Source organism: Mytilus edulis, chromosome 14, assembly GCF_963676685.1.
Source record: "Mytilus edulis chromosome 14, xbMytEdul2.2, whole genome shotgun sequence".
Classification (NCBI taxonomy): Eukaryota; Metazoa; Mollusca; class Bivalvia; order Mytilida; family Mytilidae; genus Mytilus; species Mytilus edulis.
The window spans coordinates 48514927-48587015 of record NC_092357.1 but is presented as its reverse complement, the minus strand read 5'-3'; the positions used below and the strand labels follow the sequence as shown (position 1 = coordinate 48587015).

The window sequence follows — 72089 nt, the reverse complement described above, 5'->3', positions numbered from 1 at the left end:
TATCATGCTGTTAAGTTGCTGTATGAGCAAAAATTATATTTGCATAATCAAACTCCTCCTCATAGTTGTAGCATTTAGTCATTTTCGGTTTCCATTTCTTATACAATAAAATAAATAATACAAGATACAAGACAAATAGATAATAAAATATCTAAGCTGTATACTCTTTTAAGAACAAACATACATCTCATCTCATTCAATATATGTATGTACGTCTAAATTCGAATTGTCTATAGGCTTATGTTCCGTAACATGTGAGTATTAGGACCATACGCGTATGGTCACGACCATATGCGTATACTCATATGGCTAAACTGCACACGTATGGTCGGACAATATGATAGATATAGGAAAATGTGGTATGAGTGCCAATGAGACAACTTGGTTCACACCGAAAAACAAGGTATAAAAGACCCCCAAAATAACTAGTTCAAAACCATTCAAACGGGAAAACTAACGGTTTAGGGGTGGGATAGTGTAGAAAAAAAGGAAAATTCATGTTACTTGGCGAAAAAAGTAATAAAGTGGCCAAAAATATATTGTTTTGGCGAAAGAGGTGGCGAAAAAAATAATGGTTCAAGGGGAAACCCAATTTGGGACCATACAGGTATACATTAGAAACGATTCAATAATACAATAAACTTATCTATAACAATGACGGTTACATGAAATGTATAAATTCTATAGTTCAAAGCCTACCCTAAACAGCACAAGTTACAAGTTGAAACCCATTGTCTTTCATTTAATTGTCTTAATCTGGGTGTATCTGTTTTCTGTCCGTCTCTAGTATCAATTATTAGACTCTTTGTCATATCGACTTTTTTTTGTGTCAGTAAGTAAAACAGTTGAACTCTTATTTAACAGTTCATTAAGACATTTTTGGAAGTTATCTTCCAAGTCGACATTTTGCTGTTCAGTAATAGTTATCCCATGAGGTCCAAATACTTATATGGTCCGGAACACTCACATTAGATCACGGATATATACTGTACATGTAATTTATAAGATGTGAGAAAAAGAATATATACAAATGAACGATACTTGTTTCATGATAAAATGCAAGTGTTGATACACCATGTGCCTTGAAAGTACTTAATTTGAGCCTTTATTTTATAGTTTTTAAACGTAAACACATAACATTTTTAGCTACAAAAAATGTGTATAATTACTCAATAAAAAAAGGACACACTCGAAAAAGCCCGGACTGCTCTCGAAAAAGCCCGGACATGAAAATCTGAATTTAGTCTCAAAAGTCGTTTTCAATGCAATAACAATGATAGTTTTCGTAAAGTGTCTGTATGTCTAAGGATAACTAGATTCCATGTATGCATTTCCGTCGACATTTGCATTGGTATGTGTAAGAAAATGGCTTTATTCTGTATTTTGGAATAAAAGCATTTTAAGGCTAAATTTAACTTTTAAAACGAAAAGCAATGTCAGAATGATACTATCTTTATATCTCAATTACTAACATATCATATATAACCTTGTATATCAAACTCAAGCTTCTATATCACGTCTTTTGTTTACAGTTTTGATCATATTCACTCGAAAAGAAGTGGTCACAATCGAAAAAGCTCGATCAAATCACTCGAAAAACCACGATCCTAGCCGGACACTATACCTACCGTGAAAGAAGTGGATTGCCGAAACCAAATTTTAAATGCTAAACAACTTCAAATTTGATTTGGCCTTATTTCTAAACTCTAGCGACATAAATGAGTTTTATGTAGACGAAACACGTGTCTGGTTGGCTGCGGTTTTAAATTTCTATTTTGTTTTGTTTGATTATATGTATCTTTTCATTCAATACTAAAAACTATTCGCCTAAAACAGGAAACAAATATCAATAGTCACTGTGTTGATATTCCTCAGCACCAGAATTCAGCTCCAGTTAATAAAGGATTCCTGTTGCTTAATGTGAAGTGTTTTATCTTTTGGTCACACAAAGGCCTCGTTAGTCATAGTTTAAGCTAGCACAAGTCATAGTTCACGCTAGCACAAGTCATAGTTTAAGCTAGCGCAAGTCATAGTTTAAGCTAGTACAAGTAATAGTTTTAGGGAGTTTAAGCTACATGTAGTACAGGTCATGGTTTACGCTAGCACATAGGGTGCGATAAGTAGACATCATTTTGTTTCGTGGTATTGGAAAAATGCTTGACGGAAATTTTTATTTCATTCCACATATTGAAATATTGAATTTCAAAGTATCTGCAAGCAGAAAGTAAGTATCTGACAGATCAGAAAAATACTCGCACGTTACATTTCGTCACTGTCAAGCTACTAAATATTTATTAAAAGTAAAATATTTTATGTAGAAGTTTCCAAATATGAAGCTATTTGTTTAATACTTTTTGAGAAAAAAAGAGACAAAAATAAGGATGGACACGCTAATTGCGATAAAGTCACACTCCTTCTTTACAGTAAGGGAAATCATAGATGTTCAAATACTTCCCACTTTGTGCCTTAACCACTAACACCATTATGGACCCAAAATCTGTTATTAGCATTCTAGGAAATGAAGGATATCAGACAAATTCACCCTATTTTTGAATAAGAAAAACCACACGAGCTGTAAAGAATATTAATTACTTATTCTGTATTCTATTTTTGGCCTATTTTTCTCTTTTCGTTATTTATTTGGCGTTTTTCTATGGTATTGGCGCATTATTTCTATTCTATAAACCCAATCCAGGTTCTCCTGACTACAGACTTGGAAAACAAGAAAAGAGCAATCTTCAAATCAAGTTAATTATATTTATTATAAACATAGCAAATGTCTAATACAAAGTGAAAATGAATGACATACAGTGAACATACATTTGGAAAGAGCAATAACACGAGTCAGAGGCGAAATATTAGAACCAAGATCGGCTGCCAAGGCAACAAACATATTATTCAATTTCGGTTGCCGCTTTAGAATTTTATAGCGGTAAAAACTACATTAAACGTTGATTTCCATTCCATTAAAATAATCTTATCGCTTGCAACTTTAAAATACAGTGAATTTTAACAATTTTATTATGTCCTTGAGATTAAAAAAAAATTAATACATGTACAATGTACATGAATGCTTTTTTTTTTAGGTTTGCGCCCGTTAATCAAATCAAATCAAATATTTTATTGTCGTATTAACTTTACAGTTTGTGACCAACATATATTAACACCATTAACATATATACATACATGTACATATCAAACATACACAATAAAAGACAGCATCAAAATTTATAACAACAAACAAGCTGTTAAGAGTCCCCTGCCCGCAGTTCTAGTGACTTTTTCAAGAAGGATCCTAACTTATTTGTTTGTAAAGGCGTTGACCGATTTAGTAAATACTGATTTTTTTCTTCTTCATTTAATTATCAAAGTTATTATTTTCGGTACACGTGTGTTGAAAAAAATAATTTCTTAGAGTTTTATTATACTCACAATAGAGTAAAAAATTAATAAAATTGCGTCTTCATGCATATGAAAATATTGGTCTTTTTTTGCAACATATTACGAAGCAGTAAAACAAATCTTTCAAATAATATAAAAAAATCGCGTCATCTACAAAGCGGCATGCAATATACGTGTTCGGCTTCAAAGTTCATAGTACGAAATCTTTGAGTACATATTACAGATCTAATTGTCTAACGACGTTTAATCTGTATGGTATAGACAATATCGTCGTATGTTTCTGGACAACAGTCGTACTTCCTTGCCTCCCGAACAGCACTCGTTCTGACTATTTCGTACTCGGCGTTTTCCGTGTAGGTTTTCAGCGTCACGCGAGGACTGATGGCTTGTAAATCGATTTCATCCGCACCGTACGTCCAGGAACCAAATTTAAATTTACATTCGATAACACCGTCATTCTTCTGCTTGCAGTTTTCAATTTCATACTTCGCATCAGGAACCAAAACGACGTCTCCATTCCGACTTACAACAACATTTGGGTTGTATAATGGCTTTATATTTGGACTGAAAAAAAAAAAAAAAATCAACAGTGTTAACATACCAGTGTCGATCAAGAAGTTTTGCTAAAAAAAAAGACACGACAAAATCAACAATGAAAAACTTTCAAAATGGCGCGCATAAAAGGTAATAATTTAGCGACCAGCATGCTTCAACTGTAATGTGATTCCAAATGCATGTAAAGTAGCAAAAGGTAAACGGTATTATTTACTTTTTGGAAACTAGGTTGCTTTTTTGTGTACCCACTTATGTCAATATATCTGAACACTGTGATTGGACGAAAAATACATCTACTGAATATATTTTTCCAAGGTCAGGGATGAATCAGGTATGGAAAATTAAAAAAAAAATTACACACAGGTGAAAATGTTTTTTTTAGAATGTTTGTATTCACTTCATGATAAAACCTTTGAAGCACTAGTCGCCTTAGGTTTATAAAGATAGCAGAAAAGGAAGACGGTCATATTCGCATTTATTTCTAAATATTATAACGAAAGTACTTCACTTAACTGTGTGTGTATGTTCTGGGTCAGTGTTATAAAGAGGGGAACATTAAGAAAAAAAGGGCTTTCATTATCCCCGCTCATTGTCCAGGAAATACAACCGTTCCACTTCAGTCAAACACGCCTCAGAATCCGAAATAAAACAAGGTAGAAAAGTAGTGGACATATGAGGAACTCGGCTGTAATTCAGTGGTGTCGTTATTTAATGTTTACCATATTTGTTTTTCGTTTATTGTTTTTTTTAACATAACTAGTGGTTTTCTCGTTTGAATTTTTTTTTACATTTTGTCATGCCGGGGTATTTTATAGCTTATATTTTTTGGCGCAGAGGGAAGATTTTTTTTCGGATGGAATATTCATATTCAACTGTTGCAATGCGGCTTATTTTGTGCACCAAATCCACGCGACAATATATCATAGAATTATTGAACGACAAATATTAGAAATGTCCTTCAAACTCAAATAGAGAGCGACCTATAAGATGCGTTGCCCAAAATAGAAAGAAAGTTAGATCCTTTGGAAAATCCTCTATCATGAGGCAGTCAAAATGGCTTTCTTACGGAAATCAGCCTTCAAACCCTAACGTATCTGATGATTGTTAAATTTCAAATGATCTATAACCCAGGGTCTGGGCGGGGTTTACAGAATAGAAAATAATGGGCAAAAATGCAAAATAAAGGGCAAACAAATAAAGAATATAGAATAATGGGCAAAAAGTCCAGAATAAAGGACAAACAAATAAGAATAGAGAATAATGGGCCAAGGAATAAAGAATAGAGAAAAATGGTATAAAAAGTTAAAGAATAAAGAAATGATCCCTCATCCAGACCCTCATAATTGACTTTACAGGTGCTTAACCTACTTACTGTTTGAATATAACTATATCTGGTATCCATATGGCAGACATTGGGAGTCTTATTCTTGCTGGCGTTCCATTCCAAGTCAATCTAGGGTCATTCCATTTCAGCTCTGACCAAACCTCAATAGACATTTTGGACGTCTGCAAATGACATGCAAATATGTAAACGTTGATTATTTTTGCGGGTTGTTATATTCTCGATATCAATGCTTAAACTCGCGCAGGGGTCAAATTCGCGCATCAACTGTAAATTCGCACTTCACAGCAACGATGTTGCTTTCTACAACTCATTCGCGCACTTTACTTAATCGCGAAATAATCGAAAATAACGGTTACCCCCGCGCGAAAAGCAGTTCTATCCAATCCTATCAAACTTTCTTGGTTAGAGATCAGATAGCTCTGAAACTTATCTCTAATTGACAAGTATAATGGTGTGCGAGTAATGACTGTACATACCGACTTGACTTTCAAACAACAATATCATCTGACTTCGACAAAATATTTAACATACAATGTATATACCATTTTGCTAGAATTTTTTTCAGTGTAATACTGTAATAAACATGTTGAAAACAAAAATTCTCACCATTTTGTTTCCTTCCTGCGATCTACGTTGCGAGATTACACAAATGAGATCCACAAACTCCCTAAAAAACCGAATGCTAGAAACAAATATGTGAGTTGTGAAATATCAGTCAGGAATATGTGTCCATATGACACCATGCCCCGCTTGCACTATCATTTTGCTTGTTCAGTGAACCGTGACATTCGGATCTTAACTGTAATTTCCCTTATACTTTACAAGGTCAATATCTTAACTAACATATATATTAAGTTTTATGTTGATGTGATCAAAACTTCATGGTAAACCAAATACTTTAACCTGACAAAAATACTTTTTCCAATTTTCACATTTCCATGTTCAGTGAACTGTTATGAAAGGATTTAGGACACTTTTAGAAATAATTAGAAATTGAAATAAATTAGATCTTATTTAAACAAAAATATAGGTTTATAGGTTATTAAGATAGTTCCAAGTAAAAGATAATATAAAGGTCAAATGATTCGTTGATATAGGAAAATAAAGTAAGAAGAAAACATATAGGAAAATAAAGTAAGAAGAAAACACATAAAGAAGATAGCGAATAACAAGCATTATCTTCATGTTAAGCAAAAATAGTACAAGTCAAGAACCTCATTAGTTATTTGGCACGCGTTTAGAAGGTTGCAAGGTCGACGGACAGATGTATGTCGAATTGATACTACATCCAAGGTTATAACCATATTCACAGAATTTGTAGATACTACAGCATCATGAATATTCAGTAATACATTTAGGCACACAAGAATGCTATTAATAACCAATCAAAAAGTTTAGATACGAAGATTGACGTACACAAGATATTAATTAAAATTTAACATCTTTAATTATCAATTATTATAAAGATCAGAAATTGAAATTCTTCCAAAAATATTATTTTATTTAATTTGAGAAATAAAAGTCCAAATGCTTTTCAAAAACAAATAAATACATTTTGCATATTATGAAGCAATAAATGTTTTGGCAACATTTTCCATCGTTTGCAAAAGAGGCTCAATCTTGTCTGGGGAACAGGAATGTCGGGTAATGAATAGTGACTATAAAAGCAAATATAAGTCTACTGCCCGTACATTACATTACAATCCTTGTTCCAACCAGCAAATTGAGTTGTCTTATTTATTTCATTAAAAAGGTAAGTTATATAATGTTACTTAAAGTAATTAAATGAAATTAATTAATTGCAAATTAATAGGAAATAATTCAATAAATATAATAAGTTTAATTCGAGCAATATTTGAAATAGAAATATATTTGTTATTGTCAAATGATAATCTTATTGTTAAACTGTATGATTTATGCACTGTAATATTTTACGATCAAAAAGAAAAGAAACATTACATTACAATCCTTGTTCCAACCAGCAAATTGAGTTGTCTTATTTATTTCATTAAAAAGGGTAAGAAGGCGCGAGTCCCACCCTCGCTGCCAAGCCAGTCCACAACAACGACATGTAGTCCCCAGATGTCCAGACATCATTCTACCTACAAGAACCGTAGGAGAACTGAGCAAACGAGAGGAGGCAAATCAACACCATCCCTTCTAATTTAGAAACCACCGAAGACAACCGTAATACCATCTTAACAAGTGACCTACCTGGGAAGTTAACATTACAACAACAAAAAAACATAAAATCTCCGTCACAACAGAACTCTTAAAATTGGGCCGAACCGTACTTTGGCATATAGTTTTAAAAGTTGATACCATAATCACTGTGTATCATCACCACCGGATATAGGTACCCTTGGCCTGGTTATCTGTTCAAGACAATGAACAGAGAACCAGGCCAAGGGTACCTATATCCGGTGGTGATGATACACAGTGATAATAACGGACACACAGCTGCTATCATTAGCGGGCCATTAAAACATGAAACCAAAACAAAATTCAACAAAAAAAGAAAGAAAATAGAAAAACATAAGCCTTCGTTTTAAATGAAACAAAATTACATAGTCGTCATGAACTGAAATAGATTAAATACTTATTTAACGGTTTCTAGACGCACATACCATGCTATCATAGTCCATCTTTTCGAGATTCAGGCCATGCATGACTTTCACTATTGGTTGTTCAGTTGTTCCAGGGTAGGCATATTTGTCGTAATCCTTTAAGACCTTTCTTATGGCTCCGTCTTCAATGAGATGTACAGTCGGAACATCTAAACATTAACATTTTATCAATTTTAAATTAAAAAAAAAACAACATAATATAATTGTTCCCTGGGAAGTTAACATTACAACAACAAAAAAACATAAAATCTCCGTCACAACAATTGGCGGAGGACCCGAACCTTCTTTATGATAACAAAGTAAGAGACGATTCAAACGAACTTACCAGTTGGAGACAGAAAATTATCAATCATGAGGAGACAAACAGTACCCTAAGCCAATTCATAAAAATCTACCTATGTGATGCTAGGAACGATACCATACAGGTCAATCGCCACTTGAAAATAGCGACTACAGAACCTCAATTCAGTGAACCCGAATCTCAAAACAATCCACGACGATTCATACAATTCTAACGGAAACAGATACAATTTGTTACTTATGCACAATTGTGTGACAACCCGAAGGACCAAACAAGAACAGACTTTTAAACCACATTCGAACAATATTGATGTTTTCTAACAATAGTTCCAATATTATCTATGGACAGTAATTTCATTTCCAACTCGTATTATTTTTGTATTCACATGTACGGTAAGACTGTTGCTGTTATTATTTTACTTTCTCTCCACTAAAACAATAATTTAAAAAAGTAATGATAATAAATAAAAAAAAATAAAAATAAAAATAAAAATAATGATAGAAGTATAAAAAAATAAATAGATAAATAAATTATTCGTATTATAATTTAAAGAAAGTAAATTTGAATACTTCTAACCATTTTTTTGGGGGTTAAATTGTCACATCATGCAATTCAAAAAAGTATTATATAATTTAACTGTTATGTACATGTCTCATTTTTAATTGCAAATTGCAATATTGTAAGGTGAACGTTTAACTGAACCTGTATTTATCTTTTCATGAAATAATCACCAATTACCGATTTAATCTTTCAATCGAACACTATATTTATTCTAAATGTCTTTCCTATAAATTTTTAAGCTGATATTCAGTTTTTACCATATTTGTTTATAAATTTGCATTACTGACCACTTGATTGCTCTCATGATTCATATCTGATATACAAGTTATATTAAATATTTGAAACAATCGAAACTTTGACAAATATACATCATTAATTCTCCTATATCAAGGAGATGGAATTTCAAAGTACAAAAGTACAAGTTTAAAGTATACATCAGAAGTGGAAGCAAAACTGCCCACGCTAATTTATTATCTAAGATATAACTAAAATCTAACAATCAGGAAGATCGTACTACTGACATTACCCATTTAATCTAGAAAAAAAAAAGTATTCACTTTTCTAACGATGCATCTATTCCGCCAGATAACATTTTAAAAATAAATATCATTCGTTCCGGCCAATGCATTGCCAACTATCAATGATATTACAAATGTGGATACCGTTTGCGAAAAAAAAGGAATAAATCAGAGATAATGTTCGTATTTCAAATACATCTATGCGTACTTATTGAAAGGTTTATTACCAGATAACATAGATAAAAAGAAAAATATTTCCTATAAATGCATGCATTACGAAATGATTAATGAAGCTTTATATCTTGATTTTCAAACAAGAAAAAAAATAGGGAGAGGTTTTATTTCAAATTGCAGTACCAGAAGAATTACGGAGTAGCATAAACATATATTAATTGCATTTAAAGATAATTCTTTCCACCAAGGTGTTATAAAAAAAAATAAAAAAAATATGAAGCTATAAAAGCTAGATATTATTGGCCTGACATGACAAGTTTACAATCACGTGACATTGTGTAAAACATGCCAGGAAATAGATTCTAACTCATAAATGCGAGCGCCATTACATCCTATGCCAGTGGTAAACGTTTTTGAACGTATTCATGTCGATATCCTAAATTGAAGGATTATGCAAACTCCATTCTGGAAATTCATTTATCCTTGTTGGTCACAGACATTCTAAGTCACTGGCCGGAGTGATTCCCCCTGACAAGAAAACAGGAGGCGAAATATATAGCAGACGTGTTATATTAAGAAATGGTTCCCCGTTAGGAACAATGAGGGAACATTTTCACATTAGCTCAGTCCTTAAAAGCGTTATGCTCAATCAGAATAGGACACGTGAGATCAAGTGTTGAAAAGTGTTATGACCGCATTTCAATTGACGACAGTCACCCAATCTTTTGGATATTCGCTTATTATGTCCAATTTGGGAAAGAAATAACTAACATAAACTATTGATACTCAATTGATTCCCACACAAAAAAGTGGAAAAAGCACCTAAAGATTCATTAATGAACTAATTAAACAGGTCAAAATTATCCATGAAACGGCTAAAGAGAATATAAAAGAGGCGCAGTTATAAAAGTAAAATATATAAAGATAATAATAAAAAGTAAATAATAATAAAAAAGTTATAGTTGAAGATTTTATAATAAAAATAAATAAATAATGAAGATTCGGTCCGGTAAGAAAAAGACACCGGAACCCTAACGATTGGGCCCTTAATATAAAGTACGGGGCGTATCAAATGTTACGTACAAAATATGTGAAACTGCAGTCACATAACATGATGAAACCATTAGTTCTTGCTAATAGGTTGAAACCGTACAAAGATCCACGAGATTACAGACCACAGGCTGATAATCATTCGGATCCGCGTATTGATAAAAAGATAAACACAAAAAGATGAATCAGACACACCAGTCTATTCAACAATTGCGTCAGATCAATCAATACAGCAATCACAGATAAGTGATACTAGTATATATAAATAAAGAGATAATAGTAATTTTGATAAGAAATCAGACAATACACCTGACGGTACTAAGAATAGTAATACCGATAAATCATCTAAGAACAATTGGTTTAAAGTAACTTTATTTTTTTAAAAATATAATTTATATCTGGGAAAATAACCATTACTTGATACAATGGACGGAACGTTTAAGAAAAAAAAAAAAAAAGACGATAGTGAAAATTGAGTTTTATCTCAATCATCAAAAGAACTGTGTAAGAGGAAGACTTTCAACGTAATGACAAATTACTCTCTGCCGAAAACGTCATGTTGCTTATAATTTTGAAGTTGCGGATCCTAACTTCGATAATTTATATTGTAGGTCTGGCAAGGGTAATAAGAATGATGTTATTACGTTTTTAGTGTACTTCTCAGTTCTGACCATCTCAATGCTTGATAAAATAGTTTAAATTTTGCAATATTAAGTATGTTTTAGAAAAACATCAATCTGGACGTGTTATGATGTGTCATTGATAAAAAAAAGTATAATTCAAGACTAAATAATATAACAAGTACATACTTAAACTATATCGCAAGAAACACCAACTTTTTTATTAATGTCCAAAAGTAGTAAAGTGATATTTTATAAATTATATAGATAAAAATGAGAATGAACAAAACAAAACAAGATAAGAAAATATTTGATTTTAGTCTCACCTCTTCATTATATAAATTATAAAGATTAAAACAACATCATAAAACATACCAGAGCAACTGTAAAAAGAGTTATAAAAGACTATCTAAAAAGTATATACATTACAGAAAAGCAAATGCCAAGTTCATAGTCTACTCGAGAGGACAACATGATTAAATCAACTCTAAATAAATGATGTTTATAACAGTTGCAGTATATCTTTCTCACTTTCGTTCTAGTTGTTTATCTAAAAGAAATAGCCGATTCGACAAATATATTGAAAAAGAAAGAAATAAGAAGGGGTGAAAACTATAAATTGTATATCAGGGAGTATAATGGTAAATCATACTGTTTTTTTTTATGTTACCATATATTAGACACATTTACATACGTTGTTACTTTGTAGAAAAGTGCATAATGCAATACATATTTGTTTGGCACACGAGAGCAATCAAGCCGACGTTATTCTAAACAGTAAATACATTCAGTTCAGATTTCAAAACAATCAATCATTTAGACAAAGAGTTAGACTAATAACAGATCAGATTATGATAATAAGCTATATATTCTTAACACAGATGTTATTAAAATTTTATCACATTCATAAAAAGGTAGAAAATTTCAAAAAAAAAATTTAGAATAATGTAGTCTTGTTTCGTGGCAAATTAATACACCAAGACAATATATAGTTATGGATTCTTTATTTCGTTATATATTGTAATCCAAAATAAATACCCTGTAATAACAATACACTATATTAATGGATGTAATATAATTAAGTAACTATATAAAAGGTTTAAAACATTATGTTAACAATTATGAACAAGGAAACTGTTTACTTTTCCAAGCATTTAAATAATAAAAGAATACTATATAATTTCATTAAGTCGGAAATAGTGATCTCCAATTCTATTGTCTCATGAATACATCTAAATACCAAATCTAATCATAATGCATATGTCGATGCATTAGTAATACATTATAACAGTAATGAAATGAACTGTTAAATACCAAATTTAAATAAGCATATTTAAAAATAACATATACATGCAAAGCAAGAACATACGTGCAAACAAAGCATAAAGCACTTTCTAAAGCAGACAATACAATAAGCAAAACGCACATAGATTCAACATAACAAAACCTACCTCACAGGTATTTGTGAAGGCTTGAATACAATTAAAGTACGATCACATCAGGTTGATGCCGAAATGGTGGGTCATCAATATGGAATATACCTGCAGTACAAATATTAAATTCATGACTAACCTAATCTGCATATCAAAATAAAATAGTTATTATCTTTATCAATTTATGACTTTATTTAATATCTGAAATTATTATAAAACATTCATTCCATAAATTCAATAGTTTAATCCATTTACTGAAATTTAGCTGTTTTATATAATTTACTGTTTTAACCATAAAAGCACAATTATTAAAGAGATTTAAAGTTCTTTTAAGTTTTCTATTGTTACACTTGCATATCACATCTACACATCATTCAAACATGCATTTATTCATAACATTCGTAAATCATGCATACATATAATTATAAGGATAGATAATTAATATATTAGTATAAGAAAAATAACTGACCTTATAAATAGGAAAACCAAACTCCAAATAGAATATAATATTACAATTTACTAGACAATGAAAATGGTGTCCATTACACAAAGTGACCATGTAGAAAATGTAAAGTTCCCGCCAAAGAATTGACCACTAATCAATACCAATAAAACACTATTGAAACACCTGATAAAAGTCACACCTGAGCGAACCTGAAATATACACTCCGTATAGTTTAACCATGCACTAATATAATACTACAGTATTACTTATATATAAAATACATATATCCTAAAATAACACTTTACCACACACTCCCCCCAGCTGTAAAATGACGTCCCGTCATTTCCAACTAGTGGTGGTTGACAATGTCCAATATGGTCCTTGCTGCATCTCTCTCTAATCCAGTTGCTTTAAATAACGGCGTCTGGGCCAAAGACGAGATGTAATCAGCTTTCTGTCGCCACTCTGGAAAACTAGTTCGTCCAGCAACAGCCATACTTGTCTCGAACTGTCCAGATCGAAACCAAGCAGGTGGTCTTCGTTCCCTTCCAGAACGTCTGATTTCTACCGGTGGTAATTCGTCAGTATCCTGATGTACATCATCATCATCAATAGTAGTATCGTCTGATGAAATACTCTCAGCATCTTCGGAAGCGCTTCCAGTAGGTTCAGTCTCTTCAATCTGGGCGTCCCCAGAAAGACTTGTTACCTCATCACTAATATCTGCGTTAGCATCGGAGTCTTCAGCAAGAGATGATTCGCTGTCCGCTGTTAACACAAATCCAACCTCGGAGTCCTCTGAAATAGTTGATGCTGTGTCATCAGCTGAATCCTCCTTGGTTGCATGAACCACTGGTAGTTTCTGTTGCTTACTAGCACGTGGGCGTGGAGTTGGTCTCTGTTTAATAGTCTGTAACTCTACTGGTTCCTGGTCTCTGATGTAGCCGACTGGAAGAAGTAGGTTTCTATGTAGTTTCTTTGTTTTCCCTTCTCCATCTTCCCGGATAACGGTAAATACAGGAATTTCGTGATTTGGTTGATCCAAAACAACATATGGTATATCTTCCCATTTATCAGCCAACTTGTGTCTGCCATCGAAGTATACAATCTTTACTAATACTCGGTCGCCCTTCTGTATAGAAGCTCCTCTGACTCGAAGATCGTATGCTTCCTTCTGTGTTGCTTGAGCTTTCTTTGATGCTTCTGATGCCAGGTGGTATGCAGAAGAAAGTCTATCACGAAGACCTTTGATGTATTTTGTAGCTGGCATCTTGGTGTCTTTGTGAAGTCCAAAAGCCAAGTCAATCGGCAAACGTGGCTGTCGTCCAAACATGAGGAAGTACGGTGCAACTCCTGTTGACTCGTGACGAGTGCAGTTATAAGCGTGAACCATGGGTGCAACGTAAGCTTTCCAATTAGTCTTCTGTTGTCGATCTAATGTACCAAGCATCCCCATCAAAGTACGATTAAACCTCTCTGGCATACCATTTCCCATGGGATGGTATGGTGTTGTTCTGGATTTCTTCATCCCAGTCAAAGTACACAACTCTTTGACCACTTTACTTTCAAAATTCGCTCCTCTGTCAGAGTGTATGCGTAGCGGAATTCCGTAGTGGACGATGTAATTATCAAAGAGTGCTTGGGCAGTAGTTCTAGCTGTTTGATTCCGTGTTGGTATAGCCTGGGCGTATCTGGTAAAGTGGTCCATGATGATAAGTACATCTTCATATCCTCCTTTAGAACGCTCAAGTTTCAGGAAATCAATGCAAACTAGCTCTAGTGGAAATCTGGTGGTAATGCTGACCAAGGGTGCAACTTGACTGTTAGCTGGTGTTTTCCTTTTCAAACATCTACTGCACTGTCCTATCCAATCATCAACTGCCTTGTCCATTCCTGGCCAGTAGAATCTGTCACGCAGCAGTGATAGTGTTCTATCCTTGCCTGGATGGCCCATATCATCATGCAGTGCCTCAAGGACGATCTTTATATGTGCAGATGGTAATACCAGCTGTGATTTCCTGTCATCACTAATCATCACGTCTCTGTATAGTACGCCATCTTTGAGAATAAGGTGTTGAAACTGTCGCAAGAGTAATGATGATCCAACCTCTGCTGTTGTAGGTTTCCTTCCTTCTTTAACATATCTCACAAACGGCGCTATCTGTGAATCCATGGCTTGTGCTTGTTTCCAATCGATGATATCTTCATCTTTGTATTAATCTTTATCATCATCAGATTGCACTACATCTGGGTTAACAGCTAAACTCTCGATGAATGTGTTCGGAAGCTGTGAATTACAGATAGCCTGTACGGATTCTATCGATATGACTTCTCCACTATCTGAATCTATACTTTGTGCATCTGGAATTCGGCTGAGTCCATCTGCGTCTCCATTTTTCTTTCCAGGTCGATACAAGATGTTGAAGTTGAAGTCTGCAAGGCTGCTCAACCATCTGTGACCGGTTGCATCGAGTTTAGCCGTGGTCAACACATATGTCATGGGGTTGTTGTCTGTCATGACTGTAAAGTTGCTGCCTAAGAGGTAATCCCTGAACTTCTCACAAACAGCCCACTTCAAAGCGAGGAATTCCAACTTGTGTGGTGGATATCTCTTCTCTGACTTTGATAAACTTCTGCTGGCATAGCTGACAACCCTCAAATGTTCTCCCTGCTTCTGGTACAATACAGCTCCAAGTGCAAATCCTGATGCATCTGTATGTAGTTCGTATGGAAGATTGCTAATGGCATATCCAAGTATAGGTGCTGACACAAGTCGTTCCTTTAGTGTTTCAAACGCTTTGTCTTGTTCGGGACCCCAGTGCCATGGTTTCTGCTCATGTTTCTTAACTTTCTTTTTCATCGGATTCGGCATCAATTCTGTGAGTGGTTTACTGATGTTGCTGAAATGTCGAATGAAGCGACGATAATATCCGACGAATCCGAGAAATCGTCTAACATCTTCAGGACTGGTGGGCTTTGGCCAATTCACTACTTTGTCTGTTTTGGCTGGGTCAACCTCCACACCTTCCGCTGAAACAACATGGCCGACGTACTTCACCTTGGTCTTGAAAAATGAGCACTTGTCTGGTGCAAGCTTCATGTTGTGTTTCCGGATCCTGTCAAATACAAGGCGGAGATTGTCCAGATGCTCTTCATAGGTTCTGCCAAAGATAATCACGTCGTCTATGAAAATGCAACAAATCTTGAGGTGTAAATCTGACAAACATTCCTCCATCATTCTTTGGTAGGTTGCTGGTGAATTAGTCAAACCAAACGGCATTCTGTTGTATTCGTAGAACCCGAGTGGACCCACTGTGAAGGCGGTTCTTTCCTTATGCTGTTCTAGAATCTCCACTTGGTGATACCCGCTCTTCATATCAACACATGTGAAGTATGAGCTGCCTGCAAGAGCATCGAAAAGGTCTTCAATCCTAGGCAACGCATAACTGTCTTTTTTCGTAATTCTGTTCAGCTGTCTATAATCCGTACATAGGCGTAGCTTTCCATTCTTCTTTCTTACCAGAACTACGTTTGAAGCATAAGGACTATGTGATGGTCTAATAGTTCCATTTCCTAACAACTGTTTGAGATGTGCCTTCACTTCATCATACATGGCTGGTGGTATACGCCTGTATCGTTGTTTAAACGGATGTTCCTCTAACAAATCTATTCGATGTTTCACTGTAGTGTTGCCAATATCTTGATCATTCTTAGCAAAGATGTCTTCGTATGACTTAATAAAATCTTTCCCTATCTTCAACTGCTCTTCTGTTAAGTCAATGGTGTTGATTTCCACTTGATCAATAATGGGTATCTTTGCTTCAATATCTTCTGTTTGATGTTCAATACAGACTGGTTGTATTTCGCATAATACTGCTCTTGGTTGAATGGTAATGGTGCGTGATGTTACATTGGCAAGTTGTACGTCTATCTTTCCGTTACTTCTGTACTTGAATTCTATAAGTGATGGTTCTACTTCAAGATCATTGCAGTTGGGTTGTAAAGTTGATGGAAGAAGCATAGCTGGTGTGGTACTATATGGTAGTTCTTTGTCGATATAACCTGGTATCTGAACCGTTGAATTTGGCTTGATGGTAACTGGCTTGCCAATAGCATTCTTGATAACAGCCAATGTATTATTGTGACGTTGAAGTTCCTTTTCTCTGAGTGTGATAGTTCTAAAGGTAAGGTACCATGAAGTGCTGAGTTTTGATGTTTGTAAATACCTGTTGCCATGTTCCTGTTGCAATAACTTCATGATGTGTTGTAGGATATTGGTTCCAATGAGTAGTGGTACTTGGGTGTTGTATGTACTGTCTGGAATCACCAATATAATGCATGGGTATCTTTCAGTCTGGAGTGGTATCTGAAGTTCTGTTTCTATGTATCCTTCATATGGCAGTTGCTGTCCATCTGCACACTCTATATCTAATAAGGTGTTAAGTTGTTGAAGTGGCAAATCAATTAAGTTGTTGTTGTAATATGTGTGGCTGACTGTTGAAACTGTCGATCCAGTGTCAAGAAGACTCTTAACTGTTCTACCATGTAGTAATACCTCAGTTTCTGTTGGGCTTCCAAATAATCCTGGTGGTACCTGTGTAGAAGGACCTGTCGTAGTTGACTCGCATAAGCCTAAGGGTGGTCCTGACCCATAGACTTCTTGTAGTTTAAATTCTTCTTTCCATCTAATATTGCTGTACAACCAATCTTATAGTGTCCTGGTAATCCACATCGAAAGCATTTCTTTTCTTCCTGGTGTTGGTAATTTGAAGTTAAAGTAGCTTGTGGTGTAGATGACTCATGATATCCTTGCTGTTGTACATGTCCTCCTCCTCTGTTGTACTGTCCTTGATTTCTGTTGAAATATCCTCTATTGTTCCTATAACCTCGACCTCTAATTGATCCTCTTCCTCTAAAATCTGTTTCCCATCTATCCATCCTGGTAGTAAGTTGATTAATCAATCCTTCAAATTTATTCATCTGTGATTCCTGTATTGAAGTATCAGAAATTGCAGTTGCTTTGGCTGGTTGTGGCTTATGAGATGATAACTTCCTCTCCTCATGATCTGTTTCTATCTGTCTAAGTACAACTCTGAGCTCATCAAAATCCTTTATGGTGTCAAACTTATGGCCTGATATATCCTTTAATTCTGTCTTCAAACCAGTCCATAGCATAGAATGTAGCATGCCATTTCTTTCTTTTTGTTGTACTAATCCTCTATCTACTGCTCGACCAATGATGTTTTCCAATCTACAACTCCATTTAGTAACTGTCTCAGTATCATCTTGTCTGGCTCGGTAGAACTGAGCAAGTAAATCCTCCTTTTTCTCCACAGCTCCATATATACTGTCAAGCTTGTGCAAGATATCTGGTATACTGGCTTTTGCTCCAAGGTGCATGGCAACCATTCCTGCATCTCCTTTCAGTGATCGTCTAACAGCATAATTGATGTTCTCTTGGTCGTACAATTTATCAGCCATCAATCCAGTTACTTCATACCTCCAAAGTTCGTAGCTGGTTTCCCCTTTGGTGTTGTTTCCAGAAAAGTTTGATATCCTGGGTGGATCTCTGTACTTGGTATGTTTGGATGGTTCATCTTTCACTTTCGGTTTAGACTCCTCTCCTTTATAAGCCAAACATTTCTTCATGAATTCTGCAATATCTACTGGGTGTTCTCCCACCTCTTTCTTCAATAATTTCAACAGAGCGATATCTTCAGGTGCAATTTCTTCTGGATTCGCCATGTTGATGTATATTTGTTTCACTTATAAGTGATTTGTAAATAAAGATTCACTAAAAAGTGAATAAAGAAAACAAAATTCAACTCAATATGAATAATGAGAAAAAAATGAAATAAAGTTTTCACTCAAGTTGATAATAATAAACTAAATATTCTGAAAAAGAAATGATAAGTAAATAATGAAAAATAAAATAAAATAATTTTCACTAAGAAGTGACTAAATAAGTTTCACTAAGAAGTGACTAAATAAGTTTCACTAAGAAGTGACTAAATAAGTTTCACTAAGAAGTGACTAAATAAGTTTCACTAATAAGTGCTTAAGTAAATACACTAATAAGTGCTTAAGTAAAGAATGTAAAAAAAAAATCAAATTCAAATTGTCTGAAAAGAAAATGTATAAATTAATCCAAAGTCAAATGTAAATACCAATAGACAATAAATACAAGTAAATAAATATATGTCTGAAACTAAATAAAGTATAAGTCAATCAAAATCACACAGTATAGACTCTAAACCAAAATAGTATATCTGAAAATCAAAAAGAAAATAAAGATATTAATAACTACAAAGAAAATCAATGTATTAATAAATGAAAAGCAATTCAAGATAATCACTATATATAAACAATACTAAAGAGAATAACACAAATCAATATAAGAAATATATATATAACCACAATGACTTACCAACTATATGCAAAACCTGAACTTGTATATGAGTTGTAAAGCTTGTACGTCTACAAACCCATGTCAAACAAGTATGATATCAAATCAAAGAGAGAAAAAAAAATATGTAAATAAATATGCAAGTTAAATATATACAAATGAATATACAGACAACTATATATACAACTAGGACAATATAATCACAAGATAACTATACTGTATCACTGTTCCAATCTACTCAAGTCAAAGTACAACTAAACTAACAACAAACTATACCAAGCTAACCTAAACCAACCTAAATAACTCTCTCCACTAAAGACTAAGTCCAAGAAAGAGTAATAGAAAGTTAAATATAGTATGAGTGCCTTTCCTAGGTATGGTGTACTATGGTGGATAAGTAAGGATGGTAAGTATGAAGGTTAAATAATCAAGTGTTAATTGTACTACACAAGCTCACTGATCTCAATTAAACTTTTAAAGTTTTTAACTTTTAATTCAAAATTTAGTTTCTAGAAAAGTTTAACTATTTCATCAAATGTTAAATGTAACAAATATCAATGACAATTGTACACAAACAAATCAATTTCACAATACACATGTACACAATACACATACATATATGACAATGTAAACAACAATGAACAATGTCAAATGCAATACACATAAACAATAAACATGTGAAAATATAAACAATGTAAAGTACAATGTGAAATGCTAAGTCAAGGTGGAATGGACTATGTGTGTTTATGTGTAACTATCAATCAATCAGTGTATGTTGATATCTCACTGGTAATTTTACTAAGTCCAAATAAGACAAATAAATTTGTAAAATATTTTCAATGTACAACTAAGTGTATGTGTGTATGCACAAAAATCAAAAGTAAATTTTAAATCAGTGTATCTAACTGCTAACTACTGATATGTAGTTGCTAATGTAAACAAAAATGTCAATATCTAGTACTTCCGGTTGACCTCTATGACCTTTCCCGGGGGTAGGGATACAAGTGTATGGGGTCTCAACAAACACAAAATGTCCAAGTCTAATTACAAAACTATGTATGAATAATGTCTATATCACACCTAATTTACATGTAAACTGTATGCTCAATACCAAATAACGATTGTCTATCTATTCAATATAAAATATCAAGTGTTTTTTTTTTTCAATGTAAACTAAAACATGAATGAAAATTTTGACAAAGTTTTTTTCAAACTCAATTAAAGTTTCTAATGGCAATTTCCAAATGAACAAATAATTATGATCGGTTTATACAATACATATGACAAACAATACAACATATATAAACATACAATGCACAGTACTGACCCATTAATGAATTCACAATCCAAGTTGATATCCACATGAATCCAATTTCTGAACGTGCTGAATGTTGACACCGGAAGCTAAATAAATGTTACTGGTCAGTCAATATACGTAGGTAGATCTGTGACGTAGAATTATCGATGACGCGCACCTCAACTGATTTGATCTGTGACGAAATATTACGTTGGGCGCCAAACATGTAGTCTTGTTTCGTGGCAAATTAATACACCAAGACAATATATAGTTATGGATTCTTTATTTCGTTATATATTGTAATCCAAAATAAATACCCTGTAATAACAATACACTATATTAATGGATGTAATATAATTAAGTAACTATATAAAAGGTTTAAAACATTATGTTAACAATTATGAACAAGGAAACTGTTTACTTTTCCAAGCATTTAAATAATAAAAGAATACTATATAATTTCATTAAGTCGGAAATAGTGATCTCCAATTCTATTGTCTCATGAATACATCTAAATACCAAATCTAATCATAATGCATATGTCGATGCATTAGTAATACATTATAACAGTAATGAAATGAACTGTTAAATACCAAATTTAAATAAGCATATTTAAAAATAACATATACATGCAAAGCAAGAACATACGTGCAAACAAAGCATAAAGCACTTTCTAAAGCAGACAATACAATAAGCAAAACGCACATAGATTCAACATAACAAAACCTACCTCACAGGTATTTGTGAAGGCTTGAATACAATTAAAGTACGATCACATCAGGTTGATGCCGAAATGGTGGGTCATCAATATGGAATATACCTGCAGTACAAATATTAAATTCATGACTAACCTAATCTGCATATCAAAATAAAATAGTTATTATCTTTATCAATTTATGACTTTATTTAATATCTGAAATTATTATAAAACATTCATTCCATAAATTCAATAGTTTAATCCATTTACTGAAATTTAGCTGTTTTATATAATTTACTGTTTTAACCATAAAAGCACAATTATTAAAGAGATTTAAAGTTCTTTTAAGTTTTCTATTGTTACACTTGCATATCACATCTACACATCATTCAAACATGCATTTATTCATAACATTCGTAAATCATGCATACATATAATTATAAGGATAGATAATTAATATATTAGTATAAGAAAAATAACTGACCTTATAAATAGGAAAACCAAACTCCAAATAGAATATAATATTACAATTTACTAGACAATGAAAATGGTGTCCATTACACAAAGTGACCATGTAGAAAATGTAAAGTTCCCGCCAAAGAATTGACCACTAATCAATACCAATAAAACACTATTGAAACACCTGATAAAAGTCACACCTGAGCGAACCTGAAATATACACTCCGTATAGTTTAACCATGCACTAATATAATACTACAGTATTACTTATATATAAAATACATATATCCTAAAATAACACTTTACCACAATAATAAAAATAAACATGATAAAAAAAAAAATCAGTAAAATAAAATAAAAAAAAAAAAAAAATATGTAAAAATTATAAAAATCTGGTGGAATTCATACAATCAAATCTTCGTGTTTAAATACAAAAATAAGTAAAAACATGATAAATAAAAAACTCTATAACAATCAGGTTAAATATGAATCACTATAAATTAAATAACAAAGAAAGAGAGAGAGAACATGTTATTTTGTTCACTTGCATATGGAGTACATAAGACACAGATCTCCATATGACTTATTTTTGCGTGTTGGAGTACATCCAAAGACAGATCTCCAATATTTCGCAGGTGGACTTTTGTACCACAGAAGAGGATAGGCATAATAATATTATTATTTTTCATTGTGCATGCATTGTATATTTGTGTGTATGTATGTGTATTTGTGTTTCATTTATTGCAAAAACAATTCATAGGAAAAGTTATATCAATCACAGATAATAAGATTCAAAAAAATAAATTCAAAACAATCATATATATAAAAAAAAAATGAAATCAGGAGATTTCAAACTTAACAAGGGGGTAATGTTATGAAAGGATTTAGGACACTTTTAGAAATAATTAGAAATTGAAATAAAATAGATCTTATTTAAACAAAAATATAGGTTTATAGGTTATTAAGATAGTTCCAAGTAAAAGATAATATAAAGGTCAAATGATTCGTTGATATAGGAAAATAAAGTAAGAAGAAAACATATAGGAAAATAAAGTAAGAAGAAAACACATAAAGAAGATAGCGAATAACAAGCATTATCTTCATGTTAAGCAAAAATAGTACAAGTCAAGAACCTCATTAGTTATTTGGCACGCGTTTAGAAGGTTGCTAGGTCGACGGACAGATGTATGTCGAATTGATACTACATCCAAGGTTATAACCATATTCACAGAATTTGTAGATACTACAGCATCATGAATATTCAGTAATACATTTAGGCACACAAGAATGCTATTAATAACCAATCAAAAAGTTTAGATACGAAGATTGACGTACACAAGATATTAATTAAAATTTAACATCTTTAATTATCAATTATTATAAAGATCAGAAATTGAAATTCTTCCAAAAATATTATTTTATTTAATTTGAGAAATAAAAGTCCAAATGCTTTTCAAAAACAAATGAATACATTTTGCATATTATGAAGCAATAAATGTTTTGGCAACATTTTCCATCGTTTGCAAAAGAGGCTCAATCTTGTCTGGGGAACAGGAATGTCGGGTAATGAATAGTGACTATAAAAGCAAATATAAGTCTACTGCCCGTACATTACATTACAATCCTTGTTCCAACCAGCAAATTGAGTTGTCTTATTTATTTCATTAAAAAGGTAAGTTATATAATGTTACTTAAAGTAATTAAATGAAATTAATTAATTGCAAATTAATAGGAAATAATTCAATAAATATAATAAGTTTAATTCGAGCAATATTTGAAATAGAAATATATTTGTTATTGTCAAATGATAATCTTATTGTTAAACTGTATGATTTATGCACTGTAATATTTTACGATCAAAAAGAAAAGAAACATTACATTACAATCCTTGTTCCAACCAGCAAATTGAGTTGTCTTATTTATTTCATTAAAAAGGGTAAGAAGGCGCGAGTCCCACCCTCGCTGCCAAGCCAGTCCACAACAACGACATGTAGTCCCCAGATGTCCAGACATCATTCTACCTACAAGAACCGTAGGAGAACTGAGCAAACGAGAGGAGGCAAATCAACACCATCCCTTCTAATTTAGAAACCACCGAAGACAACCGTAATACCATCTTAACAAGTGACCTACCTGGGAAGTTAACATTACAACAACAAAAAAACATAAAATCTCCGTCACAACAGAACTCTTAAAATTGGGCCGAACCGTACTTTGGCATATAGTTTTAAAAGTTGATACCATAATCACTGTGTATCATCACCACCGGATATAGGTACCCTTGGCCTGGTTATCTGTTCAAGACAATGAACAGAGAACCAGGCCAAGGGTACCTATATCCGGTGGTGATGATACACAGTGATAATAACGGACACACAGCTGCTATCATTAGCGGGCCATTAAAACATGAAACCAAAACAAAATTCAACAAAAAAAGAAAGAAAATAGAAAAACATAAGCCTTCGTTTTAAATGAAACAAAATTACATAGTCGTCATGAACTGAAATAGATTAAATACTTATTTAACGGTTTCTAGACGCACATACCATGCTATCATAGTCCATCTTTTCGAGATTCAGGCCATGCATGACTTTCACTATTGGTTGTTCAGTTGTTCCAGGGTAGGCATATTTGTCGTAATCCTTTAAGACCTTTCTTATGGCTCCGTCTTCAATGAGATGTACAGTCGGAACATCTAAACATTAACATTTTATCAATTTTAAATTAAAAAAAAAACAACATAATATAATTGTTTGTAATGATTTTTTTTTTATAAAACATCCCGTACTGATGCATTACGTCAACTACCGAGGCCTCGGAGGCCAAGTGATATAAGCAGTTTATGCGGGTAGAAATGTCCTTTACCGTCAGACGTCAAACGGTCACTTTCGGCTACCGTTAGCGTCAAATTGGTTAAAACTTTACCGTGATTTGTCAAAATATCCTTATCGTGATTTGTCAGAGGTTATCAAATAATTATCGTTACCGTTACTTTTGGAAAAAAATTAGCGTGATTCGTCAAAATCAGCCGATTTTTTTATCGTCTAAAAGAAAGTGTACATTTTATCGTCAGGCACCAAAAATTACCGTTAACGTCATTTGGCAAGAATTTTTACCGTAATTCGTCATGAAGATAGCCCCATTACGACACTCGTTTTTCTGCCATTATAACTACCCTGTCAACACCGAGTTTATGAGATCGAACCTCACTCGTGGCAGGTGGGTTCGACTCCTATCTTAATTGACTAGGATTGCCAGTTTTCCTGTCGGAAGTCGATGGTTCTCTCCGGTTTCTATCAATGAAAACTGGCCGCCACGATAATATATATTCTTTATTCCAAAATCAATAATGCTTTAAGTACATGTATCAAAACAAAGAAAGCTGAAAGTGGCCTTAAGCACCGAAAGTCAATCAATCAATGTCAACTACCAACCATCAGTTGGACTAAACAATAATGTATCCTCCGTAGTAACCTGAGTGTTGCCCCAAAGACGTAAAGTTCCATGTTATTTGATTTTAGATATGGCGAAAAAGTAAAAATATTGTGCTTATCTTACGTTTCGCGTACTACAATACCTCTTGTTATTAATATGATATCCTTAGATTGATTGACTGTTTACTTAACGTCCAGTGACAAATATTCCTTCCATATTCAGGACAAAAACACAATGTAAATATACCATAACGGTAGGTGTTGCAGAATGTGCCTACCAAGAAAGGCGAGAAGTTACACATGATAATATAAGTTATATGACATACTAGAACGGAACACAGTTTACTTTTTGACATGGTATATCATTTTGTTATTGAAAATCTTAAAGCATGTGCTATTAATCCTTTAATATTTGTGAAGTTAAGCTTTAGTCCCATAAAAAATCTAAAGTACAGAAAAAAAAACTACCACAATGGTCAATACTTTTATGACCAATAACGTTTTGCTTAGTTTAAATATAAGAAATTGCGAGTTGGTCAATTTAAAATGAACATTTGATATTTGGTTTGCAGTTGTATTAGAATTAGCACATCTCATTTCCATGAGCATGGATGATAATTTGACTCTGAATCTTCATGGTTATGGTTCAATAACTTTAAATACTTTGCATAGTTTACATATTTAAATATTTTCAAAATAAAAAAAAAATGCATTTAACTTTATAAATTCATATGGGCAGGACATGTCTATGTGTCAACAGTTTACTGTTTTAAAAGTTAAGAATGGGAAATACTTGTGTAAAGGGTACAAAAGTGACATGCTTCTATAGCATTGAACTCAGAAACGAGGAAAAAGACTCAGATACATGTTAAAAATAACAAGAAAATCAAATGAATTAACTAAACGTACATTTGATACATGTATGTGGTTATGGGCTTTGCTCATTGTTGAAGGCCGTACGGTGACCTAAAGTGTTAATTTCTGTGTCAATTGGTCTCTTGTCTCATTGGCAATCATACCACATCTTCTTTTTTATATTTGAGATTGCATGAAGTTTGTTCTTATATATATTGAAAAATATAGAGGTTACTATAAAAAGTTGTTATAGATTACACAGAAAAAGGTGGCAGTGCTTGCAAAATATAAAATATAAAACTCGAGAAGCCAATGTCCTACTAAATTATTTTAGAAAACGTCATAAGGAGGACTTACCGCTCCTGGCATTAGTGTTGTCTAACCATAAAACACATATTAGAGCAAGCACAGCAGCCAGCTTCGACGACATTCTTTCTGTGAAGGAAAAAGTTTGAGCTTAATTTGTGCGATTGTTGGGAAATTTTATTTTACTTGATAGTAATCGAATGATTGAGCTTCACAAATGCATTGATTTGAGCATGTAGAATTGATCTTTGAAACGTTATCATCAAAATTAATATTTACACTAGAATTTAAGTGAAACTTTGCATGTCCTAGCCTCCTAGTTCAAACAACAATATGATTTGACACTTTTCCTGTCCATGTCATATTAAAAGTTTACTAATGAAGAAAAACTTACCAGACAAAAAGATGGATGATCAGCAATAACTGAAAAACTTACCAGATAAAAATTTAGATAATAAGCAATTACCTCAAACACGTACAACTAACGAATAGTCACAAATACAGCAGTATATTTAGTTAAGTTTACAAGCACCTCTTCCGTCCGAAAGTACAAATATGTAGTGCATCTACATATCATCAAACCATTAAATGTTTAGATATATCTAACTATTAACCCATTGAAGCCATTCATTGGCTGGGTCTGAGCGGGCAAACGTGCATCCGTTACACCCTGTCTCTACGTTGCTTTGCAATGGACATTTAAACGCATGGGGTCACCGAAGGATTCTCAGCGTCGACACACAACTATCTCTAAAAACGATACAGAAGCAGCACATGGATAGTAAAAACTGTAAATGTGAAATATAAAAACGAACAGCGGTCAGTGAAACTTATTTCAGTCCTCTGGACTAGATTTTTGTTTTCACGAGCAAATGAATTCACATTGAAGACCCCAACGATCAGATTTGATTTAACATTCCAATATCAATTCTGGAAATATCATTCAAGTATCATATGATCTCAAATGAATCCGGTCGTTTGGGTGTGATTACAAACCGAGGCTCGTTATTTTTAAATTAGTTTCGTTGAAGAAATAATTAAAGAGTTTATGGAAAGTAACTTAGGTTTTGGTTGATTTATAATATTAATAAAGGAGATACTGGTTATATGTCAACGAGACCGCGACAAAAAAAAACCCCAAAAAAAACGAAAAACCATTGAATCATAGTTCCATGACAAACAAAGAGGTTCAGAACTAGAGGTTCCACGGAGCCTGTGTCGCTCACCTGATTTCTTTTGTTTACAATTGATGCATGAAATGATGCAACCATAATACTTTTGCTTTAGTTTCAGAGATATAAGCCAAAAAACTGCATTTTACCCCAATTTTATATGTTAGCCATGTCGACCATGTTGGTTGGCAGGCGGAGTCATCGGATATATTTTTTTTAACTAATAACTCTGATGGTGATTGTGGTCAAGTTTGGTTTTTGTCTCAGTAGTTTCAGAGGAGAAGATTTTTGTAAAAGATTACAAAAATTAATTCACTCTAAAGGACGAAAATTCTTTAAGGGGTCAATTAACAATTTTTATCATGCTGACTTACTTGTAGATCTTACTGTGCTCAACATTATTGCTGTTTATAGTTAATCTCTATCTATAAGAATATTCAAGACAATAACAAAAAACTGCAAAATTTCCTTAAAATTATCAATTCAGGGACAACAACCCCACAACGGGTTGTCTGATCCGTCTGAAAATTTCACGGCAGATATATCTGAACCTGATGAACATTTTTGTCCTTCTAATAATTGCTCTAAATGCTTTATTTTTAGAGATATAAGCTAAAAACTGCATTTTACCCTATGTTCTATTTTTAGCCATGTTGATGGGCAGACGGGTTGGTCAGACACTTTTTGTTTTAAAACTAAATACCCTAGTGATGATTGTGACCAAGTTTGGTTAAATTTGTTTTAAGTAATTTCAGAGGAAAAGGTTTTTGTGAAAGAAAACAAAAACTTACGAAAAATTGTTAAAAATTGACGTTAAAGGGCAATAACTCCTTAAGAGGTCAATTAACAATTTCGATCATGTTGACTTATTTGTAGATCTTACTTTGCTGAACATTATTGCTGTTTACAGTATATCTCTATTTATAATAATATTCAAGATAATAACCAAAACCTGCAATTCAATTTCCTTAAAATTGCTAATTCAGGTTGTCTGTTTCGTCTGAAAATATAAAAGTAGTGAAATTGAAAAGAATTTGCTTCAAATGCAACTGTCCCGTTGATTTGAAGTTAAAATCTGACGGATCACAACAATCGAGTAGCATATAACATAAGATCAGATGTCAAACCATCCACACAAAAGCTTGTCTTTCTTTCATCAGGTAAATGTCGCGACTGGCTTGGCGTAAAAACAAATTTCTCATTTTTCTGTAGTTCTGTTGGATATCTCTCGTGAAATAAAATAAATCATGCATGTTTTCCTCTAAGTTACATAGGATAACTTTAGTGAAAACGTTTATAGTTATTAAACATTTATATAAATTGAAAACGTATAACAAATGATTTTTTTTAAATTTAAAACAAAGTAACACTAAGCAGCAAAAATGGTTATTGCCCGAAGAGATTTTATCTCTGCATATAATTCTTAAGAAAAAGTTACAGTTTATAACAAACGGAAAATAAAAATGAAAACTATCCTAATTTCCGTCATTATCTTCGTGTACTTACGTTTCATAGCAATATATGATGAACAAAATTTAAACTGTTGCTCTTTTCTTTGGTTTGAAAATGAATTAAACAATTTACTTGATTTACATATGCTTCCTCCCTGAATATATAACGGAAGAGGAAAACTTAATTAATCTACAGTGTTGAGTTCACCTTAAATACACATCATATACTATAACTACTTTCTTTTACAATACATGTTTTGGAAGCGAATGAGGGAGAGGTTGTAATCCAATGTTAAGTTACTTCGTCTTAAAACCTTTATCTTGAAAAAAAATCCATGTCCGCTACAAAAAATGTAATATATTGAAAACTATACTAAGCAATTTATTTTTAAATGCAACTTGCAGCTCACCCTGTATCGCTTAAAACATATTGATATAACGTTAAAACTAGCATTAGTTAAACAAACATTCGGGTTTTGGTTTTCCATAATGTATAATATATTATAATAACATGTGTATTAATGAAAGTATAAAAATGTGTGATACATGTAGGAGCAATATACTACGTGCTTAGTTAATGTCTTTTTCTACGAATTTGACTAAAACACTTTATTCCCAAATTTATATATGATATAGCCAAAAGAATTGTATTTGTACAAAAATGAATGCTTTCAATCTTTCAATACCTAAGTAAATAATTTATATGTTGGAATATAATAAATACAATTTCCATCACCAATATCCTTCAACTCGTAATATACTTTAAAACTGTCCGGGGGAGACGATAGAGAAAAAAATGAAATATAACCGTTAAGATTAATGGTGCTTTGGTTATTGAATCCTCTTTTCTTTCTTTTTTGTGGTACGGCCGATATTGTGTTAATCTTAAACGAAAAAAGAAATAACAGTCAAGGTGAAAAACATAATGGACGAATAAAAGGAAGAGTATAACAAGTCGACTTGTTTGTTTGCTTTTTGGCCTTAAATGTCTATCCCTTATATTTTATTAACTGTGCATTTGCATTCAGGTATCGCATATCATATTTATTCGTTCATAGTGTGTTAATTTACGTTTTTTGATTAAGTTAAGCCTTCCAATTGATATTTTATTGTGTGTTTTTCTATGTTGTGATGTTATGCTATTGTTTCAGAGAAAGGGCGAAGGTTTGGTACCATTAAAACGTTTAATCCCGCTGCAAATATTTGCACCTGTCCTAAGTCAGGAATCTGATGTAGAGTAGTCGTTTGTTTATGTAATTTATACGTGATTTTCGTTTTTCGTTTTTTATATAGATTAGACCGTTGGTTTTCCCGTTTGAATGGTTTTACTCTAGTAATTTTGGGGCCTTTTTTAGCTTTTTGTTTGGTAAGAGCAAAGAACTCCGTGTTTTAGGCCGTACATTGACCTATAATGGTTTACTTTTATAATTTGTTATTTGGATGGAGTTTTCTCATTGGAACTTACACTACATCTTCCTATATCTATATAACAAGTTATTTTAAGATGCAAAACAACGTTATTATCTAGACTCTATACTTCAAGACCATCATGTTTCATTTGTGAGGTTGATGTTGATATGGAATATTTATCAACAAGGTCTTGGTATCTTCCAATGATCCTTTTTAGAAAAAAGACGAGACGTTATTTGATATAAATCTGGTTCATCAGCTTTCTGCTCATACACCATTTTTAACGTTTGATAAAGTTTGAATATCAGCTGCAAACTCTTGTTAACTGTGAGAAAAAGAGGGGATTACACGTAGTGCTTATTTCCCAAATTTCTTTTTCTTATAAATACATTGGAATCTAATACAACACCTAAGAATCGAAGACATAATGCATATCTGCAGATTGATTTCTTTTAATATGGGTGAATATTTGTATAGAAAGCACATAAAATCGGCAAATCTCTTATTCTACTCCATATATTTTTCTTAAAAAACTATATTTAAAAAAGGGTCGGTAGCTCAGTATATCCTCTTATTTCATTATCACATCAAATCAACATGATCTTGACTATGTTGATATTCATGTATTTGCCATTGCCTTAAAAAAAATCAATCGATTAACAGTGCACAGTATAAAGGTAAACAAGTTTGAGCTTCATAAAAAACTGTGGATGCTTTGCTCTATCCTTATGTATGGTAAAATGTGTGCATGCGGTTGATTAAAATTGAAAATTTTAGTACCTTAAGATATTGATTGTTATAAAATGGATGTCTGTAATTCAGTGGTTGTCGTTTGTGTTACGTATTTGTTTTTTCGTTTATTTTTTAAAATAAATAAGGCCGTTAGTTTTCTCGTTTGAATTGTTTTACATTTCCATTTTGGGGCCTTTTATAGCTGTCTATGCGGTATGGGCTTTGCTCATTGTTGAAGGCCGTACGGTGACCTATAGTTGTTAATTTCATTGTCATTTTGGAGAGTTGTCTCATTAGCAATCACACCACATCTTCTTTTTTATATAGTCTTAGACTTGGATAATAAATTTTTGTAGATGATGTTTTCTAAAATTTAAAACTTGCTGTTCATTGTTAAGTTGTCAATGTTGTTTTGTGGAGTGTTGATTTCTGGTCATTGACTTGCAATCTTGATTATTGTAAACATTGTATAGGAATATTGTATATCAAAACAAATCGTCCATATTGCAGAATAATTTAGCAAATAAACACTAATTATTAATGGATATTTCAATATTGAATCAGAGTTTATGAATAGTAAAATTAACATTGAATTAATGACAGTTGGCAGAACGAAATACACATAGTCAATATTCTGGCATTTGATGTCTTATCCTGAGACGAGAAAATCTGATATTCTTAATCTCACTTTTAAAAGCCAATAGCTGTTGTATATCAGTCACATAATAAAGCAACCAATTAGAACCTATATGAATGTGATGAGTGATTATTTCAGGATGGTGTTTATATCGAATTAAACTAGAAGCTCTGCATTGTAATGCGAAGCTTTAAAATATCGAAAAATCTAGACGAGTGGTTGTACTAACTGTACCACAGCTCACATCAAAACTAATGAAACTGAATGTTTTGCAATAGCCATAACAACCTATAGTATCAAGGTGATTCAGAAAAGAAAGAAAAAAACACACTTCGGTGCAATTTTCATCGTAATTTTAGGCAAAAGTGCAGATTCGTGAAGAAATTTGTCTCTTTGCATTTATAAGCATTATTATTTTGAAAATGTGATAGGAATGCCAATGAAACAACTATCAAATTCTCATACTGCCGAGTCCGCTTTAATAAGCGCGTACATAGTAAAATATTAAACAATTCAAAAACGAAAACCATAGGCCTGATTCAATTATACAACAAAAAACGACAGACAACGACCAGTGAATTTAAAAAAAAGGATCTTGATCAACAAACTGAAAACAGTGGATTCTTTAATTTCTTGGCTGTTGGTTGAAGAATGCTCTTCTGCGGTTTTTATCATGTGTTTTTATTTAAGTGACTTGTAATATTCTAAATTACGACAAGTTCAAAAGGAATCAGTTCTTTAGAATGTATGGACTGGTTATCATGTTTGAAATACATTAGCATTTCGTGCGTATTGTTGACCAAAGCGTTCCGAAGAAATCTCAATTTTCATTTTTAATCTACGTTGTATGGAAACGGTACTTCTACATTTCCCCAGCATTAAGATTGGCTTTTTGTGTACCCAATTCAGGTGAAGGAAGTCAACTTAGGATTGCTGTGATTGGATGTAAAGTTACAATATATTTTATTATTTATCTATATTACAATAAATTTTGAAACCTATTGAAATATTTTCTAGAAATTTTCATAAATTTGGTGTAAAATGACAGTGGTCATGAGTACCATAAACCAGCTCCGTTGGAAGTTGGTGATGATACTATTTGGCTTCAATTTTTAAAATAAAATACAACTGTTTTATCCAAGTTTTTAATATAAAAAGTAGTAAATTTTAAAAATATTAGTATTGTTGCTATGGCAGAATAAAAATAACCGTTTACCCTGTAATAAATTTTCACTAAAAAAAATAGTTCAAGATTTGTTCTCGTCCTGAACATGCATGAAATATTTGCAACTAGACGTTAAGCAACCAACAATCAATCAATCATTAATATAATTAAAGGCCTTAATTCAATCGTATTTGGAACTCGGTTTCGGGAAAATCAGATAAGTTTTGAAAGTGCGGTGCTAAATAGGCTGTGCCAAAATTATCGAACTCAGATTTATAGAACAACGCCCAATGACATTAAGGTGAATTCATAGGATGAACTGAGTGATTCAACAAATAGCTATATATATATAAGAAATATAAGATACTCTACACAGACACAGATATAGATATATAGATAGCTACTTTATTTTTTAAAAACCAAAAACAAGTTTACAGGGAAAAAATACAATATAAATACAAATACAATGGACAAAGTAATAAAATAAATAAATTCAGTACGATATTCTAAAATGAATTATTAAGCGACACATCAAACGATCAAAAACAAACTGTCATAATGAATCGCTTTAAGTTCAAAATTATGATGGCTTACAGGTTTTGTAGCATGTATAATGAAATGTTAGACTGAATTTAAAAAAATCAGAACGATGCTTATGTATTTTCATTAACATAGAGTGCATATTTTTTTTTTATTAATTCACTTGATTAAACTTTGTAAAAAAGGTTGATTATTAGTATCAAACAGTGAGCAAATTGGCATTATATAAAAATTATGGACTATGTAAATTGTTTTTTGCAGAAATATGTTTCGTTCGTTCTTAAATTGCGAATAGCGAAACAAATAATGAAATTCGTTGCCTTTTTCACTGGAACATGAAATTATACTTAAGATATAAAACAACTAGTTCATAGCCCCATTGCTTTTTATGTTAAATTCTGCAATTTCGAGCATTTAAGGCTACTTTGTCTTAAGTTCAAATAAAGGAGCAGCTATTTCATGTCAAAATTGTACCTTATTCTGACTTGTGCTGAAAGAATCAACATACCTTTAATTGCACATTAGAGCGTACTGGTTCCCCAAAGATAGTACAAAATCAGGAACTTATGATCTGAACAACAGGCCAAATGTGCCCTGCTATTAAAATTGCATATAGTATTACTTCTTTATTATTCAAGTACAACTTTCCACAAGGGTTCTGCAGTGATCCCAAGTACCCAAGCTTTCATTTCATACAAATAACTACCCAAATATTCCCACAATTGACAAAGATATAACTATGAGTAGGAACTATTTTGATTAAAATATGTACTACTTTCTTGTATGTTCTTTCCGACCGGGCCTGAATAAGTGGTTCTAGTATACCTTAATACAATTTATATTTGAAAACAAAACCCACGATACCATCGACTACATATGGATTAAGAGATGGATGTACAGGAATAGTTGAAACTAAACTAACACTTGAACATACAGAAATAAACAATTGGATTTGTCGGACACCAAATATGTGTTGGAGCAGTGCAAGGGAACGAAACAAAGATACCAGTGAAGTAATTATTAAATCAATAGTAATCGTAGGAACTAATAAAACCAAAAGTGTTGTTTCCCGCAAGTTATGTATGAGAGACCATGATGAAGATTACATACATTTCCTAATTACTTTCAAAAGACAAGGTAACGTGAAAAATCATCAACAGAGTAAAACAGGTAATGACGGACAACTAGATAATTTATAATCATATTATTAAACCAGAAGAGGATATACATACACAGTCAGTCGACTGCAGCACCAACAGTCGTATACAAATATCTCACTCACTTGGTTGATATAGAGAGAAGATGGAAAGAATGGGTTTATGTATTGTACAACAAGAGAACTGAACGATTGTATCAAAATGAACATAAGTCCTAAGAAAACTACATGAACTAACATTAATCCAAAGTAAAAATCTCCACAACTTTTCAACAGTTATTTGTTGTCGGTCAGGAGAAACGATAACTGCATATGTTTTATCCATTTTACTGGATCATTAGAATGAAATTTACTTTGTAAAATGAAGGAAGTTTACTTTATGACAAACAAATCATCTTGCATTTACATAAAAGGTGACTATTCATTTTTGAAAATCGAAGATTTAAAGGTAAACGTTTGTATAAAAAATCATCAAAACAGGTTTTGGAGACAAATATTTTAAACCATTAAATATTAAATTTTAAATCACTCACATCAGGAGGTTCCCTCGTGAAAATAAAACCCGATATTGTGTTTTAGAAAATGACATAGCATGTAGACTCTTATTATAAAAAGTGTAAATGAATGAATTGCAGATTTTCTAAACAATGTCTTATTAATAAGCTTTATACATTTTTGAATTCATACGTTCTTTGTTAGACCAATGTGTACTGTGTAAATGCAATATATGATAAGGTGTGATACAATTGCAAATGAGACAAATCTCAATAAGAGACCGACTGACAGAAATTAACAACTAAATTTTAATTATGGCCTTCATAATTGAGCAAAACTTATACTGATAATACTGCATAGTCAGCCATAAAAGGTCCCGAAATGACTAGATATCAAATAATTTCCAAAAGATATATTTATTTGATGCGGGGACCTCATCGTACCTTTGGATCAGTCGCATGAGGAACATCCGATGCAAAAAAAGACACGAAACCTGAATTCAAAAAAAATCAACTCACGCCTAGAGACAAACGTCAAAAAAGGTTCACGATAGTACACAAAACAGGGAAAACAAAAATACAGGATGGTCTTGTATTTTAGGTGTTATATACTGACGTTGTGTATCGTTTTTGTTTCTTTGCAGTTTTTCACTTTTTTGTGTATTATCGTTTTCTTTATTGATACATCGGTAAAATCTGATTTATCGGGAGACAGGGTTCATAAAAACATGCCATAATTGGGGTACATGTATAAAACAAACCATTAGTTAGTCACTGTCTTATACCTTAATTAGCTTTTCGCCTACATGTATATTTAGATAGCTATTGTTTAACATTGATTAAACATAATCAATAAATATAACCTCTGGCTTTTTGTTTTATGATAAAACTATAGAATTATTGTTTTTACAACAGTTATGTTTGCAATTTAAACAGGCGATAAAGATAATAAGAGATAGAGATAGATATTCCCTAGGTACATCATTTTTTTTAAATCAATTATGATTAAAATTAAAGTATATCTAAAAAGGCCAGGCGTTATAAATCATGTAAATGAAATATTTCTTTAAGAAACATAATTTTAATAAGCTGTGACCAAAATAAAAAATCTTTTCAAAATGTAGAAAATAAGTGCTCTCTTCAACTTTGTACTCTGTTTTGCCTTTTAAACATTTTTTGATTCCAGCGTCATTGATGAGTCTTTTTCAGACGAAACGAGCGTCTGGCGTAAATGATAAATTTTTATCCTGGTACAATGTATCTATGATGAGTTTTTTTGTATCGTTTTCAATGAAATTCATTAAAATATAAAATTTCAATAAGTAATAACAACAAACTTTAATGTATTCAAAATATTAAATAAGGCTTTATATCATTTTGAGCATTTAACCAAACATGATACCTAAGTTTTGCTCATCTTTGATAATGGTTAAATTCGAAAATAGTAACTAAAGATATTATTTGTTGTTACTATAAAGCAATGGATGCTAGTATTGTACATATCATAGGAGAAATGCATGTCTTTAATATCTTATCCAAATTATCCTTTCAAAAGTAAATGAAGTAACTAATTACATTTGTCAAGTAATTGGTAAGTGATTAATTACATTGGTATAAAAGGTCAAATGTTATGTGCAATTTAATTGAAGATTTTGTAATTGTAACTGAATGTAATTAATTACTTTCAAAAGTAATTGACCTCATATCTGGACAAAATAGATACGCATGACGAGTTCAAAGGTGAAATCCGAATATCGTAGTAATAACGGAAAAAGTCCGAGAAACCTGAACATGCTGAAACAAAATGAACAAAATGAACGAAGTCGGACTGTTCTCTCCATTCATTGTTTTTTATTGCTACAATAACATTTTCGCCAGCGATGACCCTGAATAACCCTTGCTCATTCATGGTTCGGCTAGACACTAATGATATTTTACAAAAAAAAAGTATAATTATGTATCTTAATTAATATCCGAATGAAGTTTGAAATATCTGCTTGGTTTTATTATTACATCTTATCCCATTCGTAAAGAACGCAAACAAATAAATAAGCATTGCTGTATTGTTAAGTCAAGTTAATCGTTTAATCTATAATTAACTATCAGTAATAGCACGATCAGAATTGGCGGTCGGTGTAATGGCCTCTACCAAGCAATCTTTTTGGAATGTTGCATTGCTGGTGATGATATTGTAATTGTTGTGCACCCTGAAAATATAACATAGACTATAGTTAACCATAATGATTTTATGTGTGTACTTTTCCCGCACAAGTAGCTGTTTATATTATACAACCATGGCCATTATAATGACCTGAGTTGAAGCCACATAAATCCAGTCAGGTTACGAAACACAGTCTTTCTATTGGATGCCTTTGATGTAAATTCCTTTCTTATTGGTATGCACAATCTTGTATGGACAAATTGCTCTACCTTATATATAAAGCTGTCTGTTCAGGTTCTGATTGTTTGATTTAGAATTTAGTTCGTGTAATACACAAAATCTTTAATACATAGATTCATTAACTAAGACATTTGACATTTCGCAGTTGTAACAAAAGGTAGAATAACAAAAAATTCCGAACTCCAAGGAAATTCAAAACGGAAAGTTCCATAACCAATTGAATAGTAAAATTGCAAAGTCAAAAGCTAAAACAGATGAAATGAATGAAAAACTGTCATACTTCTGACTAGGTACAGTGCATATAATGGTGGATTAAGTCCGGTTTCAACGCACACTAGCACTGTTTCCAAAATTCATTAATTTCTAGATTTAGGACTGCGCTGTTTAGGCACTTCACTAGAAATTATGCTGTACTCAAATGAAATATATAACAAACATTAAGACCCATTGCTGCTCTTTAGTTGGGGTTTTGTCACTTTGAAACACTCCCCGCTTCCATTCTAACATTTCCAATTCTTAATTATAAATGGTCTGTTTAGTTTCTCTCTATAAAGTAAAACTTGGTTTGCTATCAAACGCTTTAAAAGTTGAAAATAAAATTTATTTTAGTTAACATAAATCACTAATTTACAAGGTTTCTTAAATTTCATGACTATTAGATTGAGGAATAATGATGAACCCGTATGAATAAGTGACTAAATTATAAAATAAGTGACTCAAAGCGTAGGAATACAATTTGAGATTTAATACATACGTTGTCGTTGTCTTAGAAGCCATCGATAATTTTCTAAAGATCCCTTGAGCTGTCCTGAAAGAAAATGCAGTATGTTTACATTTCTAAAATACGAAAATATGAAAGTAATTTCTGTAAAATGTGAGATGTGCATTAAGTGTGTGCAACAATTGAGGGGACAAAACATTATCAAGTAAGATAAGCTTGTCACACACACATCCAATAATGCAATTACATCATAATGAAATCGTGCATATATAATATCGTCGCTGTTATGCAAAAACCTCGTATCTAAGGTTTTGATAATTTTACACCAGGCAGTAAAATCTGAAATCTTTTTTCGATTATTTAGAATTTAATATGTATGTTCCGCTGTATGCGAAAATATCTGATCTTCTAACCAATCAATTACCAAGACGAGCAAAAATTTCTGCACCTATATTGTATTTTCATTATTTTTAAGCTAATATATTAGCTTTGAGAACCTAAAATTGATAAAACTGTACCTGTAATAATGTCAGCTGCCGTGCAAATTTTTTTTCTTTTGAGATACGATATTTTTGCACAACAAAATGTCTCACCAATCCGACTACACTTTTTCGTCACATGTCAGAATTCGGGTTGATGATTGGTTAGAAGGTCAGATATTTTCGCATATAGTGGAACATACATATTTAATTCTAAATAATCGATAAAAAGATTTCCGCAAAATGTTGAGATACGAGGTTTTTGCATAACAGCGACGATATGCTTAACAAACAATGCGCACTTTATGTGTCATTTAGTCTCTGGTTGAGAGTTTTCTCTGGCAGTTATACCACACCTTCTTACCTTTTTGTTAACACTGTATCTAAGATAAATGCAAAATGTAGTATTCATGACCGAAATAACAACCTACCTTTCTCTTTCTGTTAAATCCTCAGCCGAACCAAACATACCAGTTTCGTCCTGTGGTAAATTGTCCTCGTTGTCGAAACTATAATAATGATACAGGTGTAAAAAGTTTATTTAATGTCATAGTAAAGGATCAGTCAACTTTACATCGTTTCATTGCATATTGTCTTTAAAAATTGTCCGAGGGTAAAAACATTTTCAAGGAAACACGATAATGCATGATAAAAATAGTTTAAATAAAAATGAACTTCTTTTTGAAATTCTGTCGAGTTTTAAATGCTCATATTTTAAAAGATCATACTTTTGCATTAAAGACTGTAAAGACTTGGATCTTCCTGTACTTTCATATAAGGTTTCCGTATGGTCTTTAAATATCTGTTGCTCTTCTTCGTTGCTCTCTCTACACATACGTGTTATTAAGTTCGATCGAATCTTGATCTCTTCTTTTGAATGATGAGTTAAATCACACAGGGATTTAGACCTAGAATGTTCAATTAGAAAATCAAAAGTAAATGTGACTGACATTACTACACTGAGAATTTTTAAAAATTGTATTGTTCATTACGTCTCAAGGTTCAGATGAACAAAAACATATTTTCGTGGACAAAATGAAAACAAATTAAAGGCGTCCGTTCTTCTTGATAAAATTTCATCAGAAACGATCATCGCCGAATATTTGAAGGCCAATTTGTAAAAAAACGAACACAGACGAAGATATTGTTTTCACTAAAAAGAGTATAAAACAATAAGTCTAAAACAAATAAAGTCACCTTTGCCTGGGATTGTTTAAACATAAAGTTCTTCAATTTTATAAAGATCAGTACCGAATTATTATCATAACTTACACCTTAAAAACACAACAAACATAATAATAATGATGATAATTATGACAATGATGCGTCCGCATTATGAGACTTATACCCTCGTACATGGAATTAAGTTGTTGCTGTGAAATTCAGTATTGAGATAATGACATTTTGCTATTCTTGACTTTTAGCATAAGATTAATAGTGTCAAGTTTGAGTGGCCCTATTTTTGTATATGACCCATCCTGATCCTTGGTGTGATTTGCATACAAAAGTTTGTCAATCTACGTACGTCTACAAACATACACAGTTTTAGTAAAAATAAGTCATTGTAAGTTGTCCAAAAGAAACTGTATGCTCCGAGAAAAAAGGCTGTGAGTCAAGGTGCTTTTACTTTGTGTTTGATATATGACAAACCTCCAGTTCGTGATATATCTGCACTACAAGTTTGATCAACGGAAGTTGAGGTTTTCAACAGTTTTGGGCCGGACGGATACACAGACAGACACACATCAAACATATTGACAAACAGACAGTCGGACAGACGAATAGATGAAAAACAGACAGAAAGACAGATGTGCATGGTCAGTCCTATAAACTCTCTAAACTTAATAACATAAATATAATAATAATGATACCTTCAGATCCAAATAACTCATGTTAACAATATGAACATATTTAGTTTGTCAATTAAATAGCGTAAATTAAAAAAAAAAACTCTCCAAAAACAAAAATGTATCTATATTTTCGTCGTCGTTACAAATTACTGACACTCACTGTACCCTTTAAACAAATATTTCTATTATACATAGGCATAGGAATATACAATAAAGGACCACTATGAAAGATATAGCCGCTTAAATGAGAGAAAAAAAAAATACAACATAAACCTACCAAATAGACATATCATCGGGTTTGAACTAGAACAAGGAAGATGACAGTGCCATATACATGTGCAGCAGATTCAACTTACTCTTTCGAGATCTTGAGATCACTCCAGCTTTTGAGTTTTGTTTATTATGATGTGTTTGAATACTCATGCCTTTGCACGATTTTCCTCTATTTGCAATGGTTGCGTTGTCAGTTTGTGTTATACTGATTGATTTAAGTGTCCTTCGCCTCTCATCTAATTAACTACATTCAAATAATCATTATTAAGCTTTAGTGTTCGAATAACTTTCGAATAAAAGAGTAGAAAATTACCAAGCGGACATCCAAACTCATCAATGAAAAACATTGTGGACCAGTTATCAACAATTTTGTTTAATCTATAAATTTATAGTTCCCGAGTTTATCTTTATTTATGTTTCGCAACTGTATTAGTCCAATAAAATGATTCTGCTTACCTGCTTAACGTTTTATGTGCCTGGTCTATCAATAAATGTTTGTCAATCAATTCTTTTCTTAATTCGTCCATTTCTGTTTGTAAGATAGCGACTGTTTTATCAACTGTTATCCTGTAATGCATTTTCATTGAATTATGCTTTTTACAATGTGTATGCTATTTAACAAACATTGTAGTTCATTTAAGTTGTATTATATATCTCCTCATTCCTAATCTTGTGGTATGTTATTATCATTAAACCCTTACGCATGTTTTTGAATAACAATCATGATTTTCATATTCTAGTAGTATATAATCTTCAATATTTCATGCACCAACAGTCAGATAATTCATCATTGACTAAATGTCAAAATATAATAACATAAACGGTACCAATTTTCCTGCATCAGATGCGCATTTCGACAATACATGTCTCTTCAGTGATGCTCGTGGCCAAAATATTTGAAATCCACAGCTTATATAAAAGATGAAGAGCTTTAATTCAAAAGGTCCAAAAAGTATAGCCAAATCCGTGAAAGGAACCAGAGCTTTGCATGATGTAGATACATTTCTTAATTTATAAGAATTTCTAACATTTTGTAACAGCAAATTTTAATATTAACACAAAAAATCCGTATTTTCATGCCAGTACCGAAATACTGGCTACTGGGCTGGTGATACCCTCGGGGACTGACAGTCCACCAGCAGAGGCATCGACCCAGTGGTAGTAATAACATAAACGGTACCAATTTTCCTGCACCAGATGCGAATTTCGACAATACATGTCTCTTCAGTGATGCTCGTGGCCAAAATATTTGAAATCCAAAGCTTATATAAAAGATGAAGAGCTATAATTCAAAAGGTGCAAAATGTATAGCCAAATCAGTGAAAGGAACCAGAGCTTTAATTTGCATGAGGGAGATACATTCCTTAATTTATAAGAATTTCTAACATTTTGTAACAGAAAATTTTAATATTAACACAAAAAATCCGTATTTTCATGCCAGTACCGAAGTACTGGCTACTGGGCTGGTGATACCCTCGGGGACTGACAGTCCACCAGCAGAGGCATCGACCCAGTGGTAGTAATAACATAAACGGTACCAATTTTCCTGCACCAGATGCGCATTTCGACAATACATGTCTCTTCAGTGATGCTCGTGGCCAAAATATTTGAAATCCAAAGCTTATATAAAAGATGAAGAGCTATAATTCAAAAGGTCCAAAAAATTTAGCCAAATCCGTGAATGGAACCAGAGCTTTGCCTGAGGGAGATACATTCCTTAATTTATAAGAATTTCTAACATTTTGTAACAGCAAATTTTAATATTAACACAAAAAATCCGTATTTACATGCCAGTACCGAAGTACTGGCTACTGGGCTGGTGATACCCTCGGGGACTGACAGTCCACCAGCAGAGGCATCGACCCAGTGGTAGTAATAACATGATTGTCCAAAACATAAATGTTTTATGCTCATTATCAAAACCTTGAACAATTCAAAATATGTTATCATTCTGGGTATAGACTTGTTTGTTAATGACCTTCCTTTTTCTTTTGTCAATGACTGCAACTCTGTATCCAATCGGAGGTTTTCCTTAATTTTTTCCTCAACTGTTGCATTCAGCATTTCATTTTCCTTTTCTAATTCAACGACTGTTGACCGCAAGTCTTTAATCTCTTTCATTTGGTGCTCACTGTAACATAGATTTACCTAAATATATCATTTCAAGTTCAATTGTTTCACCTGTCCGTTCAATTTGTTTTATACAAAGTGTTTTAGACTATTATATATAACTTTATGTATTTTTAAGTATTCTCATAATATACATGCTATGTTTGAATGAAACTTTCACAGCCTGTTTGATATAAGATATAAGTCCTCATGATTTGAATAATGATATCTCTCTTTCAGTCGGTATCACATTTATCCATTTGAATCATTCTTTGAAATATATTAAACTAAAATTAAACAAAAGACCAGATTGAAGTAAGTAGTCCATGGATTATTTTTATTGTAAAATATGTAATCCAAGGACCAGTATTTACAGTTTAGTCATATTTCTAAAATGAAATGTTCCTGCAATAAAAGCAGAAAACAATAATTTCCAAGTCGGGGATAAAAACGTGTGAAGCTATTGTCGGACACGCAACCTAAGTGAAAAGTTACAAACAACAAAGACAACACATTGTCCTGATATTATGGTCCAAGTCCAATAACATGAATAAGCTTTACATGGAAATTTCGTTTTTTCTTTATAAATTGTAATTGCACCCCAGCAAAGGACAATAGCTAACGTATCTTTAACAATGATTAACAGTAAAACAGAAAATACAACCACAAATGCAATTTAATTGTTTCTTTAATTAAACGGATCGTGCATATAACCTAGGTTGTTTGATAAAACAAAAATGTCGAAGGACAATCCCAAGTGTTAATTTAACATCTGTGAATAGTTTCAGTTGGAGTAAGGCTCAGATATGCCTTTAATATGACTATTGTACACACATCATTATGTAAACAGAAAAGATGGTGATGTTGATACTATGTTGCTGTTCTTCATTTGCGACCAATATCAGTGTTTTTTGCTGTTTTTGAGCCTGAAGATACATTGACGAAAAGTAAAGGATTACACAATCTATCTTTGGTTCTTGAATTAATAGAACCATTAGCTTTCAAAGGCATGTTCATCTTATTATCCAGCGAGATAACCTCCAAAAACTTCCCGACACTTCCGAAGGTCAGATACTCGATAACAACATAATTACGAACATTAATTAACATACTAGCACGAGCAATCATATAAGTATTATCCAAGAGCAAGTAGTTGCTATTCATACTTTAGAAAACGTCACCAGCTCGTCACCAATGTTTGAGTAGAAAGTATATGAACCATGAAAGTATCGGCTATTTACTGAATTAGTTCATTGGAAGATACCAACACCTTGTTGATAAAATATTCCGTATCAACTTCACAAATAATACACGATGGTTTTGAAGTATAGATTCATAAAAAAACAAAATGTCATATAAAACGAAAGATAAGGATACGAAAATTTACCATAACACAATAATACAACGACGGGATAAGAAAGAGTACAGGCAATAATTTACAAAGACAAATAAAAGAACGCTATAACAGGTAAATAGGATGATAAACAACTTGAGTATCTAGAATATATAATTCAAGACCATCGTGTATTAAGCTAGGTTCACACTACCGATCAAGACAAATCAAGCGATCGGGAGATTGGTTTGACTCAATCGACAAAAATGTTCAGGGTGATCTACCTTGGTCGTCATCAATCGGACTTTCCACCCGAGAGTTTTTGGCATGGCAAAAACATTCGAGTAAGAAGGATCGAAAAAGCAGTCACTCGAGAAGAGATAGCGAATTCGTCGAGTAGCGGTCGAATTCATTGGGAAGGGATCGTGTAGAGATCGAATTGGTCGGAATACAAATACTTTACTGATCAGTACTCAATCATTTTCGATCTTTGCTCGACTAATATCCGATGATTTCCCGATCAACGCCAACCAGTACGATATGTGGTAACTCGACCAATGCTCGATCGCTTCATGATCACAGCGACATCTATATTTTTATAATCTCAGACCAACTCAACCAATCTCCGAACTCTACGCGACCTAATTCGACCACTCTTAGATCCCTTCTCATCCATATACGAGTAAACATAAACGCTACACGATTCTCTAAAAATATGTGCATATTTTTAACTGTACATAAATCCCTAAATGCACAGTACGTGTCCGTACTTTTTCAAGAAGGTATACATTTTTGAAAGAGAGACCAAAGGAACTTAAAGGTCGAAAACAAACTGACACATCCATAGCGAAAAACGAAAGCCGACGAGAAGACAAACGTCTACATAACACAACATCAACAACTAAAAACTTCGCAACAAGAAACCAAATATAACCTGGAATGAGCGCAGGTGTTTCGGAAGGAGTAGTAGATCCTGCTTCAAATATGAAAGTAATTGTGTATACACTATTTGACACAATTTTATAAAAAAAAATGGACAAATGATTTTTATTTGTATTCATGATAGATATATGTAAACAGTTTCAAAAAAGGTATCCTACAGGGGTTTGAAATTCTAAGTTTTGTCAAAATTTTTGGGAAAATATGTGACATCTTTACCCCCCTTTTTTGCAATATTTCTAGTAAAAACAAGCAGTTTGTTGCCATGGATACACTAAAAAGAAATATCTTGAACTATTCAACTACTTGGTTTCAGATCTATGGAAACAATCTGACTACATGCATATGCACATATATGACACAAACAGTAGGCTTAATATGTAAAAAAAACAAGAGAAAGGGGATGGTAAAATTGATGTCTATTGCTTTCTAGCATATCAGTGCTAATCCAGTGACACCTCTTATTTTGAGGAAAAGAGCAGTAAAACTCCCATAACAAGTTAGTGGCTTACTTTACTTTCTGGAAGTTTTTATAACTATATGGGTCCGCTTTGTTTAGCTCCTGCACGTCCTTCATACTTTTGATTTTGCCATTTTACTAGGGAATTTCCGTTGTGAGTTTTCCTCGGAGTTCAGTATTTTTGTGATTACAATTTATACTGCCAACACAGTGGTCACCGTGGCAGCCACTGCATCACCTATATTTTTCGGCACTCTTTGTTGTCTAGCCCTTTGTGTTTGTCTTCTACGCACTCTTCAAGCTCTGTAACAGCTATTAACCTTTCTATCTGAACTCTAACCTCCTAGCCAAACAATCCAACTGCTCAATTTCAATGTAGATAATTTGAATGTATAATTTTACTCAGAAGCTTCTGTGACCTACTGAATCTAACTAAATAAACTGCATATTACGTTATAAAGAGTCATAACTGGAGAACAGTAAAAGTGACGCCATCAAAATTCGCAATTGATTTGTGTTTTATGGTATTACGTTTCATAAAATTTGGTTGAGGCAAAATAAAATTGTTTGGATAAACGTATACGTACTTACGGACGGACGGACAGGGGTAACATTTACTACCTCCTCCGCTACGGCGGGTGATATAAAACAAATACGACGTTTTTATACTGAAATTGTACATACCCGACCAATGACTGACTATTCTTACGATCAAGTCGATCTGCTCTGGCCGAGATCAGGCTAACATCGAGTATAATTACTTTGGTCTATCTAGTCGAGTAAAGATTGTGTAGAGATCAGGATAATCGAATATCTATTCAGTTATTGGTCGGGTTGGAGTCGTCAAGGAGTCGTGAATTGTCGAGCTAAGTTCGTGTACAGTCGGATAGCAGTCGGGTAGAAGTCGTAAACAGGCTCGATCATGCATTTGGTTAAGCTTGGTGAACCTAGCTTTATTTGTGAAATTTAACAGAATATTGATTAACAGGATCCTGGTATCTTTCGATCGGGATTAACTTCCTTCTAAAACCCATACGCCAACCATTGAATAATAGGCTCTAAAATTGGCAGAGGCACATACATACAGAATGTGGTAGGATTTAACATATTATCGGGATCCCAACCACCCCTAAACCTGGGACAGTGGTGTAACAGTACAACAGAAGAACACACTATGAGGATGTGCTATCCCGTTCGAAATACGTTTTCTACAGGTACACACAAACTTCAAAACCATATCTTTATAGCTATGGAAGAATTGAGTAAAGGTTTTTGAGTTATTTGTGGTATCGAAATCTCTGGCTTAACACTTTATCAGTAATACATAGATTACGTTTGCTTCTATCAAAAACGAAAAATCGTCGTTTTTGTCGTAGTTCAGTTCAGTGTGGAGTTTCCATTTAAAACCTAAATATCTAAATCTAGGAAAGGAAAGTTATTACCGTTTTAAGTTGATTCATTCAAATAAGTTCCTTTGGGTAAATTTGGGCAATGTATTGAAAAACGGCTCTGGAAATCTGTTTACCTCTGAACCGGTATTTTTGGCAAATACCCCTTGTAGGCATGCTATATTTGTATAGTTATTTTATAACAGTACAAAAAACAAATCTGCTATTAAAGGAGCACAATTAGTTCCCATAGGAATATCTTAAACCTGTCGTTAACTTTTTTCCGAAACGTACATAAATATTATCAAGGAGAAAATTAACAGCTTCAATAATCTCATCACACCTCCAGTAAGTATACCGTATAGCAGGTTATTTTTGCGGGTGTAAAATTTCACGATTTGCGGGCAACAGAGTATACAAACACTTTTGGCAGTTTTTATTTTGGTGGATTTTTCAATCTGGTTTACAACTCTAATGCAGTTTGACAAAAATTATTAAGGTTAATAACCTGATAGAGTACTCTACTCTCATATTCTATTTGACACTAATTGATCAGGATCTACACACTTGACAGTCATTTTATCAAATGCATGTTTGTTTAATGCCCTTTTTGATGTTGTTGTTAAATATGACCTATACCGATATTGCCCTACCACCGACGCTTAAGCTATTAGAACGTAAGGAAAGTATGGATTCATTCTCGCGGAATTATTTTTTTTTCGCGATTTTCTTTCTCCGAATTCGCCGAAATCAGCGAAAATAAACACCCAGCGAAAACAACCCGCTATACAGTATCTATATAAAAAAACGTGGTATCATTGCCAATGAGACAACTCTTTCAAGAGACCAACTGACATAGAAATAAACATCTAGAGATTATCGTACGGTTTCAACAATGAATAATGCCTATACCGCATATAGTCAGCTATAAAATGCCCCGAAATTACAATGTAAAACAATTAAAACGAGAAAAATAATGGTCTAATCCATGTACAAAAAATGACCGAAAATCAAAGACATAACACATAAAAAAAACCGATAACCACTGAATAACAGGCTCCTAACTTGGGACAGGCACATCCATACAGAATGTGGCAGGGCTAAACATGTAAGCTTTGGACAATACAACACAAAGGAACAAACTATAAAAATCAGTTGGAAAAGATTTAACTCATCAGATAAATAAAATACAAATACTCAGATACAAGTGGATGTTGCCGGGTTATTGTACATCCCAACAATGAAAAGACACTAGGTACAGATCTGAGAGTACTCGTAGTTAACTGGCAGCTTGTTCAAATCCAATAACAAGTATGCAAACAATCAAAGACCAAATTATCAATCAGTACACATCCAACATCCAATGAATTTAGTATAAAGATGTCATAAACAGTCAGAGAAAAACAGGATTTGTTCAATGCCAATATACAGGTATCGACAGATTGTAGACCCATGAATGTGTATATTTATATAACATACTAGTAACATTTAGTTTGCTTTTAATTTACTTATAGCAAAATCAAAAATAATACCAATAAAAACAATATTTAACGATCGTATTACACTGTTGATTTGGTAAACTTTTGGAATAAGTATATTTAAATGACCGATAAGTATACCAGAATCGTTTCTAACTTTCAGTAAAGGTTTTGAGTAATTTGTGGAAACGAAATCCCTGGCTTAATAATTTATCAGTAATACATAGGTTACGTTCGTTAAATTAAAAACGTCAAAGTAGACACGGGCATAGCAAACGAGATGTGAAATATAAACACTGTAAGATTGTGTCAAAGAACACGACCATCTTAAAATGGAAAATTAACAATAGGGAACAATAGGGAACGAAATCGTCCTATTGTGGTAAATTTTAGTGAGGAATTTTACGTTTAAAACATAAACATCTAAATCTAGAAGAGGACAGTCACTACATTTAACATTTGATTTGTTTAAAGTAAGTTCCCTTGGGAATTTTTTTAGCATATTTATCTTTCTCATTAGAGAGGAAGGCTTTTAATGAGTTGCAACAAATATATTTGCATTGAGATTTACCAAACGACCATTTAATTAAAGAATTCCGTCTTCCAAAATGTTTATATGAAGATCCATTAAAATGTAGTATTTCGAATTGATCAAACAAAGAAAAGAATTGAAAAAAATCTGAAAAACACATTATAATAATAAAAGCAACACTATGGTAGCAATCAATTGAAAAAACACACTAGTCTATTGTTTGAACCTTATCAGTTTAAGAAGTTATAGTGATTCATTCGTTCCTTATTCATCATTCATTAACTACTATCAAAGAGCTTATCATAAACTATTGTAATAAAATATATGAATTCTTTGGATGTTTTAGATACATTACTTGCTTTTGATGGTCCTTTTGATTCTGTTGACAGTTTTGACTTTTCTAAAGGTCAATCAAGACAGTGTTTTAATGCTACAGATTAATATGTCAATCATTTTTGTAAATGGACAGTTGTTATTTTAATTTGCAATACGGTTATTATATCAGGCTATTAGATAAGTCATGTATGCTCCAAAAGGAGGCTGAATCTATTTGTAACTTCTTTAATGCATATGAGTCAATTAGCTAGGCCACATTTGCAGATGCATGAAGGATTCAATTCAACACAAAAATGAAATATGTCAATGAAATTTATAGAAGTATACGTGTAACTTATGAAAAGTGACACTGATAATTTTATGTCTTTTAAGATATCAGAGCTAACTTGATTTAGAACTACATATTAACCATTTATATATAAAGTCCTTCTCTTGAAAAGAGACACTATTTTTTTGTTAAAGTTTTAAATTTGTTATCAGTCGACTACGTCCTGGACATACTTTCAATTATGGATCTTTGTTTTTTGTGTTGTATTTTATCCAAACCGTCAGAGATGATAATTTCCAGAACTAAAAATCCAAATCAGAAATCAGAGAGATCATGGTGGTGTCTTCGTATCTATTTATCTTGTACCACAACGTTAACAGTCAATGAAAAAACCTTTTAAAGAAAACTTACCAATTCTTTTCGCCATCTTCGTGATTTTTATTTTTGTCATGCAACATCATATTTTCATTTTCCAGTTCTTCTATTTTCAATTTCAACGCTTGAAGTTCTGAATTTGGCCTACACAAAATCAACACACGTTTGATACTAACAGTTAGATGAATACAAAAATATATGAATAATTTAAGATGAAAAGCAACGTGCTAAAATAGTTGGAGCGATTTGGAAATACTTTATGATGTATTGTGTTTAACATTTATATGTATGATAAATACATTCTTTGCAATTCTTAATCACATTATGGATGTTTTAACTTTAGATAGCTAACATCGATTAATTGGACGCCCATTTAGGACCTCCAAAGTAATTTCAATTCAAGATCAAGAATTTAAACCTGATCAAGGATTTTTCTCGTGACTTCTGATTAAATCTATTGTTATGACTACTAAAATATGTTATCACGATTTCCCGAATTTCGTCATAGCGCTAATTTAGCAAATTCGTTATCTGTCTCAAGTGTCAAGAGATGGTTCATTGCTCACAACTATTGTAAGCCTTAGAATAATGTTTTAATTGCATGTTTAAAATGGATAGATTGTAATTCAGTCGTCAGTTGCTGTTTATGGAAGTATACGTGTAACTTATGAAAAGTGACACTGATAATTTTATGTCTTTTAAGATATAAGAGCTAACTTGATTTAGAACTACATATTAACCATTTATATATAAAGTCCTTCTCTTGAAAAGAGACACTATTTTTTTGTTAAAGTTTTAAATTTGTTATCAGTCGACTAGGTCCTGGACTAGTCCAATGCTTTTAAAAAAAATCACGTATTTTTCTTGGTGTCTTGTGGATTGCAGTCATATCGAATCTCATTGTTTTTATTTCTTATTTTTGCGATTGAAGATTAATAGCAGTTTTCTTTTGTCATTTGTGATATGTATTTTTATTAAGATTTTGTACTAGCTATATTCCCTTATTTTCTTTATATCAACCTTTTATCTGAAGCTTTTTTCGACTGTCTGTCATATTCATGTTGTATCTCATCAATAGTTGAATCGAACTTGTTTTTCAAATGTTGAACCACTTCCTGGTAGTGTTGTTTGGTCTTTTTGTCTTCTATTAAAGATTCTTTATACTGTTTCTCTATTTTTTGCACTAAACTATAAAAAGAAAACCACCAATGATGCTGATACCTATTGACTAATTTTCAATCACGATGTATTGTGAATGTTATAGTATAGTATTGGTTTTATCTTTATTGGCTTTATCTGAAAGGTTTATTATTGACAGATAAAAAAGAAAAAGAATTGAAGCGGTTATGTGCTACTTGAGAAACTTCAATAATGACATGGGTCACGTAAGAAAAAGCCTCATTGCGCTACGATAACAGTACTGAATGATAATAATTGTTTGTTCATATCTTTAGGGGATAAACAATATGAAATTACAAATTTGAATTGAATTATAACAGCTTTTTAAATACAATTGTTTTAAATCCAGATTTGATCATGTTGATATAAAAAGATACCGGTACTAATGACATTAAATGAAAGTCAAATCGAAATGATGAAAATGATTCCATCATTTCGAAAAGTTGTTTTAGAATAATCCTAATCAGGAAAACTCAAACAAATAAATCTGTATTTAACTTTTCCGCTGTTGAAAAGAAGATCTTTGACATGTATTCTAAATTGGTTAGACAAAAGATGATTTGAAGCTTGGTATACTATATAGGCAATAATATGCTTATTATTGAAGAACGTGTACGTCTTTTAAGATTTTGTGTTTTGATTGAAGACTTTGTGTAACTGTCAAATTTCCAACAGTTTGTGCAGAGATTTTCTATATCCAATTCACCTGTTTTGAATATCCTTTAAATTGTCACGTAAACTAGAGTTTTCAAGGCATAATTTCTCTATTTGTGAGTTGTATGTATCTTTTATTTGTTGTTTATTTTTATTTATTTCTTCTTTATACTTTTCCCAGTTTTCTGTTTCTTTCTCTTTAATTTTGATAACAAATCTACAATAATACAAATAATTGCCTCAGGTAGATTAAATAATGAAAACTTGATTTTCACAAACGCAGTGTTATATTTCTGTTTGATTTTTCATTGAAGTATGCGCGTTTTCCTCTCAATTCGTCATTTGCAATAATACATCAGGATCACAGCATTATGAAAATTATATACTACTTTCTCTACATTGTAAAAGAAATATTCTATCATAAACTTCATACAACTGTGTGTCATACAAATAAGAAGATGTGATTACCAATGAGACAACTCTCCACAAGAGACCAAAAGACACAAACAACTATAGGTCACCGTAGGGCCTTCAACAATAAACAAAGTCCATACCGCATGTCATGTTTACTAATGGTATAACAGAGCGTATTAACGACAAGCTTCTAAATTCAGATTGATTTATCCAACACATTTGTGTATATACCGATATAAGTAATGGAAAAGTGCATGTAAACATTTAAGATGGGTTCTCCAGCAGACTGTATTGTTTAACTCCTTGGTAAAGATACAGACAGACATAAAGAGATTGCCATTCCACAAATTCTTTTTGTTTGTGCAAAGCATACATTTTATCATTTGCAAAATAAAGAAAGTCATATAATATTCAAGAGCTTGCAGCTCCTACTCATACTTTTTAAAATTACATCAGTATATTCAAGAGCTTGCAGCCCCTACTCAGACTTTTTAAAATTACATCAGTATATTCAAGAGCTTGCAGCTCCTACTCAGACTTTTTAAAATTACATCAGTATATTCAAGAGCTTGCAGCTCCTACTCAGACTTTATAAAACGTCATCTGTGTCTGAGTAGAAAGTTGATGAACCATGGGTATGTCAAAGAACGTCTCGTCTTTTTTCTAAAAATTTAATCGGAAGGTACCAAGTCCTTGTTGATAAATATTTCGTATCAACTTCACAAATAATACATGATGGTCTTGATGTATAGATTATGCGTACTAATGTTGTTTATTTTCCTAACAACGTGTTATATTGTTCTTTCGTTTGTCGTTGTTCTATTATTAATATTACTTCTACTGTTGAATTGCTTTATGTGCTATCCATTTAACGTGGCTCGGTACTTATACATCCCGTCAATGTGCTTTTTATCATTTTTACTTTTTTTGCTGGTGTGTTTTGTATATGCGACTTTTTGTGTTTCTTTGGTTCTTATAACGTGACCCTGTACTTTTAAAGATCCCGTCAGTATGATATTGTTCTATTTTATGTCATCATGATATATTCCTTTTATGAATTAGAAAATACGGTAACCAAAAACGTCAAAATTATTCAATCACGTAGTGGAATGAACAATTATAACTTTTGGACTATTTTCAATCTCGGTCTATTTCTGAAATTAATCCTTAAATATTTTTGATTTTTTAACCCTGTATGCTACAATTGCCAATGTGAAATTTTAAAATTGTTTGTATGTACATTGAACGACAAATATATGTGACGTATAAAATTTTCTGAATGTGTTTGTAGATAGATGTTTTTGTGTTCTGTAAGTTTGTTCCTTTTTAAATTGTTACACGATGATGATTGCTGTACCCATATTTTGACTATAATTTATTTATTATGTCTGTTTAGTTCACGCATCATTGTAAACATAACGGAATTTGATGAGACTGTCATCAAAGTGAGAGGTTTAGCGCTATAAAATCAGGTTTAATCCACCATTTTCTACATTCGAAAATGCCTGTACCAAATCAGGAATGTGACACTTTTTGTCCATTCGTTTTTGATGTGTTCTGTCATTTGATTTTGCCATGTGATTATCGACTTTCCGATTACATTTCCCTCTGAGTTCAATATTTTTGTGATTTTACTTTTTTTTTTATATATTTTGTAGTTATTTATGAATAATAAAGACCGCATCCCTGTTTTTTTCAAAAGAGAAATGGTGAAAAAAGGACTTTGAAATAATGGAGATTTATTTACAAAAATCAGCATAGAATAAAGATATTTCAGGCAACAATAATGTTATTGTGGATGGTTTTCAAGATTTAGGTTAACCGATTCACTCTTTTTAAAAACTGATTTCATTTGTTCAAATCTTTTTAAATTATATATGCCTATATTAGTTAACTCATCATAGAAACCAGGATTTAATTTTGTGTTTGCGCCAGACGCGTGTTTCGTCTACAAAAGACTCACCACAGACGCTCGTATCATATAAAGTTAAAAAGGTAAAATAAAGTACGAACTTGATGAGCACAAGTTCCTAAAGATTTTGCCAAATACATAGGGCTTAGGGAAATCTATTCCTGAGGCAAAAAAAAAAAACTAAGTTTTTCAAAAATTCAAAGTTTTGTAATCAGATCTTAACAGTTAATTTATAATTATGGCCATATCATGTCAACAAGTGCAGACTACTTGACTGGTGATTTGTTTTCGATTACGAGTCGTTGCTCGACAGATCCTGTTTATAAATGAATTACACAAGTAGCTAAAAACTGCTGACGCAAAAACAATAAAATGAAAATAGAAATTGTAGCATTAAATATTCACTGATCGAATGGAAATGTTATGATACTATTAGGTTTTCGTTAAATGACTTATCACAGTTATTAAGAGCACTTATAGTGTAGTCCTTATCTTATGAATGATTCAATACTCTAAGAGAAAGTATTTCTAAATCCGTCTACTATATTAAGAGTTTGATCATGTAAACAGTTAAGATCCTACCAAAATATGGATCTCTGCTAGTCGGATACTTTTAAATCAGCGTGTACATTATTGCTATGCCTACAAGAATCTTTAACATCTTGCAAACTTCAAATTATAAAACTGTATCTTACCTAAGAAATTATAAAGATGAAGATTGCATAAATACCTGTCATTAGCCTCTTTCAATTGGCTTCTCAATTTAGCGTTAATTGTCTGAGCTTTCTCTATTTCCGTATCATAATGCTTACGGATATCTGTTTCTGCATTCTCAATAGTTTCTCTATATTTGTTCCAGTTTGTTTCTTGTGCTTTTTCAATTTGTTCCTTTTGTCTTTGTTTAACTTCCCGTTTTAATTTCTTGATTGATTTATTATACTTCTGAATGTACGGGATGATTCTAAAATATCGATAGATATATTATGTTTTCTTTAAATTAATCTTTTGAAAGCATTTTTTTTCCGAATAGCTGATAAGTATGCTTATATCCTATGTTTAAGTTAATTTTTAGCTGATCAGTTTTCAGGATAAGACGTTGATTTGTATTGAGAGAAATCCAACTGGTATTCTGATCGCTAAAACGTAGCAGTATGTAAAGGTGCCCTTGTACCATACCTTACACAAAGTATATTTATGATTGTTCTGAAGCCCATATACTGTTTTAAGGTAAAACATTATCGTACCGACCATGGCTTTAGTTTCCATATGTTTGGGCTAATTGTAGTTATTTTACATGTACCAAACGGCTGAAAACTGCAAATCATAGAGTATAACACTACTCCATATGTCATAGAATGTGGTAGTTTTTCATTATGATTAAAATTCTTTCATGAAAGGACTTTACTTTATGCATTTATTTGTTGTATATTTTTTTCTGTTTCAAAACAGACATACATAACGTTTTCCAGTTATTTGTAAGAATCAAGTCTAAATGATGGAACAGTGTAAACATATAAAGTGATGTTATTGTCCTTTTGATTAGAACAACATGAGGAGATTATTTATTTTATTTATTATATCATTGCGTCGATTAAGGGGGAATCAAATTTCCAAGCTTTGATGTACTGAACTGGCAATATATCATCGCACATATCTTTCACAGTACTTGACAAAATATTTGAACTGAATATCCTGATTTGTTTTATAAGTGGAAGATATTAGCAAGCAAAATCAAGCGAATTGTGCAAATGATGATACAAGCATGAAAATTAGCACGAAGCATCATAATTATATACATTTTTAGAAAAAAACTGCTGGCCATAAGAATTTTTTTTCAAGATGGCCATCACCTTTTCTAAAATGGCTGTTTTTTCAAGATTGAATTACTTATTTTTCTGGAAAACGTTTTTTTTTAACTTTTTTAAGTGAAAAATATTATCAGGTTTAGTGGACACCTTCTTTACATGTGACAAATATACAAAAATGAATATTTGACATGTCGTGGTTTGCGCATGCGTGTAAAAATAAAAAAATTCACACACAAAAAAATGAACTATTTATTACATGCTTAGCGCTTTTGAGTTTTTAATGATGTTAAAAATTAGTTTGATGACGTTTTTAAGGTTATGATACACATACGTTAAACAATTCCGCGCATACGCAAACTATTTATAAATAAAGAACGAATTACACGCACTACAGGGGCACAATGATTGAAATCGTAGTTCTTCTAACAGATGAGGATTTGAATTTCCTAAACATATCTTGGTCGTCATTCTTTCCTCTAAGCATATAGGCTCTTCTGTTCGAATACCAAGTGTTACGCCTTGAACGCCACTGTTTGAAAACACACACTTTCAGTTGCAATGATCAAGCATTCGATTGATAAGGTGAAAAAGGTGGTTAAGTTTCTAAATATCGGGCAAACATCAATTATAGCTGCAGAAAAAACATTTTGTATTGGCTATGCAATTTCAGTTTGAATGGCAAGCTTTGTACGGAGAACATAAGTTTGTCGTCATGTTTTTTGGATTGTCCTTTGCTTGTTTTATGCTTGAGTGATATATTGCGCGATAGTGGATGGACATGTGTCCCCACTGAAGCTGATATTGCAACACCTAGAACGGCAGATGCTTTTCAAATATGTTCAAATGTAATTGAGAATGGACACGCGCATCAGATAACTGCATGTGGTTTGCTTGAATTGAAAATGCTAGTCGTTATGAAACCGTGAACACAGTAAATATAGTTCATGGCTTTGTGACGTTGAAGTATGTGATCAACGGGTTTAAGGAAATAGAGTAATATCGACCACAGTTCAATTTCTGGCGTTCAATAATGAATTACGAACTTCATGTGCCTTCAGTAGTACGCCCATATCACAAGTCAAATATTGTACTTTACAAACAGCCCATATCAAGCATATCAATCTTGGTCTTGACCGTGTAAATTATGCAAGATATGGATTCCCTTTACAAACATCACCCACAGGTTGCAATGAAATTTGGTTGTGGTAATGTTAACTGTACGTAAGACCAGCAAGTTGATTTCTTATATTACAAATGATCAGACACAAACACAGAATAATGAGGCGTGAACGGCGATGTTGGTACCATACGTTCAAAGATCAAAGATCCTTTCGAGACGATGGATGGTAGCTGGAGCAGAAGTCAGTAGACTTGAATTTGAAAGATTCAGTGGTTTGAGTCATTCTACAACAGACGAACGACGGCATGAAGACTCTACGAAAACACAAACGGATTTCTTCGAAAAACTTTAAAAAGGCTTTCTAAAGCCTTGAACGAGTTTGGAAATCCATTTCTAGAAGAGTAGTCAGATCTGTACAAAATGTACTCTTTTAAGGAAATTGTTGATTCAGAAAAAGGTAAGATATGTATAAAAACTCCAAGGTATTGGGTCTAAACAGTACGATCTTTTGAAGCAAATACAAAACGAAGGGAATCTGCTTTTTTAACCAGATGAAAAAAAAAGTTTTCATATAAAGCCGTAAAATGAAACTGGAAACTTCTTTGTCAAAAAAACAAATCAAGAGAACCTGAACACTGATTGGGAACTCATTTCAAGACTTTTCATTTTTTCTTTAGCCATGAAAATCAAACTGCTTCACCGTCTTTGTGTCAAAATGAGGTATTAAATTGTAGCAAATGTGTATACTTTAATCATTCTGTGATTTGCCATCTACTGATCAAAGTTCTGACACATTTATCGTTGGTGTGGCAGCAAAGGTTAATTTATTGCCACCACTTGGGGCAAACATATTTAATGATTATGCCACTGATATCATACTGCCTTACATAAAATCTTCCTTCAATATGTATCCAAGAGTAAACATCGATTTGATATTTACTAAATTAATTATTTAAAGCCTGCAACGAAAACAAAAGGCAAAGTACTGGTGCAAGACGGAAAGTTGTTGGTTCTGGTAGAACACCAAAGTTTTGGAGTAGTTTTCTTCGTGAAGATGACAATAAAACGGAATTTTTCAAGTTTCTTGCCGACAGAATTACTTCTTTAGAGACTAATGAAAATGCTTATGCTACTCAAGGTGAAAATCTTCGTTGCAATTTAGATACGGATATCTCCCAGCTATCCCCTTGTTACCATAAAAAAGCAGATACACAAATGATTGTTCATGATAAGCATGCTGCTGGAAATGGTTGTAAAAAGTAATGTTAAGTAGTACTGACATAGATGTAGTAGTATTAGGAATTGCAGTACTCGCAAGATTAGGTGTTGACAAGTTGTGGATAGGTTTTTGAAGGAATAAAGACTTTCGATGGCTTCCTGTACATGTCATATCAAATGCGTTTGGTCCTCGTGTGGCAGCTTTTCCTTCTTTCATGCATTTAGTGGGTATGACACTGTGTCAGCACTTCATCGAAAAGTGAAGAGGTCAGCTTGGCAGACATTGGAAGTATGTATTCTCAGATGTAACGGACATTTTTGCCCGATTTTGTATGAAGACACAGACATGGACATCATAGAAGTATTTGTTTGCATCATTCTCGGAAACATCACCGTTTGCTGTTAAGGAGGCACGATTAAAATCGTTTGCAAGAAAGCAGCGGTTTTGTGATGCTTTTTCGCCTACCACAAAATCATTATCATTACCTGTGGTAGGCTGAATAGCATCATCAGGCTCCTGCTTCCTTGCAAACGATTTTAATCTTCTAGGGCACATCAAAAGAGAAGCATGTCAAGTTGGATCTTTATTGGCTCCTTCGGATTTATGCATTCGACAGGTTCATATACCCAGTCATGAACACAGGAGTAGTTGGGTTAAAAGAAATGACAATTGGAAACCAAAATGGACTTTTTTGGTTGCCTCTGATTTTCGTGTCATGATTTTTGAAATGCGGATGCAAAAAATTCAGTTGTGTTGGTAACTGTAAATACTACCGTTCTGGACTTCCGTCTACAGGTTCGTGTATTAGTAACTGTCAGATAATTATAAGATAAGGAACTTGTCTTTCTAAAAAAAAACTATATATGCATTTCAACTGTAAAAAAATAAAGTCAGTGATATCTCTTGTGAAGTTGATAGAAATATTGAAATGGACATTTTCAACGTTTTACCGCCATTTTGGGACCGGGAGTAATTTTATTATTCATGTAGGTATTGCTTTTTTTGTACTTTAGGAACTGTAATGTAAGTTTTGATATTTTATCAAAACTTACATAGGATTAAACCTATTAAACAGCTTTCAAAAAGATTTACGAAATGTTACCAAATGGATATGACGCCATTTGCAAAACGAGCGGTGGCCATCTTGAAAAAATGATATTTTTTTAAAGCCAGTAGCTGTTTTTTTTCTAATATCATTTAATTCACCCATTTACCAAATTTCATGCTTGTATCACGATTTGCACAATTATGTCCAACGGTAAAACGCATCAAATTAACATGTATTGTTCGGGTTGTTTTGTTTTGCATTACTTCATGACGTCCTATTAACTAAAAGGTTAGTGTAAAATAAAACATCATAATGTACCTTGAATTTATTGTATCCGCTCCTTGCATTAGTTTTTTTCTTTCTTCTACAATTGCCAATGTTGCCTCCTCACCACACTTCATAACAGGCAACAATATATCTAAAACCCTGTAAAGTATCTGTAAAGTAAGTGATGTCTGTTCTTCACGTTCTTCTTCACTAAAATCAATTCAAATAGACGATAGTATTTAATGTCATTTTTAAGTGTAAAAAGCAATGGGATTGTTTGTAGATCAAATGTAAGAAAAATGAAACCAGCATTTTCCCCAGACAAATCAAGGATGATAAAAAACATTTAAATATTTTCATTTCGCAAGTTTGATAGCACGAAATTGCAGGAAATGTCATAGGATGCATAATTTAATAATTTGATCTCATAAACCTTCTTCACGAAATCTGATGAAAAATAAATTTAGAATATCTCTGAGGGGTAATAATCAAGACAGTAAGCCTAATTCACATGTGAGTGTTATCTGAATATGGTTAAAGGTGTGTATTTGCTAGAACTTGACAATAAACGAATTACCAAAATGATGTTGGCAGTTTCAAATGCAAAAACTACTTTATTATTGTCACTTTATGGTAAAGAAATTACTCTCATCAAAACAAGATTGTTTACTTACAAACATGTAAGTTCTCTCCGGATATCTTCCAATTTGGCATAAGCTTCTCTTTCCCTAAATAATAACATGAATAAGCAATAACCTTAAGATATTAAGTACTACTATTACTACTACTACTGCTACTGCTACTACTCATAATTACGTTGTAATAATTATAATATATATGAAGAAGCATTAACTTTAATAATCATATAAATAATTATAAATTATTAGATATTCAGTTAAAATATATAGACAAATGTATGATTGATATGTATAATATGTTAACTTTTAATTCCAAATTGATGAAATTATATATATGAATGAACTTATTCTTTTTAAAATTATACTTAATCCCGCAGTTGTGAAACGTTATAGGGCCCTTTAAAGTCTTTTGTTCGGTGTGAGCCAAGGCTCCGTGTTGAAGGCCGTACATTGACCTATAATGGTTTACTTTTATAAATTGTTATTTGTGTGGAGAGTTGTCTCATTGACACTCACAATGCATCTCCCTATATCTATATAATAATTGAGGTTTCAGAATGTGTGATTCCCGATACATGCTATATGTGAATATAAGATAAACAACCACCAGTTTACAGAAAAATATTTCGTTCATCGTTTAAACTTTAGAAATTTACTCGTCGAGTAACCAATTACTATTATAGTTTATTTATATTTATTACAGTTAATGTTCACTTTATGTAGTATTGGCACTGGGATTGTGTACTCAAAGTTATAGATACATGATTTTTTTCATAATTTGTAATTGACTTTAAACTAGCTGGCGGAAGTCTCAGATTTGTTTTTTGTGTCTTTTTGTTGTGTTGATGTATACGTACCCCTTCACGTCCACGCTGTATTTATATTTATATCCATTTGACGAGTAAAGCCTTTAACAGATGATTTTTGTAGTGTGTTCTTATGTTGTGCTGTGTTGAGGGGATAAGAATGGGTTGGCGGAAATAAACTAGATTTACCTAGCCACATTCGGTATGTGCATGTCTCTATTCAAGAGCCTGTAATTCTGTGTTTATCGTCTTCTGCTGTGTAACATGTTTGTTATTCTTTTTTTCCCCTTATTTTAAACATAAATTAGGCCGATAGTTCTCTCGTTTGAATTGTTTAATTTGACATTTCGGGGACCTGTATATCTGACATTGTTTTCCAGGTCAAGCGATATATCAATCATACTAAGACACAGATGGAAAATTATTTCTTTAAATACGATAGGATGTTCAATTCCAATTTTAATTGGAGATTCAATATACAGGTCTTTAGAAATGCACATCCATTATATGAATGATCCGAGGCAAATTCCTCTCTTATATAATGAAAATAATAAATAATGTCTGCAATCAAATACACAGTGTTTTGCTGACACATTTGCATGGTATTGGGATTAAAATAAATATATAAGATAACCTTTTTTTTTTTTATTTTAGATTGATTTTTTATTTTAAATGTTATTTGTTTCTGTATGAGACTCTCTTCTTGTTTAAGTGACAAACATGAGTCTTCTTTTAATTATGAAAACAAGCATTTAAAATATTTTATTATTGAACGTACTTCTCTAAATACTGTTTTTTCGCTTCCACAATGCCTTCCATACATGAATGGACTTGTTTGCTTGCGTTTTCAATAGACGTCATATCATCCAGTAATGTCTTCATTTCCTCTTCATCGTCTATGTCGTCCCTTCAATGAAACTGCATATATATTTTACGTTTATCTTCCTAGTCAGTGTTCTTTGAATATGTATTCATATATTTTAACAAATTTATCCAAGCCTATTTCACACGTTTAACAGTCAGGGGCATTACTTAAACAAGTAACAATTAAAATTACCTATACAAGTAATGTTGAAAACGAGGCTAATTTAAATATAACGTATATAAGTTATTTTTCTTAATATTATTTTTATAGGTGTCCAAGAATACAGATTTTACTAGCTTTAGATAATTTTCACAGTTATCTGGTTATTTTTCCCTTGATATATAAAAACTAATTCTTCAGAAACACTAATTAACTTTCCGACGCACTTATCTTTCATACCGACGCTTCTGGGTCAAAGATTGGTCTCTTGGGACTATTAAATTATCATTTTCCTCTAAAATCTTGAAGGTAGACTGATATAAATAGATAGATACTTGTGAATTAATTAAGACCTGAAGTTATATATAATTTGTAACCTAAATCAATTACATATGTGCCTTAGATAAGTGTAATTGCTATTTGTTTTCAAAAATGTATAAAATAACTTATTCAAGTAATATTTTTGTCATTATTTTCAAAGTAACCCTTTATCTCTATACTCCTCTCAAATCTGATAAATTCTTTATTTTGTGATATAAAATGTTGTTTAAAATCATGAAGACTACATTTAGTCTATGTTTCTATTGAAAATTAAAATAACTCTATTAAGTAATTTTATTATTTTTAAAATAAAAAATTACTTATATAAGTAATTAAAAAAAATAACTTGTTTAAGTAACGCCCCTGACTGTTTAATGCTGGTCTATAGGAGCTTACCATATTGATGTGTTCACCATACGATACCAACACATGATCTCATTACTAAAACCGTCGGATTTTAAATATTCAGGATAATTACTATATAACTGGAATAACATAAAAGTTATATTTTACTCACAACGTTCATATATCACAGTATAGAAATCTATCTTATGCAAATGTACGTATACATGCATATGCATTTGGCTTTGGTTGGTCTTTGGAATTCAAATACGAAATAAAAACTGAAATTTGATGTATTTTGTATGGTTCTTATAACAAGTCGATTTAAAAAAATTACACACTTTCCGTAGCGATTATTTCAACCCGTAATAGATTAACAGATGTATAGATATTCATTTGCATAAGGTCGATTTCTATCTAACGCAGACCATTTATATCATTTTGTTTTTTTAAAGTAAATGAACTCGTTGAAGGTAATAAAACATTTAATAGATAAGTTTTCAGAATCAAGCAAACTGCTGCATGCAAACTTTGGCCCTTAACAGTTGTTTTCCATTCGTGTGAAGTGTATGGAATTTGAGTTTTCCTCATAACTTTGTTTTTTTGTTATTTTATATTATTTTGTTTTAATATAAATGAATATCAAACATCCTTTGCATTTATATCTTTTCATATCTGAAATATTACCGAGTAAATTCTTTCAAAATAGGTGTACATTTATGTAGTAAGCACATACAATCTGCTGAAAACGTTCTCAGATTTGTCTCAAATTTAAAAAGAAAATCAATTTCGATTCAATAGATTGTTCATCAAAACATAAATTTCCGTTTAAAAGATATAAAATTGTAATTTGGATGCCAACTTCGATTTTGTACAATTTAAATGAGTACATTAAAATCTCTGACAATTACTTAAACTTGAATTTATTTCCGAAGTAGGAAAGATGTCTTTCACTTAAAGAAAACAGTTATCTTCAGTTTGTATATCAAATTGTTTTGATTCAATAGGCCGTTAAGTGTTTTTGAACACAAAACACGCGTCCTGCATACCAAGTGAGTTTGTATCTTAAATGCTTCCAATTGATACTTCTTGCTTTTTGTAAAGTTTTATAGATTAAATAAAACAAAATACTACAGCCCTTGGAGGGTGTAAACTTCCCAAAAAAACGTGTATGGTGTAATGGTGTATGGCATATGGTGTAATGGTGTAAGGTGTATAGTGCTATGGTGTATGGTGTATGGGGAATGGTGTAATGGTGTTTGAGGAATGGTGTGATTGTGAAACGTGCGATCGGGAATGGTGTGAATGATGGTGTACGACATTTCACAATGTTCTTTTCATTTTATTTTATCGAATTGTAAACATAAACAATAATAATAATCTTAATATTTGAAATTTAATTGCTTTATGAGTAATTTCGGATCGTGTAGATAGAATTGGGAATGGTGTATGGTGTAATGTGTAAGGTGTATGGTGCAAAGATGTAACGTGTATGGTGTAATGGTACAAGGTGTATGGTGTTATGGTGTTATGGTGTATGGTGTAATGGTGTATGGTGTTAGTGGGAAGTTTACACCATCCAAGGACTGTAGACTGTGATTTTCTGAACATTTACCAGTTGTATTCTACAGGCAATTGTGGCAATTAGGAAAAGAGCTAGATTCCCTAAAAGAGTTATAAATGCAGAAAGAACTTATCCTTTTGTCGAACCGGGTCTTAACCCATCTGATGTTATGAAATGTATACATACAGTGGTTTTATTATTTGCATATTCAATAGTATTTTCTCAAAACTTATAATATTTGTTTTGTGTTACACACGCTGCCATTCCTAGTAATATATCAGATTAAAGCATGTACAGTGATGTTTCAACTCTGGGATATCTGGTTCACGACGGGTATGTTTAAATTGTGACTTATCACCGGATGTGTACCAACATGAGGGAGCACTCTCATATTGTGTTGGTTTGCATTTTCAGCCAGTATATTTCTAGACTATGAAAGCTACCAACGAGATTAATTTTCTTGATAGCTGCAGTTAAATATAGCCATCCCCAGTGAGAAAAATGAGGCGTCGACCATTAACAAAACTCTAGCTCCGTAACGTTTTGACTAAACACCGATGAAGTTTTACATATTGTGTGTAGCAAAAAATCAAATGAGGAAAACAAAAATAATCTTGATTCATATAAATGAAAAGGAAAATTTGAATTTAAAAGACAGCAAACAACGATAGTGACTGAATGTCAGGCGCCTTCTGATTTCGGATACGCACCATCATAAAACATGTGACGGGGTATATGTTATGTCCTTAATCCGCCCTTAACTTTCGACAGTGATGTAACAGTTCAGCGTAATAAAAAATAAATCTGACTTGCTTCAGGCAGATGGAGCTGTGTCAATGGTACCATGGTCTTAAGTTCAATGAGCATAATAAATTTACAGCATAAGTACGGTGTTGAATGTTTATAGAGAGAATATGTTCAATAAACTAGCAAATTAACATTTAGTCTAAAACCAGTTGTTCGTATAATGCGGGTTCTGTTGTCATCGCGTATTTTATGATGTCGGCCTATTCTTCCAAGCAGTTAAATTGATGTCTGGAGCTGGAATGTCAGTAACGGGTAGTATACCTTGTTAATTTATGTATCATTGCTATTTCGATAAGTTTCGTCTGATACCCTTTCTGACATCATACGCGGACTGTTTTTTTAATCAGGTGTTATTGTGCGCATTGCTGTGTGTTTTTTTTTTATTCTACATTGATATTGAGGATAGTTGACAGCCCACTAAGCATGTTTAACTCCGTCCCATTTTTGCGCCTGTCCCAAGTCAAAGCATCTAGCCTTTGTCAGTCTTTAAGTTTAACTTTAGTTTATTTATATGTTCGGATATAAATGTGACGTCTATTTCCACTGAACTTGAACACATTTGTGATGAAAGGTAACCTGATGCCCGACTCCGGGTGCAGGGTTTTCTCGCTGTGTTAATGACCCATTGCTGGCATGAGGCTGTTTTGGAAAATAATTATATGGACTCTGTTATCATTTTTATCAGAAGCAGTCTTAACGCAAGTTGTGTTAATAATATTTTTAAGTTTGGTAAAAGCTTTCCGTGATTATCTAAAATAACCATATTCATAAAAAAAAAAAGGCATTGCAATTTTATGTGAGTTTAAATGAATCTTTGACACAAGTGCGTTGCTAATGTTATCTGAATGTTTGGAATGCACTAAAAATTAACCACACGAATAAGTAGATGTTTTGTCCTAGCTGTACGTACCAAAGCACCATGATTTTTTTTTACAGCAGTACAACATCAGTACCAGCGTAAAAATAACGGAAGAAATTTAAAAAATAAAAAAAGACATTAAATTTATGAACAATTTTTTAAGTTCATAAATGAATTAATATACTAGTAAATTAATAAGATGAAAAGTCCAAATCAAATGCATATGCGTAGTTAACATGCATGAGAAACAACACTACAGAAATAAGTGTTCAATATAGCAAAGTCTACACTGCTTTTAGATTAGACAAGTTCAAGATAGAACAGCTTTTGTAAGAACCTGTATTGTATATGACAGTTGAACTGGACTAAAGACTGCGCTCTTTGCCTAGCAATGCTTGAGGCATATTGAAAAAGTTTAGAACGAATCCAAGGTATATTTGCATGCTTTGAAATCTATTTTTATTTAGTTAAAAAATGTAGTTCGTTAAGCATTCATATGTCCTTATTCCATGTTACAAATCGGTTTAAGTTAATTGTATTTACTAACTTTTTAAAGCTGTGTATTGAAGTATTAGTTTATTCGATAAGTACGTTTCAAGTTTTGAAACTTACTGTTCACGATCCGTATCCTCTGTGTAGAGTGTAATAGATGACATCTCACTCTCTGCGTCACTTTTATCATCTTCTATGTTGTATGCAGCAGATTGTTCGTTGCTTTCTATCTTGTCTCCAGACGCTGATATGTTTCCTATCTGACAACTTGAATAAACCATGAATTAAAAATCGAGAAATAAAGGCAATTGAAAATATAATGTTTCAAAATTTCAAGATTTCAAGATTTTATTAACAGCCAAGACACAAAAATGTGCAACATAAGCAACATAAAAAAAATTCATCCGCACTATCATTTGCTATGTTTAGTGGTCCGTCAAATTGGGGTAAACATTCTAATTTTGCATTAAAATTAGAAAGATCATATTATAGGAAACATGAGTACTAAGTTTCAGGTTGTAATCATCGTAAATTAATATCTGAAACAGACGTTCGGTTTTGAATGTTAAATCCATGGATCGTCAAAGTCGACGTTGTATTTATTTCATTTACACGTAGACAGTTCTAATCCTCGGACGTTTCAAAAGTTTGGATTGTCCATGTCGATCGCAATTAGTGTTAATATGTGAGACTAGTCAAATGCAAGTTGTCACCCGCTTACCGAGTTTAATAGCGATTTGACTTCTCCATGAAGTCAATCGGCCGGCGATTTTCAACGATTTTCAAAATTCCTTGGCGACTTAAATCACCATTTCGCCGGCAAATTTATGGCAGTGAAGTTACGATCAGACGAACAATGCTACATATACATGAACACAATATTTGCCAAAATCATGAAAACTTAACATTGACCAATGAATCAAAAAAGGACAAATATTAAGCCAAAGCCGCACGTTTAACTTTTTTTCTCGGTCCAGGACAGTGGACATATAACAGGCGGAAACTTTGGCACTCAAATTATCTAAATACAAGGTATTTAGATTCAAGGTCTGAGCCTTCTGAAATCTAAAGATTTATTCAAACAGATGACGCTGTCGCAGACGAAACAAGGTAAAAGTATTTATTTTGATGATATTTGAAATCGGTTACACGTTAGATGGACACATTTTGTTCATCAGAACTCACGGTTATGGTTATTTATAATGTATCACTGACTTATTTACATCATTGGAACTTGTAACGCCTGTTTTGATATCTGGTACGGTTAAAAGGGGTAAACTTTCCAAATAAAAATGTTTACTTTTTTAATATGTTTATAGTTTCTGGTCAAATGCTTAAGCAAGCAGCATTTCCTCATCTTGTGATGATTGATATTTCTTTTTTGAAACATAACTTGACAATTCCAAATGTCAATTAGTCCCCCATTAAGGCAACGGTCAGCGCAGCTTGTATACTAATAACTTCTAGATAACAATAAATTGATAAACTTGATATTACTTTTACATGATTAAAAAACTACAAGGGTTTTTATTTTATTTTTCAAAATTAATTACAATTACAAAACATGTAAACCTGAAATCAACTTAAAATGGAATATCAAAAGTTTTTATAACAGTACTAAATTGAAGTTGTTTGACTGACATTCTTTTAAGCTGCTTAGTTTATGTAATATTACAGATAATCAGTAAAAGGGTTTGTGAACTCCTTAGGTATGTTACATTTGAAAATATCAAAATAAAGCCTTTTTTCTTTACTCTCTATTATAATTTGACAGTATTTATCATTGGACCATTTTCTTTCAGGTGGTTATGGCGAGTTTGTCAGATAAAGATATGTTTTTATCATAACCATACGATGGGTTATTTTCAAATACATTTTTGATTTGTTGAGAACACTACGATTATAACCATTTATTAACCAACTAAGTACATTATAGCCAAAAATGACTATTTATTAAAAATCCTAACTGTGCTTAATATAGACAAACCGGGCATTAATACAGGGCCATTACAGAAAAACAGGGCCAATACAGAAAAACAGGGCCATTACAGAAAAACGGTGTTAATATCAAATATAATAAATCTAACATGGCCGCCGATTTTCAAAACTGATCGCCTCGAAAAAAAAAGTCATCATAATTTTATTCTGTAAAATACGGTAATGCAATGGTTTTCGTAAAATCAATATTTCTGAAATAGACGATAAGTTGACCTAGTTGCATTGACCTTAAACCGGAAGTTGACGTTTTGCAGACGATCATGGCAGGCAATGCAGGAGAAAAAAATTCGTTTGCTCGCCACTCTAAGTTCCCTACAATTACGCCTAGGAAATCGGACAGAGGGGTAAAATCAGGCGCAGAAATGATGGATATTTTAGTTGATGACATTATGCGGTATGAAAGTCTAGCCGAAATGGATGAAATGATGGTATTGGACGCCTTGATTCATGGCGACAAAGTTGAAAACACTGATAATGTCGTAGAACTTGTAGAACTGGAGGTCATGCCTATCACGGAAGTTCCAGTTAGCGATGCACAGGGGGTGGTAGCTACGGAAGAGGAAGAAGTCCTGCCACAAGTGTCAAATACAGAAACTAATTCACGCTACAAATCAGTAACCATTGAGGATACTGACAAATTCCTCCAAAACAACAAAAACAAAAATACCACCTACAAATAAACTCTGACTTGAAGATGTTTTATGACTGGTGTAGATCAAATGGAAATTTAAGATTGGTTGAAGATGTTCCAGCAGAGGAGCTTGATGTGTTGCTATCTCGTTTTTATATAGGTATTTATTGTTTTATTCAAACGTACACATTTAATAAACAAGTCATTAAACAGAAAAATGCATGATATTTTTCAACCCCACCGTTGTGGCAGTCAAAAATAATAATCCTTATCTCTTTATTAATTTATAACTTGTTCTCCTCTTGAATATACCTGATATTTGTTTACTGGATTTAACATCCATAATCAACAGGCAAAAAAAATATCAAATAACAATTTGTTGAACCCAAATTGTATGTAACTACATGTACATGTACCTCTTTTTTTTTTATGTAAGCATGATTGTACAATAAAAAGATCCATGTGATTTTTTTTATTTTAGGAGTTCGAAGAAAAGATGGAGAGGAGTATGAGCCTGGGACTCTAACTGGTGTCCAAAATAGTATAGATCGGCATCTAAAAGACAATAAGAGCATGATCGACATTAAGAAAGACAAATTATTTGACCACTCAAGAAAAATATTGGAAACTAAACGTAAGGAGTTAAAAGGCCAGGGTAAAGGCAACAAAAAGAACAGAGCAGAAGCAGTTGAGCCTGAAGACGTGAAATTGTTGTACAATAAACAGATACTTGGAGCTGGTATGTCTATAATGTCATCCTAAATTTTGTTTTGTTTTAGTTTGGATGTTAGATATATTTTTTGTATAATAAACGTTCCTAATTTTACTCCTAACTGAATCTTAAGTTCCCTCATGGATGGATAAGAATTTCAATTGTGATCTCGCCACATTTTATTTTAATATATAAATGTAGTTAAAACATTGATGAAGTCGGCCTAAAAAAATCAATCATTATCATGTATGGTTCTTTTGCTGTAACATTTATAAAGTAAGAAAAGTACATGGAATAACATTTGTTTTTTACTGATTTATGTGAAATGAATTTCCATTTAAAAAAAAAGCTGATATATGATATTTTTTATATTCTGCACACATTTAAAAATGTCTCTCAAACTGTTGATTAAATTTTGTTATTATAACATGTTTATTACACACTCCTAAAATTTACATATTTGTACTATTTTTCTATTTTTAGCTAATCCAACATCCTTGTTGAATACTGTCTGGTTTAATAATGGAGTTTTCTTCGCATTCCGTGGACGACAAGAACATTCAACCTTACTACTAGGTGATCTTGAGATAAAAAAAAATGCAAAAGGCTTAGAATTTGTTGAATTTAATGGTAAGATATTATATTGATATTTATATTAGGCCAAACAAAAAAGTATGTGTGTTTACTGTTACATGCTGAAAAAAATAGGGTATGTAGGTAAGGATTTTTTTTTTACATTGAGTCTATGGGAGCAACATTGTGACTTTAACATGTTTAACAGTGCTTAATCAAAAATAGTCAAACAAAATTTAGGGAAAGGGTACAGTAAACACATATTTTTTTTTTGTCTTATGGTTAAGAAACTATAATCTCTAATCGCCACAAATCCGAAACATACACAAGACAAAAATTACAGAAAAGAATCATTGACTTTATTGCAGTTCCATATCTTGAAAGTTGAGGTTAGATGTTATACCGAAAAATAGATTTCTCACCGTAATTTTTTTGCAATTTTAAAACAGACCCTATAAACGGGCGGTCTATTTGATTATTAGGTTATTGAAGACAAATTGAAACTGATTGCTGGTGTATTTATATTTATATTTTTTGTTTTATTAGGCATGTTAGGTGTGCATAACTTCAACATTGTTTTCGGGTCATTTTAATCTGCATATTATGATGTGAACAAATGATAAAAGCTATATTGCAACTATCAATAACTTTTTTGCATTGAAATTTATTTTATTTCAGAAAGAACAACAAAAACCCGCACAGGAGCAAAGGCTGGAGATGAAAGACCTGTGGCCCCAAAAATGTTTGCACAAGAAGATAATGACAATTGCCCTATAAGGTTATTAAAACTGTACTTGTCAAAGCGTCCATCAGATTTGAAAAATGACCCAAACTCAAGATTCTATTTACGACCACTGGTCAATGTTAATGTGGATACTGAAGTTTGGTACAGCCATCAACCATTAGGAAAAAACAAGTTGGGGGAAATGATGAAAATGATGGCTAATCAGGCTCAATTGTCTGGTAGAAAAGTAAACCACTCAACAAGGAAAACATTTGCCTCTTCGTTACTGCAGTCGGAACGGCCAATTACAGAAGTGGCGCAGTTAGGAGGATGGAAAAGTGTTTCTACCCTCACTCATTACAACACTCCTTCTATTAAACAACAAAATATGGCTTCCAACATCATAGCACAAACTGCTATTCCAGATTTGAATGAAGATACAAACAGTATAAATGAACACTCATCAAATATAGAAAATGTTGATGTTACATGTAATACTGCTGTCAGAGATGAAAACTTTAATATAACTGATGATATTACAGTTGAGAGGTACTGTACACCTTCACAGCTCCACAGTGTTAACTCTAACACGTTAGCAGTAAAAAATCGACAGGAAACAAACCCATTTAATATTCTTTGTGGTGCATCTGTAACTGGTGGAACTGTAAACATTAACATTTTTTCCGGAAAAAGAAAATTTGAGTCATCACAGGAATAGACATTTTCAAACCAACTTTACTATTGTTAATGTTATATTAAATTTAGTTATGTTTTAAAAATAATATAATTACAA

The 72089-nt window shown here is 32.4% G+C and overlaps 2 protein-coding genes across 2 annotated transcripts in view; one reads left to right on the top strand and one right to left on the bottom strand.

Annotated features, from left to right (window-relative positions):
* Positions 1-36659: 36659 nt before the first annotated feature.
* Positions 36660-61461, bottom strand: LOC139504275 (uncharacterized protein MCAP_0864-like). The gene is made up of 13 exons (XM_071294342.1): positions 61439-61461; positions 60480-60533; positions 59857-60015; positions 55074-55304; positions 52070-52234; positions 51205-51372; positions 50221-50328; positions 42945-43097; positions 41423-41533; positions 39572-39751; positions 39275-39352; positions 38398-38451; positions 36660-37449 (listed from the first exon to the last, which is right to left on the bottom strand). The coding sequence occupies exons 1-13, from the start codon at positions 61459-61461 to the stop codon at positions 37338-37340; spliced, it is 1596 nt and encodes a 531-aa protein (XP_071150443.1). The 3' UTR covers positions 36660-37337.
* Positions 61462-68567: 7106 nt separating this feature from the next.
* LOC139502965 (uncharacterized protein KIAA1958-like) overlaps positions 68568-72089 on the top strand; it is a 3527-nt gene continuing 5 nt past the window's right edge. The window contains exons 1-4 of the mRNA XM_071292632.1: positions 68568-69447; positions 69769-70026; positions 70483-70629; positions 71251-72089. The exon at positions 71251-72089 is cut by the window's right edge and continues 5 nt beyond it. Coding sequence (XP_071148733.1) covers positions 69351-69447; positions 69769-70026; positions 70483-70629; positions 71251-72014 — 1266 coding nt within the window. The 5' untranslated portion in view covers positions 68568-69350 and the 3' untranslated portion in view covers positions 72015-72089. The remainder of the gene's footprint in view (positions 69448-69768; positions 70027-70482; positions 70630-71250) is intronic.

Bases quoted from the DNA above. Each gene is read 5' to 3' on its own strand.
- LOC139504275 (XM_071294342.1), bottom strand. From the start codon at position 61,461: ATGCACATACCGAATGTGGCTAG. The intron at 60,534-61,438 runs GTAAATCTAGTT...GTTATTATTTAG, and splicing joins CACATACCGAATGTGGCTAG to GGAAAGAGAAGCTTATGCCA. The intron at 37,450-38,397 runs GTATGTATTAAA...TTATATTTTCAG, and splicing joins GCTTCTAAGACAACGACAAC to GGTGCACAACAATTACAATA.